The 53,711-nt window shown below is 43.0% G+C and overlaps 1 protein-coding gene across 3 annotated transcripts; it reads left to right on the forward strand.

Annotated features, from left to right (window-relative positions):
- Positions 1-29,021: 29,021 nt before the first annotated feature.
- Positions 29,022-49,773, forward strand: C17H4orf54 (chromosome 17 C4orf54 homolog). Of its 3 annotated transcripts, none has more exons than XM_061164344.1 (3): positions 29,022-29,305; positions 31,800-37,212; positions 45,121-49,773. In XM_061164344.1, the coding sequence occupies exon 2, from the start codon at positions 31,831-31,833 to the stop codon at positions 37,177-37,179; it is 5,349 nt and encodes a 1,782-aa protein (XP_061020327.1). In that variant the 5' UTR covers positions 29,022-29,305; positions 31,800-31,830; the 3' UTR covers positions 37,180-37,212; positions 45,121-49,773. The 3 variants fall into 3 exon arrangements, with proteins under 3 accessions (XP_061020327.1, XP_061020330.1, XP_061020329.1); XM_061164347.1 differs by lacking the exon at positions 45,121-49,773 and adding an exon at positions 40,332-40,375; XM_061164346.1 differs by lacking the exon at positions 29,022-29,305 and having other exon boundaries at positions 31,652-37,212.
- Positions 49,774-53,711: the final 3,938 nt, after the last annotated feature.

Here is a 53,711-nt window from a genome sequence, read left to right on the forward strand (position 1 = left end):
ACTGACAGACCAGCCTGTCAAGTAAACATCGAGTAAATGCTAGTGATATGTGCATATGATATCATGCATATATTGAACTTAAAAGATATAGATATGTAAACTTAAATATATATATATATATTTTAAATGAATGTATAAGCTCAAAGGACATTCAACGCAGAAAATCAAAACCAGCATTTAAATGTGTTTGTGACTTTCCAGAGTGACTTAGGTGGCGTGGCCAAGGCCATCTGCTCTAGAGCAGAGAGACTACTTACCAGGCAACAGCAGCTGCCAGCTGAGGCTTCAATGTACTCTTTCAGTTCCCTCCAGGATGACCTGGGGTGACCACCCTTTCTAGGTAAAGAGGATTCTATCTCCATTTGACAATAAATCCTCAACCTGAGGAAAGAGATCTTCTGTCAGCCTGGCTGACTTGAAGTCACAGGAGGGTGGATTTTACAACCTAGTCGGCCTTGCAAAGGCCAGTCACTCAGATGGGTAAATCCAGCGTGGTCTGTTTGGGATCAGATTGCTTGTTTCAGTGTTTTAGCACCACTGATGTGACGGGGGATAATATTTCTGATATTAACATAGGTACTCTTTCCCTGATATTTGAGATGGACTAAAACACAGTGGTAAATCCTTATGATGGGAGCATGGACAGGGGTGAAGGAAGAGGTGGATGGGGGGAGGAAGGAGAATCAAATGTACTGAGACAAAGATTTTCCATTCTTGGAAAATGAAGATTTGAAATAAAAATTAACATTGCTATAGGAAAACCTTTTAAATCTCTCTCTTGCATACCTGGCATTGTGGGAGGAGAGTTGAAACTGGCTCAGACACTTTCTGGGGATTTGGTCTGAAGCTGCAGTATCTCAGGGCTCACTGGCAACTTCAGTAAATTGCTTAATAGTGAAGGCAAATGCAAAGTCATTGTAAGAAATTTGGGAAATAAAAAAGACATAAATAAAGAGAAAAAGAAAGACTCATTTATAACATTTGTATCCATTTCCTTCCAGTATGTTCTTTGAGCATTTTAGAAAATATAACTGAAAGTACATCATATACATATATACACATATACATATGTATATATATATATACTTGTCTTACTATCTTATCTGACAATAAATATGGCATAAAGAACATTTTTTTTCTGGGACTTCCCTGGTGGTTCAATGGCTAAGGGCCCATGCTCCCAGTGCAGGAGGCCCAGGTTTGGGCCTAGGAACTAGACCCGTATGTCTCAACTAAGAGTTTTTATGCTGCAACTAAAGATCCCATATGCTCAACTTTAAAAAAAAAAAAAAAGGAACATTTTTTTGCCATTAAAACCATTTAAATATATTTTAAAATTAAATATGTTTTATTGCAAAATTAAATTAACACATGTCTATTTGTAAAAAATTTAGCAAATATAGAATGAACAGTCCTAACTAACCAGAGACGAGAACTTTTAATCTAGTTGGCTCTGAGCCATAGACAAGTGTTCTACCTCTAAAAACCTCATTTTTTTAATCTTCAAAATCTTCACTAATGATAATATTTTCCTTACAGGGTTGTTATAAGATACTTCGTATAAAGACAAAATGTTTCTCATAGTGTCTGGCATATAAAAGGCACATGTATATAACCTTATACTAATTTTAAACCAAGCAATTTCAATCTCTATAAATTGTTCTAAAACCTGCTTTCTTAAAAAAAGCAAATAATATATAGGATCCTTTTCATATGTTAACAAACATCAAACTGCAATATAATTTGAATAACTACATAGTGGTTTTTTTCATATAGCTATGACATATGTATGAAACACTTGGGTTACAAAGATGATTTCTAATGGTTGTATGATATTCCACAGTTTATTTGACACCTTATGTTGCCAACTGTATGCTGCCTGGGGAAAATGAAGCCATGTTAACGGTAATAAAATATGTTTCTCTGACTCTCTTCCAACTTTCTTTTGCTGGGCTTCAGGCTCTCTTCAAAGACTCTGTCTCTCATTTCTAGGAGGCCCCAAGGGATTCATCTTCATTCACTCAACAAATATTGAACACATAGCATGTACCAGGCAATGCCCTAAGGATGCAATAGTGAGGAAAAACAGGCATGACTACAGCTATGTAGGTGTTTTCAATCTTTTGCAGGAAACCAAACCTTAATCGTGTAATCACCAGGGAATCAAACGCATGCTATGAGAAGTGCCATGAAGAAAAAGTAGAGAGCCCTGAGAACAATGGCAAAGGGATTTGACCCCGGCTGGGCCTCTGGTAAAGTCTCTGAGGAAGATCCTGTTGCAATGAAATTTGGATGTGCAAAAGCTCACTAGGCCTGGGGGAAAGTCTTTCTGAAGCAAGAGGGTCATCTCTGGCAGAAGGAATGGCAAGGTAGGAGGGGCCTCAGCATGCTTGATGAACTGAAGAAAGCCCCTGAGGCTGAGACTTCCCTGGTGGCTCAGATGGTAAAATGTCTGCTTACAATGTGGGAGACCCAGGTTTGATCGCTGGGTCAGGAAGATCCTCTGGAAAAGGAAATGGCAACCCATTCCAGTACTCTTGCCTGGAAAATCCCATGGAGGGAGGAATGTGGTAGGCTGCAGTCCATGGGGTCACAAAGAGTCGGACTCACTGAGCAACTTCACTTTCACTTTCCTGAGGCTGTGAGTGTGTGCCATATGATGTCTTTTAAAACTGTTGTTGTTCAGTGGCTAAGTCATGTCCGACTCTTTGCAACCCCGTGGACTGCAGTGTGCCAGGCGTCCTTGTCCTTCCCTATCTCCTGGAGTTGCTCAAACTTATTTCCATTGAGTTGGTGATGTCATCCAACCGTCTCATCCTCTGTCACCCCCTTCTCCTCCTACCCTCAGTCTTACGCAGTTTCCCTGGTGACTCAGGTGGTAAAGAATCTGCCTGCAATGCAGGAGACCTGGGTTCAGCCCCTGGGTCTGGAAGATCCCGAGAGGAGATAGCAATCCACTCCAGTATTCTTACCTGGAGAATCCCATGGACAGAGGAGCCTGGAGGCCTACAGTCCACAGGGCTGCAAAGAGTCAGACACGACTGAGCAACTAACACTTTAACTTTTTAAACTATGGATTTTACTTTCCAGGTATGGAGGAGTTGACAGGTCAGGAGACAATTGCCATTGAAAAGATTGTTCCTTACACTCACAGATTCCAAAAGGATGGGGCACATGGGGAAGCCTGAGGGTCACAGGCTGAGGGAGCCAGGGAGGAAAGTGGGCAAGAGCCTTTGTCATGGTTTCTGTGGGAAGGAATGGGCAAGGAGGGTATGCAGCCTAGAATTGACTGGTTTGAATGGCTTAGCCCAATAGTGGGCTCTGGGCAACGGGGGCTGTCCCTGCTTGTCTGGTACCTGGTCCTGAGATGGTTAGAGCCAGGAAATAGTAACCCTGCACGTGCAAGGAGGTGGTTGATAGTTTGAGCTCTGGGTTGATTGATTTACATTTGAAAGGCACACTCATGCAAGCTGTTTGATACCTCTAGAAATTGCCTATGCCTGGGATAGGAGTCCCTTCAGGGCCAGCAAGCTCCAAGATGCCAAAGCATCCAAAGTACAGAGTGAAAGATATGATCACTACAGTACTACTTTGACACTGTGGTCTCAAAAGGGCAAAGTGGCTATAGGAAGGTTAGCAAGAGGAAGTAACAAGAAGGGATATATCTCAGTGTCTCGGAGAGATGTCAGTGAAAGCAGATCTTTCCATTTTTGTAGTCTTTTTGCCCTTTGGGCACAAATATGCAGCTGGACTGGAGGTCAAAGCTAGGTGGCAGAAGCATCTGCACTCAGAAGTGTCCCAGCAACTGAGGTGCTGGTGTAGAGCTAAGCCTGGGTACTGAGTCTCCTCACTGGGGATGTATTTTGGGAACATTATCTTTGCTTAAGTTTTTTTGTCAAATAGACCCTAGAGCAGTGGTTCTCAGGTGGGAGCAGTTTTATTCCCCATGGGATATTTGGCAATGTATGGAGACATTTTTTGTTGTCACAATGCAGTGGAGGGTGTTACTGCATTTAGAGGGCAGAGGTTGGGGATGCTGCTAAACACATTAAAATGCAAGAGACAGCTTCCCACAACAAAGCATTATCTATCCCCAAATGTCAATAATGCCGAGGTTGAGAAATACAGATCTAATATCTGCCTCTGAGGAGAATACAGCCAGAGCTTAATATCTTCCCTGGTGGCTCAGATGATAAAGAATCTGCCTGCAATGTGGTTGACCTGGGTTTGATCCCTGGGTCGGGAAGATCCCCTGGAGAAGGACATGGCAACCCACTCCGGTGTTCTTGCCTGGAGAATACCTGTGAACAGAGGAGCCTGGTGGGCTACAGTCCATGGGGTCACAAAGAGTCAGACACGACTGAGCTTAAGCTGTGACCCTTCACTACAGAATTTTTCATTAATAATTATGCTGCAGTGGATAGATTAGATATTAGTTCTATGAATCTTTCTTTTAGTCTCAAGAAGTGTCTTACTTTTATTCTCCCTGCTTTTTCTCTCCATTTCTGTTTCTAGGGAACAAGACCTATGGAGCTTATGTGGAAAGAGTTACTTAATCTATTACCTTGCAGCACAGTTCCAAAGCCCTTTCAATGACTGTCTTATGTTTTGACTATTTTTGAGTCTCCCTATAACTTTATGGGATCATGTCAGCTCAACAAGTCTCTAATGACTGCCCACCACATGCTTAGCATGTATCCCGTCTCTCTAAATCTAGCATAGTGCCTGAAACAGTGTGCATAGGGATCTGGCTTGTGAGAATGTTATCTTAGTGACTTCTCCCAACAGCCCTGTAATGGAGGGGTGAATATACCTCATCTTACACATGAATAAATAGAGGCCTGAGGGTTGAGTCATGCCTAGGTCACATGGATGGTACATGGTAGATCCCGGATTTGAACTCAGCACATGACTTGACTCCAAACCCAATGCCTTTCTTGTGGAACTCAAGGACTACATCCTACTGATGGAAGCTGTAGACCACCACGACTGTTCATCCCCCAAGAGCTGTGCTCCAGTTGGCTCCTTTAATTTAGAGAACTCCATTAAGCTCACCGAACTTACCCTCAAAGAGCAAGCACAGTCCTGGATGAAAGGAAAAATATTAACCAAAGGAATAAAGAGCCTTTGTAACAGCTTGACTCTCCTCCACCAGAAAGGCTGGCTTTCAAAAACTCCGACTCCTATTTAATTAGTACCTTAGCTGAATTGCTACAAGCTAGCAGAGATCAGTTAGGGATAATGACAATGCAAAGGGCTTGTTCTGATATTACTCAAGTTCTGTTCTACAGATTTCCCCCTGGAAAATTAAACATTCTCACTGAGACTGAAGTTAGCTCTGAATTTATAGATGGTGGTACAATTCATCACAGTAGGCCTATTTTTGCTCTTAAAATGTATGTCTAACCCTCAGATGTCAGCTCCTTCCCCATCCCCTTGTATTTCCCATATTGTCAGCAGTTTTTGAAAAAATTATATCCTTCTGCGTTGTATCATGTTTTTTCCTTTATGCCCATATTCCCTCTCTAAAGTATGACATGAGCTAGCTAGCTAAATAATTTATGGTTATTAAGAGAACTATCCACTGTGGCATAGCTTTAAAAATAAGATGCATAGAGCAAGTCACAGAACAGTATATAAGATGTGATTTCAACTGTGTTATAAAAAGAAAATACATTTTGATACACATAAAATCTGTCTGGACTGAGATAATGGCCATCATGAGGAAGAGAGGCTGAGGAAGTGGGAGAGTTGTTGGATGTAGGAGATATTTACTTTTCAGAGGTTTAAAAAGACCTAGTCTACATTCCCAAGTGGAATTCTACATGAGCCAAGATGCCACTCTGAAAGTGTTAGTCACTCAGTGATATTCAACTCTTTGCGACCCAATGGACTGTAGCCCTCCAGGCTCCTCTGTCCACGGAATTCTCCAGGCAAGAATACTGGAGTAGATTGCTGTTCCCTTCTTCAGGGGATCTTCCTGACCCAAGGACTGAACCCAGGTCTGCATTGCAGGCAGATTCTTTACCACCTGAGACACCAAGGAAGTCCCTCCACTCTGAAAGCTCCTGTCATATTTATAATTTAAGAAACTAAGTTCTTGATTTGTTTACTAAAGGTTGTAATTTAATTACAGGTCATAGAGACTCCTTATAAAATTAATTATTAGTCTTTCACAAAACTGCTTCATACTCAGGGATCCATACTCAGACTTCAGGATATCTATACCTCCACCAACGGAGGTAGGGCATCTTTCTCGCACTAATGTATTACTCTTTTTACAACACCCAGTTGGCACATTTCTATTGACCTCTAGTAATGCTGATTTTGCTGGAAACAGTGACAACTATCACTGGGCAAAGATGGCTTCGTGTGGTCGATGTGCTGTCACTATCTGACGCAAATGAGCTAAACCATTCAGTGACCGATCACAGCTGAAAGCAGAATCAGTAAATCTTCCTAATATTGAACTCACCAAGCAGAGCCTTCTGGCGCCACAAAAGTACTAACCAGTTAGAGAGGCCCCCGGGGCACACCATTCACTTCGCACCCTGGACTATCTTTCTTCCTCTTGTCCAACTATGTTTTTTTTTTCCATGATCATACTGCAGTCTCTGCTGAAATTTAAGAAAGACTGAAAACCAGGGACACCTGTTGTAGTTGGAAACGACCGTGTTGTCTGTGTTGTAGTGGCCACCAAGCCTGGCAGCTGCACAAATGCAAGGCCAGTCAGGGTCCACTTCAATACAAGTGTCTTCTCTGTTTGGAGGAAAAATGCCAACAGAACTTCAGATCCGGGGCTGTTGCTCTGGTTTTGTTTTTGTGTTTGTTTGTTTTTGCAGAAAGAATATTTTCTAGTCTATCTCTAGATACACACACACACACACACATATGCACATAAGTGGTTGGACTAGCAGCCAACTGAAAAAGTCAAAGGGCTGAATGACAAAAATAATATGCATATATATAAATATGTTGTCTTAAAACATAGATGTCTATTTATTTTCCAGTGTCTAATGGAAGGCCAGGTCCTGGTTTGAGTGTGGACACACTGTTTGGAGCTGTGTTGCTTCTCTTGTGGGTGAAACTCACTTTCCAATGCATTGTGCACAATTCCCAGGCTGAATTTCTTTAGAATGGAATTGGAACTCCAAGCGACTTAAACCATTTGAGAGTAGATTCCATCTAGATGTTTACAAAGAATTAACTTGTCTACATGTAATTTTATAGCAATATTATTAGTGACTTTCTAAAAAGTCTTTCCAAATCATTCTCCTTAGTATTCACAGAAATACTCATGAAACTCATTTCACTGTATTTTGCTGGCTTGTATAATATGCAATTAAAAGAATATAAAGGTGTGTATAGTCAAAGCTATGGTTTTTCCACATATATATGGATGTGAGAGTTGGACCATAAAGAAAGCTGAGCACCAAAGAATTAATGCTTTTGAACTATGGTGTTGGAGAAGACTCTTGAGAGTCCCTTGGACTGCAAGGAGATAAAACCAGTCCATCCTAAAGGAAATCAGTCCTGAATATTCATTGGAAGGACTGATGCTAAAGCTGAATCTCTAATACTTTGGCCACCTGATGCAAAGAACTGACTCATTAGAAAAGACCCTGATGCTGGGAAAGATTGAAGGCAGGAGAAGAAGGGGATGACAAAGGATGAGATGGTTGGATGGCATCACTGACTCGTTGAACGGGAATTTGAGCAAGCTCTGGGAGTTGGTGATGGAGAGGGAAGCCTGGCATGCTGCAGTCCATAGAGATGCAAAGACTCGGACACGACTGAGCAACTGAGCTGAACTGAACTGAAAAAAATACAATCAAAATAACAAGTATAATTGGTGCTGACTGGTTTGGGGACAAAATCCAACAGATCCTTGAACCATAAGCAGCCCAGCTGGAGTTAGCAGAGGGGGTAGGTGGCTTGGGGAGTAGTCATGAGCACTGCCTGGTTCCCACTGACCGCATCAGTCAACAAGTCCAACCTAACCCTGGGAGAAGCTCAAGCATAGGTTAGTTTGTGGAATGTCAGCTGGTCATTCACCTCTTTTTGGGCTTTCCAATGCATTTTAAGCAGCATAACCCTTCTTTCAGAGGCAGTCTTACACAGAAGAAGAGAATGAAGGACAAGAGAGGGATACTCTGGGGGGCTTGCTTCCTCTTTCTCTACATCCCTTCTCTTCCCTTGAGATGGCCCTTGAAAAGCATCTGGAACCCCTAGTGCTCTACAAAGCACAATATGAAAACATCCCACAGAGTCCAGTTCTTTCGCAATAAAATGATAAGCTGAGATCTGAAGATACTGTGACCAGAACTCAGTCTTTCTGGTTCCTAAGCCTGAACTTTTTCTGCTGCATTTTCTGACTTATTTCCCAGGCAACTTGAGGCTGCCACTCATGGGGCCTTTCCACCACCTGGTTATCTTTGTATGGTGGCGCAGAGGTCAGAAAGGAGTGGAGAGCCCTAGACTCAGCATGGACTTGCTCTCCGCAGGGCTCTCTGAACTTCCTGCCACCAGCATCTAACCCCTGTGAACTAGCAGGTGTGGCTATGACTTTTCTTCCTGACCTTTTTTCAGTGTTCCACACTTTTGGGGCTCAAGAGGTATTTTCATTGTTAAATGCACAGTCCCTGCTTTTGTTTTCAACACTGAGCTGGGTTTGGTCAGGAGGAGGGGGCGGGAGATGGAAGGGCGTTCTAGGCAGAGCAGATGTTAGACACAAAGGCCTGGACTTGACTCGGGCCAGTACAGTACTTCAGAAGCAGAAAACCAGAGCAGGAGCTAGAATCATGGAGGGTTCTGTATCCGTGCCAAGGACTCTGGGCTTTATCATGAGGGCAATGGAAAGGTATTAAAGGATTGCAAACAGGGGCATGACAAAATGAGACTTGTGATTGAGATGGGCCACCCTGTCAACAGTAGCAAATGGATGGTGGTGGGAGGGGGGACAGAAAGCAGGGGAGACCAGAGAAGAGGTGGCTATAGGAATTCAGGTGAGAGATGACAGAAGACCTGCCCTGAGGTGGTGACAATTTGGATGGAGTGGAGGAGATAGCTTCCAAGACATTAAGCATGTCTGTTCTTAGACAGGACATGACTGCTGACTAGAAAGCTAGATTGAAGTGGCCAAAACAATTTGGGGGACATGAAACAGTGTGGCCCTCACATGTGATCGAGCTTCAGATTCAACTTCAGGGACTCTTCCCAAGCTTCTAATTTTCCTATCAAGGCTACCAGATGTGGCTGATGGGCTGTTCACTGAGAAACTCCCGGAGATGCTGCTGATATAGACCACGATGTGTTTAAAGCCTCCTGAAGTTGTGCAGTGCTACCTTCCTGCTCCCTATGGCTGTGCAAACAAATATTTCTAGAGATAGTCTACACAGCTGCTGAGAATACTATATGAGGTATACAAGTCCTACTAAATAGAAGAGGTGAAGGTAATGCAGGATTCTGGATAGTTGCTCTTAGGATCTAATGCAAGACTGAGACCGTCCTTGCTTCACACAGGAGCTGAGAGAGAAGAGGAGGGCATACAGCAGTGGGCCCTCAGGTGGTTGAAGAAGGACAAAGGCAATGGCATGAGAACAGCCTGAGGGAGCACTTCCACCAATACACCCTGGCTCTGGAGCATAGGAACCAGCCCAAACAAGGACACGTTGCCGTAGTGCCCAATTCCAGGGCCCCAGATATGAGCCACGGAGAAACTTGGAAGAATCTTCAGGATGGCCAGCCCTTCAGTAACATCTGCATCCACATACCCAGAGGTATTTCCTTTCCATTCTGTTTGGGAAAGGCTGAGGGTCCCACACCTTCTCTTAATTCACATTAGCCAATCAAGACGATAAGTCTTCTAGAAGTTGGTCTTTGGTTCATAAATTCATGGTGCATATGAAATATACAAGGAAGTAAATGAATATGTGTAATTGTCTTTCACTTTACCCAGTTGATATAATTCTGAGAAGTTGGGGTTTTACTACATACAAATCAAGTCAGAAGTCTCTAAGAGATGAAAATTGCAAGTGAAAGTGCCACACACTGTTGATCACAATATCAGTGCCTAATGTTGCCTGGCACATGGTACCCGTTCCCTGAATGTTCACTGAACTCACAGATAAATGAGTGATGTTAACCAAGCGCTTCTACACAAATTATCTCATCTGATCCTAACCAGTCTGTGAAGTAGGTGTTGTTATCTCCGTTTACAGAAGAGAAAACAGAAGCTCAAAAAGGTTAACTGGCTTAAGTGTTCAAGGTCACACAGCTAATAAATGGTGTAGCTGGGACTCTAATTGAGGCCTCTTGATTCTTTCCACTGCTAACAGCTGTGTGTAAAAGCTCTGACCTGTGTAATTCCGATTTAAAGGAACCTACTGAAGAATCCTTTTATAAACAAAAAAACTCACGATTAATGTATATAGTGTCAGTTATTTTTTTTTTAGGTGTTATTTTGGATTTTCCTAGAGTGGACCTCTCACCTTGTAAATGCATAAATCCCTACTTTGCGCTCTTTTTGAAGATGGAATAACTGAAGCACATAAAGGTTACACAAATAGTTGGTCGGCACAAAAAGGAAAAAAAGATAAAAGCAGAGTGCAAGAAAAAGAAATTAAACTTCTTAACTTTTCCTCTTTGGTCCTGTCTGTCAGAATCTACCTCTCTCATATTTGGTAGCACTATCTAATGTTTTATTTCCTTTTCTATCTGGTTCAAAACTGAAAGATTTGTTTTCTAAAACTGGGATCCTAATTTGCTGGGGTGACTTGATAGATGAATAAAGTGGAAATTGGTGTATATGAAAAACCTCTCACCCCCAAATCACAAGTATTAAAAACAGTAGATGGAAGGAGTCATGAATCACTGAGGCTTTGAGCTTTCTTTTATGTAAAAGCTAAAATGATTGAGCTCAGTGGTGAGGGAAGCTGATATCAGAGAGCATTACCGCTCAGATTTCCATGTCTCTCCCACCTGCATGCAGGCCTCATGGGCCAAAGTCAGTTCGAACTTTCACATCCTCTGGTGGTGATCCCCAGGGATCCCTCAGAGATCATGTTCTTGGTGCCTGTCCTAAACCATTGTTGAGCTCTGCACTTGGTATGCTTTCTCTACTGATCTTTTTTCAGGTGAGGGTGAACTGAAGCCCAAGGATCAGGTGCTGGCTCCAGAATAAATATCTGTAATTTCCATCAGGATCGAAGGTGAACACAAACCAAAAATAAGGATGGTACCTTCACCACTGGGGGCTTCAGACAATAAAACAGAATACATTTTTATAATTATATCAGAGTCACTGCTCAGGAGAATCTGTCTATAGCAATGCAATGTCTTAATCTGATTAACCCAGTCCTCTTTTGACTGGTGTAAGTCTCATATCCTGGACACAGTAACCTGGTCTATGGTGATACTTTCAAGAATCCCAGAGACCTCAGCTTTGTCTGTGGTTAAGCTTCATTTAGTCAACCTTCCCTCATTTAGAGCCCTTTCCCTCGAGTTAATTGATCTAAAGCGCTGAGCAGAAACTGATCAAATGTCAGTTTTTTAAATAAAAAGAGAATTTACTTAGCATTTTAATTGATAAAAAAGGGCCCAACAAGATCTAGATATGTACATGCATGCATAAAATTTTGATGGAGGTAGATATATTCTCCAGCAAACACACTGCACATTCACAGTGCTGTTTACTGAAGTCTGCTATATTTAGAAAAGGCCTGTCTGATGGAGCTGGGCTTTGAGAAAGCTGCTTGATCCTCCCTTTCATCACTACGTGGTGGAGTGGACCTTGGCAAGCCCTGGGTGGGGAGAAATCACCACGAGGGCTTTCACTGCACGATCCTCCACTCTTGTGACCAAACATAGCCCTGTTGCTTCAGGAAGGTTTGCATAAAAGGGATTGATTTTCATTTGATTCTGCAAATGGATTCACTGAGTGAGCCTGGCAGAAAGGAAGAGAGTAAGAAGGAAAAAAAAAAAAAAAACTTAGGCAATTCTGGCCAGCTTCCAAATGCTTCAAGCTGACAGCACAACTGGTTTAATCTGCTTCTTTGTAGCTGAAGACATGCTTCACCTTTCAGACCAGAAATTTGGGATTTAATGAGCGATCACCTGAAATTCTTATTTTTTTCCCCCTGGCAAAATAACAAAACCAAAACACAAACTATTAAGCTTGAACTATTATACATTAAAAAAATTTTTTTAATTGTAGCCCCTCTTATTTGCTTAAAAAAAATTTTAAAAATTGTAAAACTGCACAACTTCTTTCAGAATTATTTTGCATCTATGCTACTACATGACAACACTAATACTATTTAAGACAAAAATACATTTGTCTTTAAAGTAAAATTAATTCAGCTGGATTGAAAATAATTGTCATTTATTTCCTGACAATTTACAATGGTCAAGTATTACTCTCAGGTTAGTTACAAAGATAAAGACCAAAAAATAAAAAACTAATCACTTTTTCTCTAGAGCCTCACAGTCTGGCAGGAAAAGCATACAGTCACGGCTATGTAAAGGCATGTATTTGAATTTTCATATAGTGCAGCTAGTGTTATATAAAAGGGATGGGCATGATGTTGTGAAAACAAGTGAAGCAGTAATGAACTTGGCGCGGGATGGGGGAGAAGTTGATTGTGGCTTCACATAGATATTAACATTTAAGCCAGGCTTTAAAGAGATGCTATCCATCAAGATTTAAGAGTAAGGCCAGGACCAAATGAGGACACAGTGAGCAATCACTCCCAGTGAGGCCAGCTCTGTTCGGGCCAGACAACTGGGCCAGAAACTGGATTACTCAGCTGCTGCCACCTCTCACCTGAGCTGGAAGGCTAGGCTCCTACTTGGTCTTCTTCACCTCTCATCCCTTTAATATGTAAAATCATTTATATCCTTAACACATTTACAGAGCACCTACTTCACATCAGATGCTCTGCTAAATGCTTGGGAATGTGGGTAAACTTAACAGCCAGACACCCCTGCTCTCTCTCCATCTAGCTGTGGAGAGAGTCAGACAATGAAGGACACAATAAATAAGCATAAATAACTAAATTTCGTAGTGTATTAGAAAGTAGTAAGTACTATTTAATAAAGTGAACAGTGAAAGGTCATCAGGGGTGACAGGTCATCAGGGGTGAAAGGTCATTAGGGGTGAAAGAGTTCGGAGCAGGTTTACATTTTGACCAGCATGGCCAGGCAGACCTCAAGTGTCAGATCTTGAGAAACTGACACTTCAGCGAAAACTTGAAGAAGGAGAGGGAACTAATCATGTTGGGAAAGAGGGTCACAGGCAGAGGGAACAGCCAATGTGATCCACAAAAGTGCAAAGTACCTCACATTTTGAAAAAACAGTAAAGAGGCCATTATGGCTGGAACAGAGAGTAAGGGAAAGAGAAATAAAGATAAATCAGAAAAATAAGGGAGAGGTCAGCTCATAAGGGTCTATTTGGGTATTATAAGGAATCTGGTTTTTACTCTTTTGGGAAATGGGTTTTGAGCAGAGGAATGACCTGCTCTGACTTAAAAGAAACCATCTGGTTGCTGTGTTGGGGATAGATTGCCGGCAAAGGTGGGGAGTGGGGAGACTGAAACAGAATGAATGCTTAGGAGACTGCTTCAGTCATCTAGGGAGGAGATGATGGAGGCCAAAAGGAAAGGAATAAGCAAGAAAAGTGGTGAGAGAGGTAGGGTTCTGGATATACTTTAAGGGAAGAGCCATAGGATTTGCTGATGGATTTGGCCATAAGGTGAGAGAATGAGAGGATTCCAAGATGACATTAAGGATTTTGACCTGAGCATCTGGAAGGATGGAGCTTCCAACAGCTGAAAAGGGAAAGGTTACACGTAAAACAGATTTGAGGATAAGATAAGGAGTTCCATTTGGGATGTATGAAGTTTGAGATGTCTATTAGACACCCCAGCAGAGACATGAATCTGAGCTCACAAGAGAAGTTAGAATGGAGATATTAATTTGGAAATCATTGGTATGTAAATCATACTGAAAGTCCTGAATGGTACTGGGTGAAATCACAAGTGAATGTGTATATATGGAGAAAAGACCAAGCACTGAGAAAAAAATAATGTAACAAGCACTTAAAAGGAGTGATCAACGAGGTAGGAAGTATGCCAAGTAATATAGTTTCCTGGAAGCCAAATGAAGAAAGTTATCTATATAATCAAGGGAGAAAAGATAGTCAACTCTTTCCAATGTAGCTGAAATAAGTAGAGAGCTGATCTTTGTATTTAACCATGTGAGGCTTCATGTTAAAGCCAAGGACTCACTGCTGACTCTTAAAAGAGCAGTTTTGATGGAGTGGTGACTGTAAAGTTTGATCAGAGTAAATCATGCGCAGTCTCTGTTTCAGAATCAAGTTCCCCAAACTATTCTTGTTTCTGCCTTGCATCTTATTCTTCTGCTGGTCTACCTTGCTGTTCTCTCATTTCTGTCTTCATACCAAGTTTGGGCTTTGTGCTTGGCCCCATTTCCATGGTAACAACTTTGACTCCTTTGAACAAGGACTCTGTGTCCCTGCCACACTGCCTCTGTGCTCAGTCGCTCAGTAGTGTCCAACTCTTTGTGACCTCATTGACTGTAGCTTGCCAGACTCCTGTCCATGGAATTTTCTAGGCAAGAATACTGGAGTGGGTTGCCATTTCCTCCTCCAGGACATTGCCTCTAGAAGCCTCAAATACAAATCTCTCCCAGCTCTCTGACCCTGACCCTTTCCACTCGGACATTATCCTCATGATTTATTACTACTGGAATTGTCCTGGTTTTGTACAAGCAGGAAAGAGCTTACCATAGCCTGGACTGTTGGCAAAGCTTCCCTGGTACATGAATCATATCACATTTCTTTTTTTTTCTTCAACTCAGTCTGTTCCATTTTTCCTGAGACTCACCAACCCAGAAGTAGTAGTTGGCCCGACCTTTCCATGAAGTTGGGACCCTTCATGACTTGAGCTGGCACAAGGCCTAGCTTCTCTTCAAAGTCATGTGACTTCCATGGAGAGTTCTATACCCTTATTAGCCTATCTACCTGTGAATATCTTTGAAGCTAATTTGGAACTTGCTCTTTCAAAGATTATCTCATATAAGAACATCCACAAATTTCTTGTCACCAAGATCAGCTCTATCTTATATCTTATTTGCATCACTATGTGGCAGAATATACTGTAATGCCAGGGACACAGAAATGAAAAGAATGTCAAGAGGAGTCCTCATAGATATTTGTCATCCAAAATAGCATGATAAGGAGTAATTGCCAGTGTCTTATGTTGGCCTTTATGTTTATTACAGTTTCATTCAATACCAAGATAAGACCATAATGATAATGCTGGCAGTAGATCCCAGGACTAAACATCCTTGAAAAATAAAGTAATAATGCATTAAAAATGGAAGGTTGTTGAATAATGACTGCTAAAGGTTATCCAGAGAAGACATTCAAATGAGTTTTCTTTGTTCATGATCTTTAGTCCAAATATTTTATGAAAGCTTCCTAAAAGTAAACATGATAATACCTGAGAATGATCATGGTGTTTAGGTTAAACATCTTAATAGAAACTGTGTGTAAAATTCACTATTTACTTAAGTGGACAGTGATGGGGAATTTTGGAAGAAGTCTGTGGTCTCCAGCCATCCCTCCCTCCTAGAATTCACACTCTTGAGAAGTCCTCTCCCACTTTGTAATCAATATAATGTGGCAGAAGTGACAGTATGTGACTTCCAAAGCCAGGTCATAAAAGACATCCTGGCTTCTGCCTTGTTCTCTTGCTCTTGGATCACTTGCTCTGGGGTAGCCATGTGCCATGTTAGGAAGACGCTCAAGCAGCCCTAAGGAGAGGTCCACATGGTCAGGTACTAAGGCCTCCTACCAACCACCAGTGAGAAGCTAAATTTCTTTCCCAATGGGTGAGTAAGCCGTTTAGAAGTTGGTTCTCCAGCCCCAGCTCAGCCTCATGCATCTTCAGCTCTCTCCAACATCTTCACTGCAATCTCATGAGCGATCCTCAGCCAGAACACTTGCACTCAGCAACTTCCAAATTTCTAACACACAGAAATGGTGTGAAATAATAACCATGTATTGTTTTAAGCCCTTAAGTTGTGGCAGAATATGTTACTCCACAATTGATAATGAACACAGTGTCACCTAGAACTTGAATTCTCCCTCAAATCCTACAGCACTAAAAAGTCATCAACTTTGTTTGTCTGGTCTCTCATGTACAGTTGAATTCCCATTTGAAAATATTTTCTGACTCCTGGACTTTTTACCCCTTTACTTTGACATTTACCACAGTTTAGCAATAGAGCTTAGTGCTTCAGAAATTAGGCTTTGGAATTATGTTCAGTTAAATCACTGTTCTGATACCACTTACTAGCAATATGACCTTAGGAAAGATGTGCATCAGTTTATCTGTCAGCATCATGATTATAAAAAGAACTTAACCCAGAAGACTGATATAAGAATTAATTATATAACACATATAAAACACTTAGCACATTGCTGGCTCCTAAAAACTGCTCAGTAAATGGCATTGATGCTGCTGCTAATGATGTTGACGATGACAATGGTGGTGGTGACAGTGTGATGATGAGGATGATGTAGAAGGCAAAAATGTCCTTGTTTTCAGCTTGCAGCTAAATTCCTTACAAGGTAAAAGATAGAACTTTTTCATTTCTATATTATAGTCATCTCAGTTATTACGCTATACTTCTTCTTGCCCACGTGTAGTTACAGTTATAATAATCATTATTTAATTTTACAACTTGCCTACTTTTCTAGTTTTTTCACAACCTTTTCTATAACCCACAATATAGCAAGCATTTTGCAGGTATTCTCATGATAGAAGCATCATATTACTAAGTAAGTTAGGGCAAAATTTTAGCAATAAATCTAATTTTGGTGTTTATTTATATTCATATTGATTGCTTTTTTTACAGGTAGGTTGCCTATTATTATAGATAATGAAAATGCATATATTGTTCAGCTATTCAACTCTTTGGGCTTCTCTTGTAGCTCAATCAGTAAAAAATTCTGCCTGCAATGCAGAAGACCCAGGTACAATTCCTGGGTCAGGAAGATCCCTTGGACAAGGAAATGGCAACCCACTCCAGTATTCTTGTCTGGAGAATCCCATGGACAGAAGAGCCCAGTGGGCTACAGTCCATGGGGCTGCAAGAGTTGGACACGACTTAGTGACTAAACTACCATTCAACTCTTTATAGAGAAGTTTAACTATGGTTTGGTCATGTGTCTGATAACTTTGTGGGTTTAGCTAAATCTTCATAGTAGGACTAATTGAAAAAGACACATGGAGTTCACATTCTTTAAAGAAGATTGGGCTGTGTTTCAATCTCATGGTTAAATGTGATTTTGGCTCTCTTTTTCCCTTGGAATTGGACAAATGAAGAAAGAAGACCCACTTGTAGGATAGACACTCATCGTCACAAGTGTCGGTTACAATGGTGCTTCTCTTATTCTCAGTTTTATCAGTTTTACACTAAGTAGGTTGAACTAAATAACCTATAGTCACTCTTCCTCCAGGTAGGTTCCTCTCATTCTCTGAGAAATCACAGCCTACTTCTGTTTCCCACCAAAGGCTATAAAAGATGAAAGACTTGGCTGAGTTTTTGTTGCAAATGGATATCTAGCATTAAAAGTGAACTCTACCAGCCTTTTATATGTCTGGAGTATCTTGGATCAGTGAATGATAAAACCTTCACTCAGTTCAGTCAGTTCGGTTCAGTCGTTCAGTCATGTCCAACTCTTTGCGACCCCATGAATCGCAGCACGCCAGGCCTCCCTGTCCATCATCAACTCCCGGAGTTTACTCAAACTCATGCCCATCGAGTCGGTGATACCATCCAGCCATCTCATCCACTGTCGTCCCCTTCTCCTCCTGCCCCCAATCCATCCCAGCATCAGGGTCTTTTCCAATGAGTCAACTCTTCACATGAGGTGGCCAAAGTACTGGAGTTTCAGCTTCAGCATCAGTCCTTCCAGTGAACACCCAGGACTGATCTCCTTTAGGATGGACTGGTAGATGGTTCCAAAAAATTCAGACTCACTCCCAGGATGCCTGTTGTCATGAGATGAGCAATAGAAGACATACTAACAACAATGCAGGACTCCCTGTATGCAGGCAATACTTTAAGCACTTCACACATTCGTGCTTTGCCTCCTCTGATCCTCTTCCTCAACATGTTAGTTATCGTTATTCCAGTTTTTCCGAGTTACCTGGTGTTTCATTATGAGGATTCAACATTCTCCACTCCTCAGACACTGGGTAGAGGAGAGCATTCTTATTTTCTCTGTGGAGTCCTCAGCCTGGTCTTTACACCAGTAGCGATGAGAGTTCAACTTTAGAAAGCGCAGCTCCGCAAAGTGAGAACTGAGGAAACACATCCATTCTCAGCAAAAGGGTGAATATGTGGTCTAGAAGTGTATCCTGAGAGGTATAACTCTGCTTAGAGATTGTGCAATCCAGTCCTCCCCACCCTCCACTTACTCGCACACACAGATATACACAACCTCAAAGCACTCACTTCAGCCTTTCAAGTAATTTAAATTTGATTACTCATTACAATATTAGAAATGGAACATGTTTTACATTTAATGGCTTTTTAAAAAATTCAAGTATTACATCTAAAGTCCATCAAGTGAATCAATCATTTTATGGAAGAAAGGCAGGATAGGAATTTGGAAAGATCATGGCTCTGACTGAGAAAGAAAAACTGCTTGCCTTTCTAGATAATCAGATGGCCCAAGTACGAGTTTCTTGTGATTATTTTGTTTGTCTAAGTAAGGTCATTAATATTCCTGAAAACTTCCCTTGGGAAAATTATCTCAGGTACATGGTTGGTTCCAAATGGGTTTAAATCAAGCACAGAACAGAAATCAAGGCTTCCGGTTAGAACTCAGAGGGCAAATAGTACCTCTGATTGCTGCAGTAGAGATCCATCTTCAATTCAAGTAAATTTAATTTATGCAAATTCAACCACTCTGTTTGTGGGGGTGGGAGGCTGGAAAATAAAAATGTCGTCAAATGTTATTCTGCATATATGTTCTTACTACATACTGAATAAACTCGTGCACTTATAAATTATCTATTGTACATAATCATGCAGATTCACGTATTATGTTACACAGGGTAGTATACTCAAAACCCGAAATCAGAATTTATGGGCAATTTAAGGGATTTCCAAGGGTAATTTTTAACTTATGTGTCTTTTTACCTTGGGGCTTCCCAGGTGGCTCAATGGTAAAGGATTTGCCTGCCAATGCAGGAGATACAGGTTCAATCCCTGGGTAGAGAAAATTCCCTGAGAAGGAAATGGCTACCCACTCCAGTATTCTTGCCTGGGGAATTCCTTGATCAGAGGAGCCTGGCGGGCCACAGACATTGGGGTTGCACAGAGCTAGGCATGACTGAGTGATTGAACACGATGCACATCTTTTTACCTTAAACACAATCTTAGAAGCCCAACCAGGCTGTGACTCTACTGTGAATTAAAATTGCCAATTAGTGAGTGAGAAAGCCCAAGGGATGGATATTCCCTGGTCCCAAGTTCCATTCCAAATCTCTCTGTATGTTTGATCAGTCTGTTAGATCTTATCCAGAACTGCACAGAGGTCGCTTAAGGATAGTTGGGAGAAAACTCAGGTGAGAAAAACTTTCAAAACCAGGAGAACATGTGTCAAAATTAGAGAAAAAATGTTTTGTGAACTGTTGTATTGAAATTGTGTTGTGTTGACAAATGAACTTTATCTATGAAGCAGAAACAGACTCACAGATATAGAGAACAGACTTGTGATTGCTGAGTTTGGGGAGGTAGAAGGCATGGATCGGAAGTTTGGGATTAGCAGATGCAAACTATTACATACAGAATAGAAAAAAAAGGTCCAACTGTATAGTACAGGGAACTACATTCAATATCCTGTGATAAACTATAATGGGAAAGAATATGAAAAATAATATATACATATATATATCTGTGTCACACAATAGAAATAAACACAACATTGTAAATCAACTTTACTTAAATAAAATAATTTTTTTTTTAAGTGTGTTGTGTTAGAAATGGTATTCTTTCCCATGAGTTTGCTTCCCCAGCTGCCAAGGGCTTGAGAGAGGACAGTTCATCAGAGTTATCCAGAAAAAGCCTCTGCACCTATTTCTATTCTTAGGGACTGTGAACTTGGTAATTATAAAGAGACCAGCTTGAGTCTATGGAAGGGGGTATATGTTTCAGGACCTAAAATAGTAGCACATTAAAGTCAGGCAGGTGCTTGACTAGGGAATGTGAAACCATCTTCTCATAAGAGGCTCTGAAAGTTTTTATTAAATGTTTTCAGCAAAATAAACTGTTACTAGGAAAACATGTTGTTATAAATATAAGAAGGGTCTGCAGGCCTGAAATGTATCTGGCTGATTTCTCCTTCCTTTGTAATCCCACTAAGCCTAGATGCTCAGCAGTGAAAGATCTCCTTGCACTCTTTATCACCCATGGCTGCTGGCAGAAGATGGTCAGCTTTCTGAGCTTAAAGTAAACAGTCCTTCTTGATGAATGACCCTTGACCTTTTAAAGACGATGTGTTCAGACATCTCTTTTCACCCAGGAGGCTCCAGCATGATAAAAAGGGCCAATTTACAGAGAGCAGAGAAGTTTGCTGGAGGCAGTGACTGATTTAATGAAGGGCTATGAAGTACTCCCAAGAAACCTCTTCTGGATTTACCTGATCAACTGTCGAGCTGAGTTATATTCAAAAGTCATTATGTTAGGATCAATTCATTCTGAATATTCATTCTAAATATGTATTATTTGATAGCCTTCCATTTAGAAATCTATGTTGCTTTATTTAGGAACTTTTCTTACAATGCAAAGTTGTAAGGCAAACAAGATAATGAGGGAACTGTTTACTAGCTTTTGAGTACTGAGTGTTTCTAAAGACTTTGGAGGCAACTGTTTATAAACAATGTATTAGTAATACCCAGAGATCATAGTGCTCTGATGCATTTACTATAAATCATTTTTAGCTATTCATTTAAGGAGGATTTTTTCCCTAAATAATGTTGCTAGCTTTTCTCCAATTAGCCTGAAGTAATAATTAATCCATTGATTGATTGACTCAATAATGTAGACAAAACAGCCTTTACTGAGTCCCTCCTCTTCATTCAGCAGTCAACAAAGATTTGTTGTGTGCTTACTGTGTGGCAGGACTTTTTTAGGCACCAGAGACAATATCAGAGAACAAAAAAGTAAAAACGAAAAGAAAATCTATGGCCTTATGGAGCTTATATTTTCCAAGATGTTGGGTTTGAAGCAACAAACAAGTCAGACATGACCCCTGCCTGTAGTGAGTTTAAATTTTGATGGAAAAGATGAGCCATCAATACAGACATATATTTCATAAAGGTAACTGGATTGGAGTAAAATAGAATATACAAAGTGATGGGATCCATGGTCATTCTGAGGCCCACTTTATGTTTTTAATTTTTATTTGATATTGGGGCATAACTGATTAATGGGCTTCCCTGGGGGCTCAGCAGTAAAGGATTCGCCTTTGATGCAGGGACAAGAATAGACGTGGGTTCAATTCCTGGGTGAGGAAGATCACCTGGAGGAGGAAGTGGCAACCCACTCCAGTGCTCTTGCCTGGAAATTCCCATAGACAGAGGAGTCTGGCAGCCTACAGTCTGTGGTGTGGCAAAGAGTTGGCCACAGCTGAGTGACTGAGCGCAGCACAGCACATAGTCAGTTAATAATGTAAATACTTTCAGAGGCACAGCAGAGAGACTCAGCCATACATGTATCCATCCCTCCCACCCAGGCTGCAGATGCCTGCTTTAAACGTGATGGTCAGTGAATATTTCATAAGAAAATGAAGACTGAACTAAAATAAGGGATAAGTCAAGCTCCAGGATGAAGGAAAAAGGGTTTGTCAGACAAAATGACAGCCCAAGGCAGGAAAGTTAGTTTGCTTATAGAGCAGCCCTGAGGGAGCTGCCCTGGAAACACCGGTTGTACGTTAGACTTTATTCTGAGAACAATGGAAAGGTTTTAAGAGAGGGAGCTGCAGCACTGACTTGTATTTGCAAAAATTCATTATAGCAGCTTGAGAATGAATTTCAGAGGGCCAAGAGGGAGCAAGGAGAGCAGTTTGGGAGCCATGTAAGAATGGTGAAGGGTTGGGCCATGGTGGCGGCTCTAGAGATCAAGAGTAGGGAACGGATTAGCATATATTTTGGAGATTGATTTAAGAGGACTTAAAAATGGGTAGTGGAGAAAGAAATGGCAACCCACTCCAGTATTCTTGCCTGGAGAATTCCATGGACAGAGGAGTCTGATGGCTACAGTCCATGGGATCACAAAGAGTCAGACATGACTGAGTGACTAATACTATAAGAATGGGTAGAGATGAACAGAGTAAAAGGGAGGACCCAGCTCTCAACTGATGGAAGTACCACTATGGAGATGGAAAATCCTGGAATGGAAATATCTGGGGAAAGGGAAGGGTGGTGTGAACAACCACCAGTTCCCTTCTTGAGATTTTACATCTGTGATGCCTACTGGACATTCAAGGAGCCTTCAGGCTATATGAATCTGGAATTTAGGGTTTATGCCTAGGCTGAAGGCATAATATTGATAGTCACCAGCAAATATAACGCATTTATTTATTTTTATTTTTGGCTGCCCCAGGTCTTAGTTGCAGCATGTGGACTGGATTCTCTAGTTTAGGTGCACAGGCCTAGTTGCCCCATGATATGTGGGATCAAACCCACATCCCTTGCATTGGAAGGCAGATTCTAAACCACTGGACCACAAGGGAAGTCCCAAATGTAAAGCATTTAAAACCATGGGCCAGGATGAGATCACCTAAGAAGAAGATAATAATAGTAGATGATAAGTGAACAGTTAGTCAACACATTTTTACTGTGGACTCACTATATATAAGGCATATTGCCTAGTCATTGTGGGCAAACAGATGTGTGAGACAAATCCTTTCTCCTCAAAAAAATTACATTCCGAGTATGAGAAAAAACATGCAAGAAAGTGAAAATAAACATCAAAAGAAGGGACCATTTATTAGTTCAGATAGTGATTGCTATGGGTATTGAGAAAAGAGTCAATTTGTAGTGGTGTTGGAGTCCAAGGACCACAGGTTGGGGCCTGGACCAGAGTTCAGGGGGATCACAACCCCCCAGAATCAGATTGTTTATATGTATGCACGTGTGTCTTTCCTAAAAGAGAGAAACTGTCAAATTGCAATTGTCAAATTCTCAAAGGGTTTTGTAAAACAGAAAAGATTAGAAGCATTGCTATAGGAGATCAATTTAACTGGGTCTTAAAAAACTGGTTAAATTATAGAAGGTACGGAGGAGCAGGAAGGATGTTTTGGGAAGTGGGGACAGTGCAAGTTTACATAAACAATGAAACATTCTGAGATACAAAAGTGTAAGGTGTAGCTGGGAATGGTTTTAAACTTGTATGATTGGGACAGGGGATTAATGTGGAAGAGTAAAGAAACTCAAGCTGGAAAATAGATGGTGATGAAATGAGGAACAGTCTTAAATGAAAAGTAGGATATTGGACTTTCTCCTATAGACCAAGGGGAAGCATTGGATTCAACTCAGGAATATTGAGCATCTGATATGTATAAAGCAGTATGTGGTGTTCTGGTTGGGAGGTGGACATGGGAGATACACAAGTAGGTAGGGAAGGGTTAAAATTTCCACACAGCATAACAAGAGTTGGCAATAATTAACATTTATCCCTGCCTTCAACAGGCCAGGCCCTGTGCTAAGTGCTTTAAGTGGATTATCCAATTTGATTCTCACAGCTCTATTGACATGTACCCTTTTGGGGTAAAGGGAGGTTAAATTACTTGTCCTCAGTTGTACTGCTAGGAGAGGTGGAGCCATTATTCAAACTCAGGCAGTGTAACTCCAGTGCCCAAGCGTTGGAACACTCTGTTGCTTGGCCTAAAATATCCTGACGCCCTCCTGCAGCCAGAGATGGCCATGATGCCTCACTTCTCATTAATACCTGGGTGCCCATGCCTCTGGAGACACCCTGGAGTTTGACAAGGAGTATGTGAAGGGACAAATAGTGCATGTTTTGACAAACTATCACAATTTTTTCAAGATTTGAAAATACATACATGAAATTATATATGAGTACACTATGGTTGTAAACATCACATCCATTTTTTGATGAACATAGGACTTCCCTGATGGTCCAATGGTTAAGACTGCACTTTCAGTGAAGGAGGGTGTGTGTTCAATCTCTGGTCAGCAAACTAAGATCCCACAAGCCAAGTTCAGTTCAGTTTAGTCACTCAGTCATGTCTGACTCTTTGCGACTCCATGAACTGCAGTATGCCAGGCCTCCCTGTCCATCACCAACTCCTGGAGTCCACCCAAACCCATGTCCATCGAGTCGGTGATGCCATCCAACCATCTCATCCTCTGTCGTTCCCTTCTCTTGCACTCAATCTTTCCCAGCATCAGGGTCTTTTTCAATGAGTCAGCTCTTCACATCAGGTGGCCAAAGTATTGGAGTTTCAGCTTCAACATCAGTCCTTCCAATGAACACCCAGGACTGATCTCCTTTAGAATGGACTGGCTGGATCTCCTTGCAGTCCAAGGGACTCTCAAGGGTCTTCTCCAACACCACAATTCAAAAGCATCAATTCTTTGGTGCTCAGCTTTCTTTATAGTCCAACTCTCACATCCATACATGACCACTGGAAAAACCATAGCCTTGGCCAGATGGACCTTTGTTGGCAAAGTAATGTCTCTGCTTTTTAATATGCTGTCAGATGTGGCCCAAAAATAAAAGTAAAATTATTTTTAAAAAATTTAATGAATATATTGTATAAAATGTGTACAGAAAAGCAATCATAAGCATACAGCTCAATATACTTTCACAAAGTAAACACATCCACGTGCTTAGCATGTGGATTGAAAAATAGAAGTTACAGCACTCCAGACCCTCATTGGCCTTTCTCTGACACTGTCCCCAAAGGTCACCACCATCCAGACTGACTTCCAACACCAGTGATTCAATTTATCCTGCTTCAGATTTTTAAATAAGTAGAATCATCTAGTATATTCTCTTTACATCTAGCTTCTTTTCCTAACATTACGTTTGTGAGGTACATCTATATTGTTGCATGTGGCTATGGTTTACTTATCTAACCAACACTGATTTTGAAGGTAAAACATAACTCGACAATAAAATTATTTGTTCTCAGGGAACATACTCCAATTGTTTGAGAATGCGATTTGGTTTTCTATTCCCTTTGGTCACTTTGAGGACGAAGTTTAACCAACACAGGAACAAGCCCTGAATTTGGAATCAGGAGAAATGGATTCCACTCTTTCTGTGCTCCTCATGGCTGTGTGACCTTGGGAAAGTCTCTTACAATCTCTGAACTTCTTTACCTACATAAATAAAATAAGGAAGTAAGGACTTCACTGGTGGTTCAGTGGATGAGAATCTGCCTGCCAATGCGGGGGACATGCATTTGATCCCTGGTTTGGGAAGATTCCACATGCTGTGGAGCAATTAAAGCCCATGTGCCACAACTACTGGAGACTTCACACTCTAGAGCCTGCATACTGCAACTGCTGGGCCCTTGTGATGCAACTACTGAAATCCATGTGCCTAGAGCCCGAGCTCCAAGACAGGAGAACCACCGCGATGAGAAGCCTGTGCACTGCAACAAGGAGTAGCCTCTGTTCACTGCAACTAGAGAAAGCCTACGTACAGCAATGAAGACCCAGCACAACCAAAATTTACATAAATTAATTAAATCAAATAAGGAAGTAAAACTGAAAAGTCTCTTTGGTCTACTGCAGCCTGAGTTGTCTTTGTTTCCACTCTAAGCTGTTTGGGCTCAAGGAATGTTTATAGAGAAGTGAAATTTTTCCAAAATAATTTTTTTATTATCCAAGAAAAACGTATTCGTTGTAACAGTTCAAACAATACTGAGCTGCATGAAGGAAGATTTAATCATAATTGTTCAATCTTATCTTCCTACATATACAAAAACAATGTTGGTTTGGTGTTATGCTTCTACCTATTTTCTGTTGATTCAACTATGAACTACGTGAACTATGTTCACTTACGGAGTTTTATTATTGTTGTCTTTGAAACAGTCGTACCAGTACATTTTTATTCTGTAATTGTCTTTTTATGGCAATTCTTCAAAGATTGGAACGTATGTTTCTATTTATTTAGTGTCTGCACAATGAGTCAGAGTATGTGTGCTCTGTAATCAATCAATCGTCCTCTACTGGTTGATATTTATGTTATTTCCAATTTATTTTGCTATCAAAACACACTGTAATAAACATTCCTGTATATATATTATTGAACCCTAGTGGTCGTATCACATATGATAGACAGAAGCTGTCATATTATTTTTTCAAAAGTTGCTTAATTTGCATCTCAGTACTTGAGTTTTGAACAGATTTGAAGTAAAGAGAGAAATGAGATCTTCATTTTCATAATGATTCCAAATATTCATAGAAAATAGAAAGCTGAAAAATAAAATACTGAGTGTATCTTTAGAGGCTCCTGTTTGAAATCACCACAGTCTGAAATCAGAGGAGAGAAATCAGTGGGGAGAAAAAATATTTACCAAAGTAATACAAAACAGGAACATGACTTTTTAGCCCTCCCAATGCAATATCAAGAATTAAAAGGCAAAAAAAATATTCCTTTCTAAAGTCTTAGAAATAAGTTATTCATGTTATTCTATAGACAGGTAGCCTAGCTGACTGATGATGTAAATTCTGTTTCATTACCAACTAGAAAAAACTTACTTTAACTTGTGAAACCCTAAGGAGGCCTCTTCCTTGACCTCCTTTCTCAGACCAAGGAGGCAACCTTAGCAGCACCCTTCTCAGGCTTCTGCCTCCTACAGTCTAGGATAACAGAAAGACTTGGGTGAGATGGACAAACACTGACAGTTAGGCTCTTCAAAGTGGTCTGTATTCCATAGAGGAAGACTTATTTGTCCTGTCAGTGCTTCACTTTGAGGTTGATGTAGAAGGGACAAGTTTTCTTTATCCTGTAAGATCTGAAACACCAAAAACTCCACTACTCCTTCAAGAGACAACAAGATAGAAACTACTGTCGGGGGCCAAAAGGAAGAAGAAGGGGCATGGGTCTGGGGCAAGCGTGGGGGGTGCAAAATGTCTAGGAAACCCGGAGGACTGGTGGGGTGGGGATGGACACAAGAGGAGCAGCCCCGGATACACAGCCTGACTCAAGGGGATAAGTGAAGGACTTTTTGCACCACCTCTGCCCCCTGTGTGCAGTCTTGAGTGTCTATGAATATTTTATTTCTGGTGATGAACTGCCCCTTTCTGTCCTTCCAAGTTTTAAGGGCATAGCTAAGAGGTTGCATCTCCGATGTGCAGGGCACGCTTCTATGATAACGTGCTCTTCTTTGCACAAGATGAGAGTGCTACTTATTCATCCTCGTGGGTCACGCTGTTTTCTATTCACAGAGATAGTTTTACACTAAACCTGCCACTCCATTTCCTTGGACTCCATGGTGACCGGCTGCTCCCATGTGCAGGCAGCTGGGGGAGGCTGTGAAACAGCCTACTGGCCAGCACTGGGAAAGAGCCTGTGACCTCCACCTCATGAACTGAAAGCTCAGTCATCAGCTGAGTTTGGGTCTGAGTCTCTCAGAGCCAGGTAGCCAAGGCTCCAGCACTTAGTAGTTGTAAAAATCATCCAGGTTACCTGTCTTCGCTCTTTGGCACCACCAGCCAAAAAACCAACCAAACAAACAAACAAAATGATGCTTTTCTTTCAGATGTAATTCTTAGGTGTGTCGACCTTCGCTAGGAGGAGAAACAGCTGGCCACACTCTGGACATTAAGCACTGGCCAACAGAAAAGCCTCTTTCACATCAGTGTGTGCAAATAGGTGTGCAGGTGTTTATGGGAAGCCTTTGTTATTGTTCAGTCACTAAGTTGTGTCCGACTCTTTGAGACCCCATGGACTGCAGCACGCCAGGCTGCACTACTCCACTATCTATCTCTCAGAGTTTACTCAAAATCATATTCATTGAGTTGAATGAATGTGATGTATCCAACCATCTCATCCTCTGTCACCCCCTTCTCCTCCTGCCCTCAGTCTTTCCCAGCATCAGGATCTTTTCCAATGAATCGACCCTTCACATCAGGTGGCCAATATATTGGAGCTTCAGCTTCAGCATCAGTCCTTCCAATGAATATTCAGGGTTGATTCCATTTAGGATTGACTGGTTTGATCTCCTTGCAGTCCAAGGGACTCTCAAGAGTCTTCTCCAGGACCACAACTTAAAAGCAATGGGAAGCCTTACTCCAAATTTAAAGTAATCACAAACTGTCTCTCCCATATGGCACCTCAGAGGATCCTGAAAAATCCTTTGTCTAGTTTGAGTCAGAGTTTAAACCTGTCTCTTCATTTCTGGTCTTGTAGTCTACATTGGATAACTGTTTTGCTTTTGAATGAAGTATTTGTCTATAATACTATGCCATTGTCAGAGGCCTGAAATATAACAATCCCCTTTCACTGGTTGGTGAATAGCCTGGCCATCATTTTCTTTAATCATGTTAAAGTTTTCTTCAATGTGATACATCGCATAAGACTTTCAGGGAATGCTAAGAAACTTTCTCTTCAGAGATAAATATAATGACATGAGTCATTTCCTTTGTTGCTCTTTCAATTCCCATATAAAGTTATCTACTGAGTATACCTTGCCTAGTCTAGCAAGTATGCTTGCTTCATATGGGTTAATGCTGGTGATATTAGTCACTGTTAATTGCTCAAGAGCTGAGATCAGGTAGGCAATCACTGAGTTCATTTGTAAAAAAAAAAAAAATGACTGTAGTCATGTTAGGAATAAATAGCTCTATGGCTAATGAATGACAAAAAATTATCTCATCAAAATTGAAATTATTTCACAGTAGCATATACTACTAGAGCTCTGGAAATCTAGAGCTCTGGAAATGCCAGGAAGCAGAAGTTTGGTGCTTTTGTCTTACTTTACTCTATGATTGGTCCTTGTTTTTCCATTTATGAGTTTCTTTTTTTAACAAAAATATTTTAATAGAGTCTTGCTACTCCAAGTTTTCTGCTTTTTTGATTTTTAAATAGAACTTGTGGTTTGAATTAAACTCTGTTTTTTGGAAATTGACCTCACTTGAAAAAGGTCAATTTTTTTTTTCTACAAATTTTTTCCTATGCTATCATTGACTTAGAATAGAGAAAAGGAGCCACACAGGTATTTTGGAGGTAAGTGCCTATTTTAGGTTAACCTTCTCTCTTTGTGGGGAGTTTGGGCTAGGGTTGTACTCTCTGGAAGAAGCAAAACTCTGGAAGAAAGCTGCTAGAACTCAGGACATTGAATAATTATGCTTAACCTACATCCAGGGCATCTGACCTTTCAATTCTGTGCTTTGCCAACTGCAAGGCAAAACTGCTAAAATCTGTTGAGTTATCATGACAGACAGGGCCATATGGAAAGTGCTGGAAACATTTCTTCTTGAAGTATAATTGCCTTGATGGGCAGAAACTCTGTTTTCTAATCAGCTAAGGAGTGTGTATGGCCCACAGTGTTTGAGGTAGTATTCAGGGTTTCTCGTCCAAGGCTTCAAAGCAAAATTAAAATGGGGCTTTGGAAGTATTCTGCTTGCCTGGAGGAGACAAATGCATTTTATTTCATTTTATTTATAGGCTCATGTTCCTTAATCCCTGAATATATAAAGTGAACGCAGGCTGATGATATAAACAAAACAAAACAAAAAAATGATTACATGGCTTATTTGTGGTCATTCTGATGACATAGCCTAGGTCTTCTTGCTCCAGTCTAATTGGGCATCTGGGTGTAGCAGACAGTATTTGAGCATGGAAGTCAGTAAGGCAGTGTAGCAACATGATGAAGGGGCAAGCTCTAGAACCAGACAGCCTGGGTTTGAATTCTGCTCTATAATTTCTTAACACCTCTGTGCTTCAGCTTTTCCATCTGTAAATTCACTACAATTATTGTACCTAACTTACCAGGCTGTAGTGGGAATTAAATAAATAAATACAGACACATCTAAAAGTGCCTCAGATGATGTGTCACACATAGTAAACACTATGTAACCCTTAGTTGTAACTACTGCGATTCAGTTTTGTATTATCATTAAGAATCTAGGATTTTGTGCCATTACACCTGGCTCTCCATAATCAAAAATTTGATCACAGACTCAGCAAGTCCCCTCTTTCTCTCTCACTTTTTTGTTCTTTATTCTCTCCCTCTCTGTTTCTGTTCCTTTTCTCTTACTCTCTGCCTCTAGTGCTCTGGCTCTCTATCCACATTGTGATACTTGATATTTCCAGCCTTCCCTATGTCATGTTTCAATGGCAGTGATGTGGGCAGGAGAGACTTGTCCTGGGAGAATGGCAGGGCTGCACTGTCCACATCCCAAGGATGAGAAGGTGGCTGCCTCCGTTGCTAGGGTCTCCCACTCCATACCTCCCCCCCACGTCCAGCCAGAGGAAGGAACATTTTTCAGTGCGGGGGTGGCCTTCATGCTGGAAGGGGATGGTTGATGGTGTTATTTTTGTTTCCCACAAATGTGAATGTTTAAAATAGTGCTTTATTCAATCGGCATAAGTGACACATAGACTATGTATAGTGGTGGAACTGGGCCTGGCAGGCGATGGGAGCCAGATCTCACCAAACCAAGAGTTGTGATTCTCCACTGATAGACCCAAGGGATCTGCTCTGAGGATGGCCAGCACAGAACCCCCATCTGGGGTTGCCTGGCAAATACACTTGCACAACTCCTGAATTGTTTGAAATGAAAGGATCTCAGAGCCAGTGACCTAGGATTCTGGCTTCGGTGCCATGGGGCATGCCAGCGGGTCACATTTCCTCTCTGAACCTCCCTCCAAGCTGCACTGTACTCGTGAAGGGTAAGTGTATTCGTTGTTCTTCCGTGCCTTCTGACTCAATGCCCTGCAGGTCTGGAATTCGGCCAGTGTAACTGAATCGTGAGGCTGCGGCTCAGGCTATATATAATTGGAGGTTTATTGTCTTGCCACGGTTTTGGAAGTTTAGGGAACTTTTTGAGATTGTAGGGATTTGAAGTAGTGTCAGTTCGGAACCACGTGGTGCTTTTTCGTGACTCTAATTAAAAGTTTATTTCAAGTGTTAAGTTTCAAGTCTCTGAAAATTGCCCTTTTACACTTTAGTCAACAGTAAGGGCTGGAGGAGTTCTTCCTATTTTTAAACAAACAGATTATGTTTCATAAAGTGGAACTTTGGGGAAGGAGGGAGAGAGTGTTTTATTCCTACGAAAGGTAGTATTACCAGAACTCAACTGATTTAAGATGAAAGAGAAAGAAAAGGCATAGATTTTCAGACAAACATAAAGCTGCCATATGTCCAAGGGAGATTTTGAAGTCTTTCTGGGCTGTCCTTAATTGATTTGAAATGCACTGCTGAATTCAGATATCTTTAAGAACAAGGCTGGGGGTGGGGGGACACATTTAATCAGACTTGGGAATGAAAGACGGCAGTGAGTAAAGAATAATTTTTTACTTGCTAGACATCCCTGTAATAGATTACATAGGACATTTGGTTGATTTCAATTAGAACCCACACGTCTTCTCTACCTCCCACATTCTCTCTTTATCTCAGAGCCTCTTCTCTCTACCCTCAAGTGTGGTTTCAGTATGACTAGGGAATAGACACTAAAAATATTTCTGGAATGACGTGACCCACTCTTACCCCATCCAGGAAAGGGACAAGGCTCCACAAGAAACAGCACATGCTTTCCTTTCATTTCTGGAAGTCCCGGAGTCGACCTACAGATGCTGCTTCTTCCGTGGTCGATGGCATTCAGACTCCTAGCTGCCGACAGCGTCAGGCCAACAACTGGACAGAACAGTTTGGCTGCTGGAAGCTGGCCACGGTCTCGGCCAGAGCAGCAGCCCCCTGGCCACAGACCACCTCTGCCACCCCACCCAGGAGCCTTCCTACCTCCCTCAGGTTGGCCTGGGCCCCGCCACAGGGGCTGAAGAACTGGGAGGTGGCGGCGGCGGTGGCAAGGGTGCCTGCAGCCTTGGGGCCAGTCCAGGCACGTGGGACCCTGCTTCAGGCTGCTCTGCAGCCCCTCCAGGGCCAGGGAGGGACCCAGGACAGCCCCGTCGCTCACCACTGTCTCCTCCTGTCGCTGACACCTAGGCGAGGACTCAGAATGGAAGGCACCCCTCCTGAACTGAATCTGCAGGCCAGATCCAAGGAGGTGGGGGACGGGGTGTGCGGAGCTCAAGATAGCCAGGAGCTAAAGCAGCAGCTGCAGCCGCTTCCCAAGCCATCAGCCTCCTCCCTGCGAGAAGCAAAATATGTGGAGATGTGCGCTTCAGCTGGAGTCCCGAGGGACAGTCCCCGGACCATGAGACTCACTCGGGAGCAGCGCCAGGGGGATCAGAGGGGCTCGAAGAGTCCCCAGGAGAAAGCCCAAGACGAAGTTAGCAGTCAAGAGCACGAAGCTCCAGCCCCCCTGAAGAACTTTGTCCCCTCGGAACTCTCCAGATCCCAGCTCGCCAGTACCGATGAGGGCGGCAACCCCTTCTCTTCCTCCTCTTCCTCCTCCCCAGTGGACGGAGCAGAAGAAGGTGGCCTGTCCAAGGTGGATGGCACCACTACATCCACAGGGGCTCTGGCCACCTCGTCCTCATCCTTAGGCTTCGAGAGTGACAGTGGTGAGAACGCGCTGCGCTGCCAGCCCAAGGGAGAAGAAGGGGAAAAAGCAGGAGGACGAGGAGGGGGAGGAAGAGGGAGATGTGGGGAAGGGGATGCCACGGAGTGCAGAGACATTATTGCCAAGTCTCAGGGCAGCCGGGACCCCCCCAGAAATCAGGAGGCCCATTACATCACCACCCACGAGATCCAGCTGAGCGAGGTGGAGCAGGACATGGACTTCGACGTGGGCCTGGCCTCTCGCTGGGATTTCGAGGACAACAACGTGATCTACTCGTTTGTGGACTACGCTTCCTTCGGTGGCAGCGACGAGACCCCAGAGGACGTCACCACCCTGACCGAAGAGGACGACGACAACAGCTGCTACCTTAGCACCACTCCCAGCACCAACGCCACCCGGACACCCAGCCCCACCAGCAGCGACCCCGCCCTTCCCAGCGCGGGCAGCGGCGGCGGCGACACCAGCAGCACAGAAGTGGGCAGCGGCCCCTCGGACGGTGACCCCACTCCCCCACCCACGGGGCCTGGCACGGCCACCCCGCGGGAGCCCTTGCCCAAGCCCCCGGAGGCGGCTTCAGGGGCAGCAGCAGCCACCGCCGCCAGCAGCTGTGGGAACGCAGCAAGCCAGATCCTCCTATCAATCAAACCGACTTCCCGGGCTATAAATGAGCCTAGCAACGTGTGTGCAAAGCAAAACATTATTTATGCTGCCAAGCATGAAGGCGACATGAGCCTCCGCGTCTCTACAGCTGCTGAACACAATTCCAGTTCGCTGAAGCAAGACCCGGCTGCAGCCGTGGCTCAGGACCATGCAAAGAAATTCATCGCCGTCCCTGCTCGCCTGCAGACCCGGTGCGGGGCCATCCGGGCGAAGGAGCTGGTGGACTACTCCAGTGGAGCCTCCAGTGCCGTGAGCGAGCTGGATGATGCGGACAAAGAGGTGCGTAACCTGACCTCTCGGGCCTTCCGGAGCCTCGCTTACCCCTACTTTGAGGCTCTGAACATCAGCTCCCGGGAGTCCTCCGTGCTCTCCGAAGTCGGCTTTGGGCGCTGGTCGACCTTCCTGGACTTAAAATGTGGAGGTGTTGGAGCCAGGGTGGAACAGAGCCTCCTGAGGAGCAGCGCGGCCTCCGTGGCTGCAGGGCTGAGGAAGGGCGGTGGGGCCAGGACCACGGCAGACCAGCTCTACATCCAATCCAAGAAGTCCCAGACCAAGGCCTTGGAGTTCGTGGTCAGCAAAGTCGAGGGCGAGATCAAACACGTGGAGACACCTCTGTGTTTCCAGAAGCAGGTCCAGTCGGGTCCGCGCGTGGTCACCCTTCTCGAGCCTCTGAATTTACGCAGTGAGAGCAAGGCCACCAAAGGCCCCAGCAAGGGCCCCGGGTCAGTGTACACGGACGACGGCTCAGAGACCTCCGAGAGCGGCAAGCCCGCCTCCCGCGCTGATGGCCCCCAGAAGTCCAAGTTTGCTTCCAGCCTGCTCAAAAATGTCATCTCCAAGAAGATGCAGCGGGAACACGAGTTCAAAATGGAGAGGGGAGAACTCAGCGACACATCCCACCATCACCTCTCCAGCACCTCCAAGGAGACGGAGGGCCCTCCCCCCGGGGCTGAGAAGCAGCGCGAGAGGGGCTTGCAGAGGCAGAGTTCTCGCCACTCGGAGGCCGGTTCCGAGTACACGGTGGTCAGCATGTCTGATGCCGGTGGGGAGGGGGCCGTAGCTGGGTCTAAATCCCCCATCTTCAAAGCCAGCGCCCCTCGGGAGAGCCACGCAGGCTCCGGCCGTCATTTTGCTGATGGACTCCCAGAAGTGTGTGAAATTAAAAAGAGTGCCTCAGAGACTGTCAAGGGCATCTTCCTCCGCAGTCAGAACAGTGCATTCCGGTCCTGGAAGGAGAAAGAGGCTGAGAAGCGAGAAGAAAGAGCCCCCGTTGGGAAGCTGAAGCTCCCCAAGGGGGGTGACTGGAGGGCCGACTTGGGGGAGATCTCTGCCAGCAAGTCCACCATCATGTCTCGCCTCTTTGTCCCCAACATCCAGCAGACACCCAAGGATAAGCAGCCGGGGAAGCAGGCCACCAAGTACCCTGCTGCTCAGGCCACCTCCACGGCAGTGATCCGACCCAAGGCTCCCGAAATCAAGATCCGCCTGGGGAGCGTGCAACAGCCGAGCTCGGACTTCAACATTGCCAAGCTGCTCACGCCCAAACTGTCCAGCGGCAGTGCTTCCAACCTCTTCAAGACCATTGAGGACAACAGCAGGGCCCAGCAGAAGCTCTTCCGGGGGGACAACCTGGAAAAAGTGCCCCAGTTCCAGGTGAGAGACGTCAGGGACAAGTCCAAGGCCCAAGGCCCCCTCCATCAGGTGAGAGATGTCCGGAAACTAATCAAGGGGTCAGGGGACAGCAGTGACAAGGGCAGCGTTACCCCAGAGCAGGGGCTGACTGGGCCCAAACCCAGGCAGCTGGCTCCTGCCGCTGGGGGATCCGGATCCTTGTCCCCCATGGTGATCACGTGCCAGGCGGTGGTGAACCCCAGGGAGGACAGCGCGGAGCGAGAGCCCAGGGAGAACGTGGGCAAGGGAGGCGGCAGGGTCTTGAACTCCTCCTCGCCAGAAGGGACAGTCTTGGTGCACAGGGCGTCTGGCAGGCTGCCTGTAGCCACCATCGCCCCCAATAAGCCTGAACAGGGCTCCTACCTGCCTGTGCTCAAGATCGTCTCCAAGGCTCAGAAGACCCCAGAGAAGGTCAAGGAGGAGGACGTCAAGGAGGAAGGGAAAGGCCCCAAGACATCCCGGAATGCCCTGGAGAAGCTGACGGCGGCCGTGAGGTCCATGGAAGAGCTGTATAGCTTCAACAGGAACGAGTGGAAGCGGAAAAGCGACCCCTTGCCTCTGCTGACTGACAGCCACGTCCTGTCGCTCATCGCCAGCGAGGAGCGGGAAGGGGCCGCGGGTGCTGACCCCGACAAGTTGGCCAGAAGGCTGGGTGAGGCGGAGGAGCCGCGGGGCGTTGGGAACAAAGGCGGAGTGGTCCTGCGAGGGGGCCCAGAGCGTCTACAGCGGAGGAACTCCAACCCCAGCACCGAGAGCGTGTCAGCCCGCGCGGCTGCCTTTGAGAACCTGGCCAGGGAGCGGCCCCGGTCCCTCTATATTCCCCCGGTGCACAAGGATGTGGACAGAACCCAGCCCCTGCCCCCGCTCCCCAGCCAACGGAACGTCTTCACAGTGAGTGCCAGCAGCACCCAGAAAACTGGGGGAGTCGCTGGCAAGTTCCCGCAAGGCCCTTCTCCGGAGAGTCCCTCGGCGGCCGCCAAGGGCATCAGATCGCAGGGGCTGCGGTCCCTCAAGATCTCTCCGGCCACCCGGGCACCTCTGGAAGAGGTGACCAACAGGAAAATCGGCAGCAATTTGGAAAAGAGCAATAGTGACTGTGAGAACTACCTGACCATCCCTCTTAAAGGAAGCTCTGCAGCTGGAGAGCTTCCAGGCAGGCCTGGGGCAGGGAGGGAGGGACCTCCAGCTTCTTCGGCCGCGGCCACTCTCTGCAGCTTGCCCCCGCTGAGTGCCCGCAGTCAGGTCCCCACTAGCCCCAAGGGCTCTCAGGTCAGTGGAACCAGCCGGCCAGCTTGGCGCAGCAAACCTGACCACTCCCGGGAGACAGTAGCTGCCCCCGCGGGGCCCCAGAGCCCTGAGCATCCCCCCACCGCCATCTACCACCAGCAGCCACTGCCCTTCACCCTACAGAGCGCCCAGCCCCAGGTCCTCTGCTTCTCCCCGCCAGGCATGCCGGCCCCGGCACCCGCCGGCCCAGCTCCCGTCCCCACAGACCCCTTCCAGCAGCCCCCACCTCAGCAGACCCAGCGCAAGATGCTCCTGGATGTGACCACCGGCCAGTACTATCTGGTGGACACACCAGTACAGCCCATGACCCGGAGACTGTTTGACCCCGAGACGGGGCAGTATGTGGACGTGCCTATGACCTCCCAGCAGCAGGCAGTGGCCCCCATGTCCCTCCCTGTGCCTCCCCTGGCCCTGAGCCCTGGAGCCTATGGACCCACTTACATGATCTACCCCGGGTTTCTGCCCACGGTGCTGCCCGCCAACGCCCTGCAGCCCACGCCGATTGCTCGCACTCCAGGGGGCGGTGAGCTCTCCCCGCTGACAGCAGAGCCCCCCAGCAAAGAGGCAGCTGCAGCGTTCGCCGAGGCCCCCTACTTCATGGCCTCCGGTCAGTCTCCCGCCTCCTCTTCCTCCTCTGCCCCGGCAGCCACCTCCCAGCTCGTGGGGGCCAAGGGCTTTGCCCAGCTGCACGGCAAGCCTGTCATCAGCATCACCTCGCAGCCCCTGGGGCCGCGGATCATCGCGCCCCCCTCCTTTGACGGCACCACCATGAGCTTCGTGGTGGAACACAGATGATGGTCACCAGAAAGCCGGAGGGAGCAGCTGCTGGTGAGTGACCATCACTTTGATAATCAGGTTTAAGGGATTAAGAGCAGCACTAATGCTTTGTGTTTGAAGTGGCGGGTTTATGGCAGAGGAGGTATTTTCGGAAGAATAGAACCCCATTCAAATTATTAAGGAGCTAATCTTCCTGCCAAGCTTCCTTCTCTCCCCACTCCTCAGCCCCACGGCTGGCCTTTTCCCTTTGACCTTTTCAAATTGCCTGAGTGTCTTTCCCACAGTGAGTAGGAGGGATCTCTCAGGGCTAGCCTTGGGAGAAGATTGGCAGGGGGGCAGAAATGAAAACCTGGTCTGGATTTTGTGGAATGAGCTTTATTCCTTGCAGCCCCAGTGACAGGCACAGGACATCTTTGGAAATGCCATCACTCTGGTTGCTCCTCAGAGTAAGGAGAGTCAAAGACTGACATTTTCTTGTTAAGAGGTTTTCTAAAATCTGCAGAATGGCTTCTGTCTGTCCACCACATCTTTCTCTTGAGGTTTCTTATACAGAGACTATTTTTAAGCTCTTGTTTTTGCTTTTAGACAATCAGAATACTTTGTTTAGGCAAGTCCAAAGTCTTTACAAAGTCTTTAAGGTATTTTACACACACACACACACACACACACACACACACACACACACACACACACGGCTTGACCCCTATGGGATAGGAGATTCCTAAGCTGCAGTGGCTCCTGGGATGGAGCTGCTGTGTTTGATCCAGTCTGTTCAGAGTGAATCCACTATGCTCTGCTGGGAATGCCTACAAGGCACCCTTTCCTGTCTGCTTTCTCTCCCATCAGAAAAGAATCAGCTCGCCCTTGTTCCCCTCTCTAAATGAGGTAGATGTGGATTCTGACACCGGAGTCCATCCAAATTCATTGGTGGGAATCCTTGCTGTAACTACAGTCCATGGAATGTGATAGGAAGGGGAGCCCGGTTTTTCTGAACCAGGACACTTTAGGTCAAGCATATAAGCCAGGGGCAACCTTCAGACAGGCTTCCCTGGTGGCTCAGTGGTGAAAGGGAGATACAGGTTCAATCCCCGGGTTGGAAAGATCCCCTGGAGAAGGAAATGACAACCCACTGCAGTATTCTTGCCTGGAGAATTCCATGGACAGAGGAGCCTGGCGAGCTACAGTCCATGGGATCGTAAGAGTTGGACACAACTGAGCAACTGAACACAGACACACACACCCTTCAGATACAGCAGGAAGCTGCCAGCACTGGGGGGACAGATTTGCCTTCTCCTTCTCCTATCGTCCTCACATGAGGAAGGGTTGACAGCATAAATGCTAAAGGGTTTCAGACCTTGGTAAGAGCATACTGAACTGAGAAAGGAGAGGAAGAGGGGAGGGACCTTTTCTATGCTTACCTGAAAAAAATAAGCCATTCCTGTCTTCTCTGTACTGAAGAGGAAGAGAGGAACATTGTTTCTTTCTGCAATGAAAAAGCCTTAAATTAGGAGGTAGGATCAGAGTGCCAGCATCTTCTCACCAGTTGTGTGTTCTGGGGCATGCAAACTCTCTAGGATCCATGACAACTGTGTGTCAATGATTTCTACTGCTCAACATTTGTGTGAATGTCAGATCATGGAACAGTTGTTGGAAAATATAAAAGCTTTCCAAATTAAGGGATTTTACTATGTGTTATATTTGCTAGGCTGCAAAAAAAAAAAAAAAAAAACACCCCACAATAGACCACTGTTCAATAATTCTTGGATTTTCCTCTAAAAATTCAGGTAAAAGCACAACCCTCATTTGACTTCTAATTTAGAAATAGATGATTCGAATTCTGCCTTTCCAAGAATTTGCAACAGGCTGTATGTAAGGAACACAAAAAAAGAAGGAAGGGAAAGATTAAAGATAAATAATGCAACTGTTGTTCAATGTAGAAAATAAAGAAATATGCATGTGGAAGAGGCCCCAATTTAGAGATAGATTGCTTTGCAGAAGGAAAGGAGTAGCCTCTAGACAAAAGTGTTTTCATCTTCTGGACAGGTGGGATGTTTACCTAAGGCTGTTTGGGAGCAGCTAATCCTGGGAGGCCTTTGTGTGAGTTGTGGAGGCGCAGGGCAAGGGGAACGGAGGACAGGGCCCCGAGGAGGGAGGAAGTGCCACAGGCTAGCTTCGTGTCCTGTAGCAGCTGCCTCTGGCCCTTCTCCCGTCTGCTGAGTCTGGAAAGATTAGGCTGGAGTGGTTTCCGTCAGACACAAATACAAACCCGAGTTTTTTGTACTAGAGATTTGAACAGTGATTTCTTTGAAAGCTTTTCCCTTCTTTAACATTTATTTTACTCCACAACCCTAAAGATAGACAGAAAGGCAAAAGCTGGCTTCAAGATTTAAGGCTAGTCAAGGAAAAAACTGGGGCTTCCCTGGTGGCTCAGAAGGTAAAGAATCTGCCTGCAGTGCAGAAACCTGGGTTCAATCCCTGGGTCGGGAAGATCCCCTAGAGAAGGGAATGGCAACTGACTCCAGGATTCTTGCCTGGAGAACTCCATCGACAGAGGAGCCTGGCGGACTACAGTCCATGGGGTTTCACAGAGTCAAACACAACTAAGCAATTAATACACATACACACACAAATACATACACACACAGAGGAGTTAATTATCAGCTTTCTGTGTACAGGTGAAAATCTAATTACCCAAATTCAGATGATAGCTAAAATCCTTCAAGGCTCAGCATCCTGAAAGTTCTATGCCACTTGCCAAAGAAAAGTCAGGTTTAAAAAGGGAGAAATGTACAGTTCTTTTCCTTGTGTGAAAAAATTTAAACATGGTTCAGATATAGCAAAAATTACATGGTACACCCCCATTCATCTGTTGGTGTTCGTACGGACAGTCAGTGTGAGAAGGCCTGGAAGCTAGTTTCAGTTTAAGATTTCTTTTGAAAACCAGACTTATTCCAGAGTTTTTTCTTGAGGTAGAGTAGGGTTTTATGTGCCCCCCTCAACTAAGAAGTCACATAAATGACTTGATCCAAACACAGCATTTCATAGAGCAGAAAACTGGGGCTTTAGAAAGAAGTGGTTTTGCTGAGGTCCCCAGAGAGGGAGATAACCAGGACCCATGGGGCTGGCTCCTGGCTCCTGGCCCACACTGTGTGCTGTTTGTTTGTTGGTAGGAGTCATGAAACAAAAAAAGGATGGCAGAGGAGCCTAATGAGCCCAGGACTGGCAGCCAGGACACCCTGGACCTGCTCTGATTCTCTTGACTTTGGTAAAATGAATGTTTAATAAAACGCGCTAACTCCTTCATTCATTCCACGAGCATGAATTACATGTTTACACTCCATCAGCCACGGTGAACTCTGTGATGAGGCTATGAACCCACATGTGACCATCCTATTAATACAAGCCAGGAGCCTGCACTCCAGCTGGAAGATACAAGCCGTACACACAGAACTGCAAAACCAGTGTTCAAATCCTGTCTTAACCTTTAAGATTCCTTCCAGCTCAAATAATAAGTATTTCATCATCTATTTTTAGCTGCACGTTGTAACCAGGAGCCTTTCTTTCTCCCCCATATAGATTTGAGTATACCCAGCTGCTGCTCCTCTCGGATTATTCTGTTATAAATTTTCCTCTAGTTTTGCTTTTATAGGTGTGTCTTTACTGTTTCTCTTCTTCCTATGAACAAAATTGCAGTGCTCCCCAATCTTTGCCAGGTCACAACCCATCTCAGAAGTTAAGCAGTAATATTATGTATTTTATTTGTATTTAGTAATGACATCACACAGTGTGATAAATGGACCAAATTGTTCCCAGCTGGTGGCCAGAGAGTTACAACAGAAACCCACTGGGAACACACCAGTGTGCTGGGCATACCAGTTCAAAACTTCCTAGCTCTCTCCATTTTTGTTAGGCCTTTTCTGTTTTAGGCTTTGTTGTTTGTTGAGTTTTGTTTTGGAAGTCCCTTCTCCATAGGATCTTTGATGCCTTTTCTGATGAGATTATTTTTGTTTTCTGTCATTTGAGGCATGTAGCTATATTTTTCCTTCCCTAACATATTCAGTCTCGTGCTTTCTCCTGCCCACCCACTTACATGCTGTATTTTTGCTTTAAAATCGTATCTGAGACTTGATACTAAATAGCATTTACAAGGGCATAAAGATAAATATGTGATAATAACAACAGAAAACTTTCATTGGCACCGTGCCTGCCACCCAGTGGGGACTGCAATTATTTTGTTTCCTTTGAATGTCTTTTCTTTTTTTAATACTTGACCCATTTGCTTCTTCATTTCTGAGTGTGCCTTATACTGTTCTTGTGTCATTGTTCTTTCTTTTTCTCCTCACTTCTTCAGAGTTATTTCTACCTCCTGAGTAGAGCCCCAAACATCAGCAACTGAAGAGGAAAGAGAAAGGGAGCAGACTCAGGGGAAACTATTTTCATAGGGTTCTCTAAAGGGGACCCATGGGGTCCTTAGATCATCAAACCCTGTCCCCTCATGTAAAAATTGCAGGAGAAAATTGAGGCTAACCCTTCTTAAGTCACAGTGTCCCTCTAGGGCAGAGCTGGGACTCAACACTGAATTATCCCAGACCAGAGTCTATTTCCATTTGCTTCTTTCTTAATGCTGCCCGGTCCCCTTCTCTTTTTCTCCCACTCTCCTTTCTGCTCCTCCATCCTGGGGTCGGGTCCACACCTTAGTTCCCTCTTTTCTTCCCTTTCCATTTGTTTAAGAATTTGCTTTCTATTTTTTGATAATTTCTTTTTTATTCCTCATTGTTGTTTCTTCTTTCCCATTCCCTTGAAGTTGATTTAGTTTAAAGCCCCACCTTGCTTCTTCCCTTCTTCTCCCTTTTCTGTTTGGAGTCGGTTGTCGTCATGGACTAGACCGCTTCAAGGGCGGGCTTGAAGTGGCGGCTCCCTCACCTGTGTTCTGGGCAGCCTCGCGCACGAGGTCACATGGCATGCTGCAGGCAGCACGCTGGACATTTCATTGTCAGCTCATCCCATGATCACACTCCTGAATCAATTCATCTATATCTGTTTTTTCCTACCTTGATTGTGGCTTCCTCTCCTGATGATTATATATAGCTGCTGTTGTATGATCTTCCTCTTGTCTTTTTTTTTTTTTTGCCATTTCTTTTCTCCCTTTCTCTTTCCTTGGATTGTAGCTTTCCTCGTTCTTATTATTTTGTGCATTTCTCTACAAGTTTTTTTTTTTTTGTCATTGTATTTTCCTCAAACCTCTATAAAATTAATACAAAAGGAAAATTAATAGCTAATGTGTATTCATTTATTATATACCAAGATTTAACATCATGCTGCTTGATTCTTTAAGCCAGTGGGTACTTTCTTATCCCCATTTGACGAATGAAAAAATAATTTGTCCCCAGATCAAGGGACCAGCTGAAATCCAGGCCCTTTGCATTCAGTGGCCATGGGTTGCCCACTGTCTCCCTCTCTGCCCTGCACATCTCAGTTCCTTGTGAATTGTCCCTCTTTCTTAACTGGGAAAAGGGGGAGAGAATAAGGTAAGAAACGGATCCTGAATCTGGCAATGTAGCATATATTAAGCCTCCACGTGTGTTTCTCTTTTGATTAAAAAATTAGCTCTCCTTAGTCATTAGAACACTATATGTCCCAAATAGAAATAGTTTCAGCACTTCTAGGGGCTGTGTCTGCCAGTGTTTGTGTGGGTGGGGTGGGGTGGGGGTAATCTGTGTGTGAGGGGGGTGGACAGGTAACTCGGGGGGCGGTGGCAAGTGTGGGATGCCACCTGAAAGCAGGGTCTGCTAAATGCCGATTTAGCATTTCAGTCCAAAGGAAGCTATATGGCTTTGACTAAAACCCAGGTATGTGTGCCTTGAAGTCAGGCCCCCTGGCTCAAAATCTCCCTCCAGACAAATGACTTGCCCTCTCTGGACCTCAATTTCCTCAAGAGTAAAGTGGGGATACCTTGCAGAAGCATTGTGAAGACTGAATCATAAAATCACTGCAAAGGACATGGCATACAGTCCATGCCCTGTCATAAGAGTTCAGTCTTCCTTGGAGCCCAGAAGCTCATCAATGCCTCAGAAGCCCCTCATCTCTCTGGGGCCTCCACCAAGGCAGAAAGGCAGACCTTTTTCCTGCATGGCACAAGGGGCTGGTACGCAGGATTTCTTGGTCTTTCTCCAAACCAGAGGTCATGCTCACAGTTCTGCAGTCCCCTTTGTGCTGCCTGACCCCCTGGGGCAGGAGTTGGCTGTGGTCAGGGTCCTCTAGTATCCCCCATGCTTTTCAGCATGTTATATAGCTCTGGGCATAGGGCGCCAGCTGCGTGTGGTGATTTTCCCCTCTCTCTGGGCACAGGCCTGTGTGGAGCAAGGGAGAATCTGGCCCAACCTCCCTGCTGAACTCTGTCATGGGTTCCGTCCTAAAATCATGGGAAGTCATCCAGGCCAGACTGCCTGGTGACAGGACAGTCACCCCCACCCTTCCCTGACTTCGTCATGACCCTCTGCCAGGGTCAACTGGCAATCATTATTTCAGCCTTAATAGGAACTGGAGCAACCTTATTACTTTCAAGATTTTAAACACAGTTCCTCTAAAGTTAATATATATTAGCAGAAGCAATATCCCACAAATGAGTGAAACGATGTTACCTAGACTACAAGTCCCTGAAAATGATCCCAGCAATTGGTAGAAACAGATTTATCCTCCATTCCTCAGCTTGCTCTCCCCATCCTGGGGTGTTTTCTCTCTCTCTCTCTTTCTCTCTCTCACTGTTTCTCTCTGTCTCTCTCCCTTCTCTGCTCAAGGAGTCCTTGCAAACTTTGCTTCATGACAGGACTCAGCCTGAGTTGTCCTTAGATCCACATTGACATTTTTCTTCTTGGTCTCCTATTTTCTTTTCCTCCCCTTGTAATTATGTTTTCTTTTCCTGTTCTGTGCGTCCTAAGGTAGAAAAACTTTAGCAAATGAGAAGTTTCCAGACCTACAACAGTCCCTTTTCTCTTGAAAGTCATTTCTTGATATAAAGTACAAAAGAGTAAAATCAACAAACTTGAAATATATACATATGAGCTCTAAACCTATAATTAATCTTATAGACTTGTTTTTCCTGAAGCATATATTTAACGCAGGTCAGTTTCGAGATGGCAGGATTAAAATATCCTTTGCCACACTACTCTGATTGCATATAATTGATTAGATAGCTGTTATTTGATATTTCTTGAAGGTTGTTTTTCACATGATAGAGTCGTCTAATCCCTAAAAAAATATTACCTGTAGGCCACTCTATTTCTGTCTTCATAATATTATGTTCAAATTTCAACTCCCAAAGGTTAATTTTAAAAAGTTCTTTAGGCAAAGTGCTATTAGATATACAATATATAGAGAGATTGACAGAAAGAAAGGGCTAATTTTCAGTAAGATTTTGAACCTGTCAATGCTTGCCTTAGAATGGATTGAAATAAGTTATAGACTCTAACCAGTATATCTCATTTCAAACAAAATGCACAGTATGAAATTCCACATAATGTAGGTGGTGACCATTCACTTTGGAGTATAGAGTTTATTCATTTCACTAAATTAATAACTCATGATAAATTTAAAATGTTTCAATTTAGTTTAAATATCAGTTTTGCATGTTTTAAGAACATATCTGTTAAACTATTTTCTGGTATAGATGATCTCAGTAAAACTAAATATTTAACTCTAAAATAATTTTTGAATGGATTGACTGTATTCAATTCAAGTTTCAAAAAGATGTCCCATTTAGGGAAATTTCTTGAAGTCAGTAGGATGTCTAGTAGGTTCAGAAACACATTCTCCAATTTTAAAATGTGAACTTCAGCGTTATTCATACTGAAATTAGCCAAATAGTTAAATAAAATGTATCTTGGCATTTTTCTTGCTTCTTTAAGAGTGAGATTTACTTTTATAACTAACAGTCTTTTCTTTGACTATGTTTGTTTGTAGGAACAAGACAGAAAGATGGACAAACCTTCTTAAATCTGAAGGCTTCATTGTAACAACACTAAGAATCACCTGAAAAACTTCCTCTAGATATGTTGTTCTTAGTTTTTGCTTCTTATAAACAAGTGTGTAAGTTTCTATATTTTTCTGAATGACCCTGTTAAGACAGTTTGTGTTATTGCTGATTGAATGGTTGCATTTTTTCCTATGTAAAACTATTTCCTTTTGTACTTTAATATAAGCTTTCCCTTCATCTTTCCTTCCTGCATTTGTGACTAGGCAAACCATCTCTTACATGTTCTTGTAGTTCAGTCAAAACATACAACAGAATAAGATTGGTTTTGTTGTGTACAAAACTAGCAAATCAGTCATTTGGATCACAAATCTCCCTACAGATTCTTGGAATATATCAGGACTGGCTGGCAGAGTTGTAGCATTTGTCTGGGTTTAAATATGATGGGTCTGTATTTTGAATCATAGACCAGCCAAGCCTAGTCATTCTCGTGGTTATATTTTACTTGTCCTTTTATTGGGTTTAGCATGATTTCAAATGTGATTGTGAAAAACATCGTTTTTAACTTTTGTGCCTTGTTTTAACTTTCCCATTGGTACGATGCCATGACACTATTTGTTGCCTTAAAGTAGAATGGTTTGAAAGACTGGAGAGCCAGTGCTTGCATTTAAGATTAAGGTCTTGATTTCAGAAAGGTATAAAATATCTATTTCCCTCTAGAATCCAAGCTTTGCTATGAGTGTGGAAGATTATATTCTTCTTTAATGATTCCCTCCATAGTTGCATACTCCTCTTTCTCACAGATTGTTTGGAGTCTGAAGTGTGACCTGTTTCGGGTAGTGGAGTAGAAAGTGAACTCTGATTCTCTGATTCTCTCCAGCACTCACCATACCAATAGCAGTGATCTAGGTTTATATCACTTGCTCCTTATGGTTCTAAGAGATGTCGAGAATCCAAGTCATAGAATCTTTCATTGACATTCAGTACTGCCTCAGTTGTAGCCCACTTCTGAAGGTTATTTTAGTGAGTGTTCATGGTAAGTTTTGAAGAGCTGATTGAACAGATAAATATTTAAATAATCATAATTTATAAGTGAGTCAATATATATTCAACAATGTTAATTGGAATATTTCTTACTTTTAAAAAGAATAACTTGAAGGTTCTCCTGGGCTTTTCAAAAGAGGAATCTCCTCTTATTTACTTATTTTTTCAAAGATAAAGCATTCTGGTAATTTTTTAAGCATTATTTTTATTTTAATGATCATCAATATTGATTTTTGCTTAAATTACATCTTGAAACCACAGAATTTTATACTGTTCATGACTGAAGATAGTTATGCTTCCATCTCAGTTGTACTCTTTAAAAAAAAAACCTCAATTTCATATTCAGGGCCTTCCTTAAAGGGGTCTTACTCTGAAAAGAGGTTCTTTTGGGTAAAAGGAAGGGTTTGAGACAGGAATAGTCAGCTCTGGTCACAATTCAATCAGTCATTGGGCTGATGAGCTATGAAATGAGGAGACTGCCTCTATGAGATATGGAGCATGAAATATGAAATAGTCTCTGTATTTGGAAAAGATGCCCTTGTGCCATAATTGGGGGAAGTGTTATTCCTTTGTTATAGACATCATATTACTCAACTCCATCAACAGATTCACCCCAGAACTTAATTTTTCATTACTAGGAAGTGTCTGTCACAGCATCAGCCCTTCCTTATATTCAGTAGAGATGTCCTGGGTCTGGGTCACTTAATACTGAAACAAGAATGTAGAATCAGCTAAAGATCTCAAACATAATGCTCAAATAACTTGTAAAGCTTTCAAAAGACTGAAATCTCAAGTATTGAACATATCCTGTGAAACTCAGATAGAATTTCATAGCTAGAACCAGAATTGACAAGACTGTTTCAAAACTACATGTGAATCTTAGGAAAAGCCAGTGCTGGTGTTAAGTAGTCAACTATTTCCAGGTCTCCAAAAAGAGAGACATCTCCTTTCCTAGAGAATGTGGTGGTGCCTTACCTACCAAGGCTCTGGGGATCCCATAAGCTACTATCACTATTTATCATTATTTTTCTCTAACAGATCTGAGCCTCAAATTTTCACATTGAGGTAAACTAGGAAAGAAAGAACTTTTCATTTGTTGGCCCTATCAGAGAGGCCACATCCTCTGAGAAGCTGCTTTGGTTGTAGTAAATGCCCAAGTTGTTAAAAAAGTGATTTTAAAGTAGTGTTCTATGAACACCATATCATCTGTGATAATTTCATGGTTCTCTTTTTCATCAAGCCATAAAAAGCAAAGCTGCCAGGCCATTTACCACCTCAAATGATAGAGGGGTACATTTTTAAAAACATGAGATAAATCTAAATCCTCACTTTTCATTGTTTTATTTCTTGAGGTTGTGTTGATATTTGAATGAAGTAGTTGTGTCCTTCCTTATTCAACGAAAGCTAAGTAGAAAAATCCAAGAGTATATGAAACCTTCTGGCCCATAAAACCATCACCCTAACAGTGTCCTTTCAGCTACCAAGCTACCTTTTTATGGTTTAGATACACAAAACCATTAATAAAGCATGTAACATTTCCTATAGGGTGCCTGGAGCTTGACTCTAATTAGAATTGCAGAGTCTGGCTTTTGCCATCTCTTCTTGGGGTTACATGTGAAATGTAGTTTTCCAGATGAACCTCAGGACATTTTGCGTAGAAATCTTGACCCCTTTCCGCTTTTTCCCTGTTGGTCAAATGGTCAGGTTGAAATATGCTCCTTTTGAATTGTTGTTGGAAAACTGAACAAATTTGTAACCAGTACAACAATTTAATTCACCAGAATGTATTTTCTTGAAAAACACTCTCTGAAATTGCCCTCAGGATGAAATGAAGCCCAAATATGCAGTTAATGAGTTAACATATTGGCTCTCTGTATGTCTGTCTGCATCTATGTTATGTCTGTATGTGTATGGCTCTCTGGATATCATTGAGCAAATAAGCTAAAACAAATTACACTTTGACATCTTTATGATGAATCTTAAATGTTAACATGCACTTCAAAACCATCCTTATGTCACTCAGAAATATGTAGCTATATAAATCATTTTAATTTCAGATTTGATTTCATCATTCTTGCCTCTTAAAGAGATTTAATGCATTTAAATTACTTTCATATTTCATAGAAATGAAAGTCTGTGTTTGCCACAAATTGAATGCTCATGCTACCTGAAATAATACTTTGGACTGCAGGACAGTGTTGATTCTTAAGTAGACTGACTATAATCACATGATAAGTATATATTATATGTGCATGAGAGGACACATTCAGTAATAGTCTCTGTGTTTTAAAACCATCACGGTACACATTTTCCTATGTGGTGCTTGAGGAGTTTCATTCTACAGTTTACAAGGTGTAGGTTTGCACCCCAAATTCTCAGGGTATGCTATTTTACCCAAATACTTGAAAGAAAAAGGTGCCCTGTATTTTATCAGTACTGTTGAGGGGAAAAATTATGTGTAGGTTTGTTTTAGAAGACTACTCATAAAAATAAAATTCACACAATATGTTAGGCTTTTACATAATTTCTAAAGAGGTATATGTAGAGATATGATATATATTTTCAAGAGACTGTTTCTATATTCTTAACTAATTTCTGGGTCCTAAGTAGACCTCACAGGTGCATAAAATCATTAATAAAGCATGTAGCATTTGCTAAGTTGTACCTTGAGTTTGAATCTGATAAGAATTGCAGACTCCGGTCCTCTGGGGGAAAAATAAAAACACAGGTCCATCTGTGGCACGTGTGATTACAAGGCCCAGGGGAGGATTCTGAAAACTGGAGTATTGACATACCCCATGTCTCAGAAGAGAACTGAACCTTCACAGCATTTGTAAGCTGTTACCATTCTTGTTTCATGTTGCAACTTAGAGCATATTATTAGTTGTATTCATATTTGATTCATAATGGTGCAAAATAAAACACACACACAACACATCAAATTTGATTTCTTTTTTTAAGTTTCATACTTGCTTTTTACAAGCTAATGTTAATGGCGAAAAGTCCCTTCCAGGGCTTCCTGAAATTACCTATCATCCCTGTATACTTTTTCTAGCAGGTGGTCCTTTCTTTTTCTCCCCCTTTGAAGACGTTGGTTTCTATATTACACTGAACTCATCTTATTGTACAGTAAAGACAGTGGTGGTTAAAAAGGATGTGAAGACTGAAGAAGTTAGGTCCCAAACAAAGGAGAGTAAATTGTGTGGTAAATGGAGAAAGACGTTGGATGACGCTGAACTATACCCCTGACTATGAAAAAAGCCAGTGGGAAATGGAAAGAAGGTGGCTATTTAAACTGCTCTCGTGATAGAAATCTTGGTGGAAGAGTTCCTACTTGAGATCTGATGTGATTCAATTATGGAATGCAGTGAGCATGCCCAGCGGGACTGTGAATCCAGCCCAAAAGCTCTGAGAATTACTTTGTCAGTGTATTGCATACGGAGAAAACTACTTAGACAAGGACTCTGTGAGACTAGCCTACTTACCTTTAAGGGACAGCATTTGTAAGTGATTGTGCGATCTTGTGTAATGGTCTTTGATTCTTTTGAAAAAAAATGTTTTGTTCTTGTTTTTTCTTTTTTTCCAGTAAAAGTAAATGCAAAGAAAATGTGCATTGTTTTGTCTTTCTTTTAACTCAAGAAGCAAGCTTTGGACATTTTCCTTTTTTTCTGTCTTCTAACAAATCTTTCCTTTAACTTAAAACACTCTATTATGTTTCACATCCAGGTTGTATTAGTTTTCTCTTGTGGTAACCATGAACTTAGTGGCTTAAGCCACTGTAAATAGCGGCTTCAGACAACATGAATTTAGTATTTTATGGTTCTTGACGTCAAAGTCTGATATGGTCTTTCCTTGGACCTAGAGTATTTCACTTAATCAAGGTATCTAAGGCATCTACCTGCTTGCATTATTAAGTAGCATTGTGAGGGGCATCTATCAAGGTATGGGATGCTCCACCAACACCAAAGAGCAACCCAGACAATGAATATCCCCAAGGGTTCACACTGAAGCCCAGGAAAGAATTTGTGGTCATCCCCTTCAAAACAAACTAAATGAGGTGCACATTTGGAGACAGGGCAGGAAGGATCAGCTCTAACACTGAAGTTACTATAAACCTTAATAATTGCATTGTATTATTCCAGCAAGCTTCACTGCAGTATACCCATTCTGTCCTGAGTATTCCAGACTTGAGACTGTATACATGTGGCAGGGTTATGGTGAATGCTTATGGTAATGGCACAGAGATTAGCAGGTGCCCCATCCCTGCAGCCTTTTCATACTGTTCATGAAAAGGCTACAAAAATGTTGGAGAAGACTCTTGAGAGTCCCTTGGACTGCAAGGAGATCCAACCAGTCCATCCTAAAGATCAGTCCTGGGTATTCATTGGAAGGACTGATGCTGAAGCTGAAACTCCAATACTTTGGCCACCTCATGCGAAGAGTTGACTCATTGAAAAAGACCCTGATGCTGGGAGGGATTTGGGGGCAGGAGGAGAAGGGGATGACAGAGGATGAGATGGCTGGATGGCATCACCGACTTGATGGACATGAGTTTGAGTGAACTCTGGGAGTTGGTGATGGACAGGGAGGCCTGGAGTGCTGCGATTCATGGGGTCGCAAAGAGTCGGACACGACTGAGCAACAGAATTGAACTGAACGTCCCTGCAGCCAGCTGTGTCAGCAAACATCTTTAACCTAAGCACTAGCACCCCTGTTCCGAATAGCCCCCTGCCATCTCTAGCACTAGATCATTTTGCTGGTTGTTGAGTTCATTTATGCTTTACTCATCCTCTATGGCTGGAGCCTGCTCCCTCTCTTCGTTCTCTGCTCCTTAGCTTGCTGGCTCAGAATCCTCTTATTTTCCTATTATTTCTTATACAGAGCAATTTAACCACCTAACAAAACCCTACTGAAGCAGATCTTCTGTAGTATGTCCAGAACCATTGTTCTCATTGTGTATTGCTGAGTAACAATCCACCCTAAAACTTAGTAGCTTAAAAAATACAAAACTCATGTATTTAACTTGTGAGTCTGCAATTTGGGCAGAGCTCAGCATGGAAGGTTTGGCTCTGCTTTTCACAGCAGCTCAAATTCTAGGGAAAGTCTACTTCCACAACGGCCCCTTCCTGTGACTAGAAAGATGGTAATAGTTGTCAGCTGGGAGTTCGGTTGGAGCCAGTCAAGAGCCTCACTTCCTCTTCAGCTGGGCCTCTCCATGGACAGCTTGAAAACTGATCTGAAAGTGAAAGTCGCTCAGTCCTGTCTGACTTTTTGCAACCCCATGGACTATACAGCCCATGGGATTCTCCAGGCCAGAATACTGGAGTGGGTAGCCTTTCCCTTCTCCAGGGGATCTTCCCAACCCAGGGATCAAACCCTGGACAGCTTGGGCTTCCTCAGAACATGGTGGCTGGATTCCAAAGACGAGGATCCAACAGACAAGAACAGACACTGCCCATTTCTCAAGGCCTAGTTCAGAGTGACACAGCATCCGTTTTACTCTATCTGACACGCATTCACAGAGCCTGAATTTCAGTGGGCAGAAACATAGTCCCACCTCTCAATGGAAAGAGTGTCAAATAATTCGGGGACTTGTTTTAACCACCATCGTAATTAAAGAGTGCTTTTAAACAGATATTTTTTAAGGAATTTTAAAGTTAGTTCTTAGACTAGTGTGGGTGATGTCAGAGATTCTAGAAAAAATCTAGAATGAGAATTGGCTATACAAGATTTGTTCATTGACAAGTATACACTATACACTATCATGTGTGAAATAGATAGCTAGTGGGAAGATGCTCTATAGCCCCAGGAGCTCAGGTGAGTACTCTGTGATGACCCAGAGGGGTAGGCAGTGGAGGGGAGGGAGGTTCAAGAGGGATATATGTATACATATAGTTGATTCACACTGTCGTACCCCAGAAACTAACACAATATTGGAAAGCAATTATACTCCAATAGAAAAAAAAGATTTGTTGGGTGTGCTTTATGTGTGTGTTGAGCGTATGCTGGAATCCCAGAGGGTGGAATCTCACTGGTGTATTTCTAGCATGGAGGGAATTAATGTTCTTTAGGAATGAATGAATGTCTATTGTATGCCAGGCATTCTGATTCACGAAGAGGTTAGGATTTCAGGAAGCCTTTAAACACGGTGAGAATGCCTGATACGCTGATGAAGCTCTTTAGTCTAAGCCTTGTCGAAGGCATGGAGATTGAAAGAGGAAACTGGCCAACGGCCGCAAAGAGGAGGTCCATGCCAGCGCCCCAGCATGGGGCAGACATGGCGCAGAGAGGGCTAGGTGTGAAGCGAAGCAGAAAACGGCGCTATAGCAAGAGGCTGAAAGTGAAGCAGCTGCTTAGCTGTGCAGAGGGCAGGGAGCTGTTGAAGGGCAGCAAGGAGAGGAGCGTGTGGGGCAGCAGGATGGCCCGAGCCCTTTGACAGGAAGTTTATCCAACAGAAGTGGTGTGAAAAGAGTCATCAAAGACACAGCAAAAACTGACGTATATTTTTTCTGCCCCAATCACAGATTGCCCCTTGAGTATAATCATCCCTGAAGGCTTATATACCTCAGTACTACTGGATAGAGAGTGAAAACAGGTTTTATTATACACGTATGTATATTCCACACAAACAACCACTAGATAGAGCATTATAGGATAACATTATAATATACATATAATATGTGGCATGTTATATATTATTATAAAGAGAGAATTGTGAGATAATGCATATTACTCCTAGCCTGTAGTTGCATTCAAGAAATATTAACTACTAACAAAAAAAAAAAGAAATATAAACTACTACAATATACCTCTCCATTATAGCACATTTGCTACTGAAAAATTCAAGTTCACTCCTATACAGTTTGCTTAAAAATGCTTAAACCACTTACTGGGTTTCTTCTTAAGTAAGAAACTTAAGTAAGATATCTTACTGGATATCTTCTGTTTATAAAAATAGTACATGTCCTTTGAAGGAAATTTAGAAATGTAAAAATAGTCTAAAAACTAAAAAGTAGGGAAAATTCGTAATCACTAAGCAAAATACCTCCAGAAACAAATATTATTGCTTGCAAGTGTATTTGATACTTTGCATGCTATTTTGTAGTCTATTTTTTCCATAAATTTATAAACCTACCTTCTTAACTTCCAATATTTTTAAAGGAATGTTTTTTAACATTAATATCTTATTTCTCATTTCATGTTTACTTAATCTCATACTTTAAGCACTTAGTTCATATTGTTTGGGGCTGTGAAAATAATGCTGCCATGAACATCTTTGAACACAAATCTCTCCAAGCATCTCTGATGATTTCCTTGAGACAAAGTCCTCTAATAAAAGGTCATGAACAATCTTAAAACTTTTGACACAGATATGTCCACCCCAAACATGCAAACACCTTATTTAGAAACTTCATATTTTAACACTTCACTTGTATAAAATTATCCTGAAGACTGAAGTGCCTTGTTATTTGCTGAAATACATATTCACTGCTAAAATACAAACACTTGCTTCCAACCCCCCCCCCAACAACCCCAC

The sequence above is a fragment of the Dama dama genome, chromosome 17 (genome assembly GCF_033118175.1).
Source record: "Dama dama isolate Ldn47 chromosome 17, ASM3311817v1, whole genome shotgun sequence".
NCBI lineage: Eukaryota > Metazoa > Chordata > Mammalia > Artiodactyla > Cervidae > Dama > Dama dama.

Excerpts from the sequence above, each read along its gene's own strand:
- C17H4orf54 (XM_061164344.1), top strand. The coding sequence starts at position 31,831 with ATGCTTTCCTTTCATTTCTGGAAGTCCCGGAGTCGACCTACAGATGCT.